This window comes from Gossypium hirsutum, chromosome D11 (assembly GCF_007990345.1).
Source record: "Gossypium hirsutum isolate 1008001.06 chromosome D11, Gossypium_hirsutum_v2.1, whole genome shotgun sequence".
NCBI lineage: Eukaryota > Viridiplantae > Streptophyta > Magnoliopsida > Malvales > Malvaceae > Gossypium > Gossypium hirsutum.
In genome coordinates this window covers 42013617-42085705 of record NC_053447.1, presented here as the reverse complement: position 1 = coordinate 42085705, position 72089 = coordinate 42013617, and the positions used below count along the sequence as shown (strand labels likewise).

General features: G+C 34.4%; 5 protein-coding genes across 10 annotated transcripts; 2 read left to right on the top strand and 3 right to left on the bottom strand.

Annotated features, from left to right (window-relative positions):
* Positions 1-19402: 19402 nt before the first annotated feature.
* Positions 19403-23092, top strand: LOC107948411 (programmed cell death protein 2-like). Its single transcript, XM_016882949.2, has 7 exons — positions 19403-19634; positions 19967-20056; positions 20162-20259; positions 20932-21236; positions 21545-21779; positions 22336-22540; positions 22813-23092. The coding sequence occupies exons 1-7, from the start codon at positions 19542-19544 to the stop codon at positions 22939-22941; spliced, it is 1155 nt and encodes a 384-aa protein (XP_016738438.1). The 5' UTR covers positions 19403-19541; the 3' UTR covers positions 22942-23092.
* Positions 23093-23328: 236 nt separating this feature from the next.
* Positions 23329-25256, bottom strand: LOC107948410 (alkane hydroxylase MAH1). The gene has a single exon (XM_016882948.2). It carries the CDS (start codon positions 24893-24895, stop codon positions 23396-23398), a length of 1500 nt encoding a protein of 499 aa, XP_016738437.1. The 5' UTR covers positions 24896-25256; the 3' UTR covers positions 23329-23395.
* A 4026-nt stretch (positions 25257-29282) lies between these two features.
* LOC107949282 (uncharacterized) lies at positions 29283-30155 on the top strand. Of its 2 annotated transcripts, none has more exons than XM_016884005.2 (2): positions 29283-29638; positions 29730-30155. In XM_016884005.2, the coding sequence occupies exons 1-2, from the start codon at positions 29397-29399 to the stop codon at positions 29983-29985; spliced, it is 498 nt and encodes a 165-aa protein (XP_016739494.1). In that variant the 5' UTR covers positions 29283-29396; the 3' UTR covers positions 29986-30155. The 2 variants fall into 2 exon arrangements, with proteins under 2 accessions (XP_016739494.1, XP_016739493.1); XM_016884004.2 differs by having other exon boundaries at positions 29309-29638; positions 29724-30155.
* A 30115-nt stretch (positions 30156-60270) lies between these two features.
* On the bottom strand, positions 60271-62017 carry LOC107948409 (uncharacterized protein At5g64816). Of its 4 annotated transcripts, none has more exons than XM_016882946.2 (2): positions 61885-62017; positions 60271-60942 (listed from the first exon to the last, which is right to left on the bottom strand). In XM_016882946.2, the coding sequence occupies exon 2, from the start codon at positions 60892-60894 to the stop codon at positions 60514-60516; it is 381 nt and encodes a 126-aa protein (XP_016738435.1). In that variant the 5' UTR covers positions 60895-60942; positions 61885-62017; the 3' UTR covers positions 60271-60513. The 4 variants fall into 4 exon arrangements, with proteins under 4 accessions (XP_016738435.1, XP_040960463.1, XP_040960464.1 ...); XM_041104529.1 differs by having other exon boundaries at positions 60271-60947; positions 61885-61999; XM_041104530.1 differs by having other exon boundaries at positions 60271-60947; positions 61798-61944.
* A 1027-nt stretch (positions 62018-63044) lies between these two features.
* On the bottom strand, positions 63045-68163 carry LOC107948408 (small GTPase LIP1). Of its 2 annotated transcripts, XM_016882944.2 has the most exons (7): positions 67526-68137; positions 66410-66501; positions 66183-66324; positions 65156-65460; positions 63757-63810; positions 63532-63662; positions 63045-63414 (listed from the first exon to the last, which is right to left on the bottom strand). In XM_016882944.2, exons 1-7 carry the CDS (start codon positions 67614-67616, stop codon positions 63219-63221), a joined length of 1011 nt encoding a protein of 336 aa, XP_016738433.2. In that variant the 5' UTR covers positions 67617-68137; the 3' UTR covers positions 63045-63218. The 2 variants fall into 2 exon arrangements, with proteins under 2 accessions (XP_016738433.2, XP_016738434.2); XM_016882945.2 differs by lacking the exon at positions 63757-63810 and having other exon boundaries at positions 67526-68163.
* Between the last annotated feature and the right edge of the window lie 3926 nt (positions 68164-72089).

Below are 72089 nucleotides of genomic sequence, written 5' to 3'. Positions count from 1 at the left end.
GATAAAGAAAACATTTGTAGTTGGCTTCTTTAGTAGGAATAAGTTCTATTGTGTACTTACTGAGTCTCATATATTCTCGTTCATAATCCACCACAGATAAATCTTCTTGCTTCAATAAAAGAAATTCATGTTTTCTATCCTCGAGATATAGTTCCCCGACATATTTCTTTTGAAACTCTACTTGGAAGAATTTCCAATCTATCGCTTCTGTCGGAACATGTCTTGTGATGATTTTCCACCATGTATAGGCCTCTCTTTGTAATAACGATACTGCACAAATAACACTCTCTCGAGGTGTACACTCTAATTACTGAAGAACCCAAGTGTTCCAACCATGTCTTGGTTGACAACAAATCAATCCCTTTTAGTCTAGAAAATTCGATAGCACCGTATCTCCTTACTTCCTTAATAGGATCTTATTTAGTTGAGGGTGTGGGTAATACCGGAAGAGTGGCTTCCGTTACCTTTTGTAGGGCTTCAGTAATAACTCGTAATATCTCAGTATCATCTTGCCCTTCATTAGGGCCTCTATTTGCATTTGATCGCCGAACACTATCAGAGTGAACATTGGGTGTTACCGATACTGATTCATCAAATTCCGCAATAGAATCATCACCAATATGAATTTCTTGATCAACTATGTTATTAGCCTCATCTGACATGTTTTAAACTATAAAATAAGAATAGTATAAATTAGCATACAATCCCGACTCAAATTCAATTCAAATTTGGCTTGTACCTCTAGACTCAATTTCGAGATTGATTTACTCTAAGAATCGGCTAAATTTGTAGCTCTGATACCATTAAATGTAACACCCCTAACCCGTATCTGTCGTCAAATTAGGGTTATGGAGCATTAACATACAATGAAAAACATTTAAATTAAATATCATTCAATAATATAATATCACATCATAAACCAATCATATACATACATATCATCCCTAAATCGAGCCTTCAAAATCGAGAGAAATTTGAAATAGTTTGGAAAGATTAGAAAAACATGTAAAAATTTTCAAAACAACGGTCACTCGGCTGTGTGGTAAGGTCATGTGCCTTACACGGCTGAGACACACACTTGTGTCTCAGGCCGTGTATCATTCGAAATAGGGACACTCGATCGTATCCTAGCCTGTGTCCTCACCCGTGTAACTCTCTAAGTAGGGTCACATGGCCGTGTCATACACCTATGTACTCTTTGAATTGCCCCACACAGCCGTGTTCCAGGCCGTGTAACTCACTGACTTGCAACCTCAGAAAATCATCAGATGATACACGACCGTGTCGCCAGGCTATGTGCCTCACACAATTGAGTCACACTCCTATGTCTCAGGACGTGTGGACCCAAATTTACCTAAAACTAAGCCATTTCAAATTCATCACATGCATAACCATTCATCAAACCTAAGCTTACTTTAAAAGGGACCTAAACAACATGAAAATACAATTAGATATGTTGAAAAACATACCAAAACAACAATTTTAAGTTTCTAACCAATGTTCCCTCATTTATAGGTACCTCAAATAAAGTTCAAACATTCAAATAATTGAGTATGGAAAATGCATAATCTATACTAATCACTCCCAACAATTTATTAACTAGAAAGGCTCAACAAATAAACTTCTTCATTTACTAATCAAGCACCTCAAGTATAATACCAAAATGACCAAAACATTAAAGCAAACACTAAGTGGAAACATTTACATAACAATAGCAAACATTTATTTTCAATCATTTAGAACTTATAGGACTACATTCTCTAAGATTTACTAAATAAATGGACATTATCTTAATATTGACATCCTAGGTACATGTCAAGACTCAAAAAGAAATACATCACCAACTTTGAGTACGAGATTTGTCTTGGATGCTGAAACGTAAAACAACAGTAATACCTAACCTGCAATCAAATAAAAATTCAAGCAGTAAGCAACTCATGATCTCAATGGATCCCACTTTCAACTATTAACCAGAAATTTACATTTCACAATGTATAAGTCATCTAATGAATTATTATACCTTACCATAATATATAATCCAACAAATAGCACCCAGTGCCTAACGGTTAGACCATGAATAAAGTTTTACACCCAGCGCTAATCGTGTAACTCGAAAAAATCATTTGTGTGCCTAACACTAGTCAAACAAGTCCAAAAATTATTGCGCTTAGTGTAACACCCTAAACCTGGCCTGGACGTTATGGCCAAATCTAGCGGTGTCACAAGGTAGTGTGTTAGAAAACCGTAGCTTTGTTTAAAACATTTTCTGTTTAAAATCCCTCAATATATTTTCTTAATTCTAAAATCGTGATTCTTATTCAGTCGTTAGTTTTCAAAACATTATGCTTTGTGGAAGCTTTTTAAAGTAGTTTGTGTCCTTGTGGGTATTTTGCTAAAACACATGCATTTCTTTTATAACCCGTATTTGTCCAACCTCTAGCAGATATAAAACATAAAACAATATAAGTCCAAATTTTAAGCAAAAATTCATAGAGGCCTTTATTATAGTAAAATACCCAAATAAAACTTTAAAAACTTAATTCAGTATGAGACAGTGTAAAAAGGGGTCGTGTGGCCACTTCGAAGTCCTCCGCTGCTCCGATCCGCCTAACTTAATATGTAATCCCCCTAGAAACAAATAGACAGAAAGCAATCATAGTTTGGGCCTAAGCCCATTTCAGTAACAATTTCAGTTTCAGTTAGGGCCTTAGCCCATTACAATACAGTAGAAGTCATGCGTTTGGCCCTTGGCCCATTACAGTATCCATATTCAGTACAGTAACAAATATGCAATATTAAATCCTACCCAGCCAGCCCCTACACTCCAACTCTGTCCAACCTTACACTCCATGTGGGTATATAATCAACCCACTCATCCCTACACTCCAAAAAGTACCAAATGTGGCACTAGACAGTGGTTTGCAGCTGATTTGCCAGTAAATTAGGCTCGAAGCCTTTCAGTGCACTTCCTCCGAACAATATAAACCCCCACCCAACTGTAATGCAATATACATATATGATATGCTAAAACATAATATCATGCAAAAAATCATGGCATATAGTATCAAACCAGTGGAACATCGTCAAGCTTACTAACAAGCATAATCGTATCAGTCACACAGACATTTCAGTCAATTAGGGGTCTAGGTAAGCTTATCGACCCTACAGTAGGACCACAGTCGACTTGGGCGACCTGTGCAACATTAGCCAACAAATAGTAAAAATGGGCCTACAAGCCCATGACATTTGGACGTGTGGGCCCACACACCCGTGTGGCCCACACAGCCCTAAAATGGCCATGGTCGTGTGGATCACACAGCCTAGCCCAATAATCCAACACGCCTATGTGGTTCACCCGTGTGGGCCCACATGCTCGTGTGGCCCACACGGCCCAATTTAGTCTTGCTCGTGTATCGCGCACGACCAGCCTCGTCGATCACAACCCCGTGTTTAGTCACATGGCCTACCACACGGGTGATCACACGCCCATTTTTTTATTTTTTCAGTCCCACTTTTCGGCTCTTCTTCGATTTTTGATTTTTAGTGTTGTGTTTAAACACCGTTATGGTTTCGCGAAAAAACACTTCTGAGCTCAGTAGTTCCTAAAATTGATAGTTCACTTTAATCGTTAGTCTCAACTCATGAAAGCACAACAACACCAAATCGAATATACTTCCATTTCAAACGTAAGAAACCCACCTTGAAACTCTGAACGAATATACTAACACTCCACAGAAGAGGGACATCAATCAAAATGATTCCTTGCTGTCAAGACGATAGCAACATCCAATCAGCATTTAAATTAGGTACAAAACAAGGTGTCGAATTTTACTTACCAGAATAGCCACGAGAACAATCAACGATTGAAAAACAGAATGATAGAGTGGAGGAGACAAGAATCGACAACATGAAAGGGGGACGAAAAGAAAAAGAATTGGTCTAAGGATCAATAATTCGGTAGCAACCAATAGGAATAGAAAGGAGGTGACCCCAAGAAAAAGAAGAAAAAAGATGGGTAGGGAAGTGTGCAAAACTGAAAAAATAAAAGAGAAAACAAAAAGAAGTAGCAGAAATTCACTAACAATATTCGGCAGAAGAAGAAGAACAGTTGACAGAAAATTGAGAGGAAAAAAAAAGCTAAAGCCGAATTTCGGGAATAAAAATTGGCCACAACCTCTCCACACTCCTCAAATACTCAGAATTTCAGTCAAACTACAACACCCACACGGCACAAGCAGTAAAAATAAGTCCCTTGATCGCGCAGAGATTTGAACACAAGACCTCCAGCATATTTACACTTCACTTAACCACTAGACCAACAGGCCCATTCTGACATATTTTACCAACATTTATTTATAAGCTTACTGATTAGAGATAGGGGTTTATTCATTTAAAAACAAAAATTTACCCAAGCTAAGGCTTGAACTTGGGACCTCTCAAACAATTCCCAGAACACTTAACCACTAAAGTTGACAGATATTTGTGTCACAAACATACAAAATATTATATAAGAGATTTCGAGGCATTACAACTCTAACCCCTAAAAGAAAATTTCGGTGTTGAAATTTTACCTGATAAGAATAAATGGGGATATTGCTGATGCATCGCATCCTCAAGCTCCCACGTGGCCTCCTCGGTGCTATGATTATGCCAAAGAACTTTAACCAATGGGATGAATTTTCTTCTTAGAACCTTTACATCTCGCTCCAATATCTGCACTGACTCCTCCTCAAAGGTCAGATCTGGCCCTACCTCAATCTCCTCAACAGGAACAATGTGCGTGGGATCAAAGTGGTAGTGCCTCAACATTGAGACATAGAAAATATCGTGAATCCAGTCTAACTCTAGAGGTAGCTCTAACTAGTAAACAATTGGTCCCACTTATTTAAGCACACGGTAAGGTCCAATAAATCTATGGCTCAACTTGCCCTTGAGAAAAACGAAGTCCCCCACCGAATACTCAATCTCTCGACGCTTCAAATCTGCATAGGACTTTTGTCTGTCTGATGCCGCCTTCAGTCGGTCTCGAATCAACCTAACTTTATCGTCGCTATCAGAAACTAAATTAGGGCCCAGAACACGCCTCTCGCCAACTCGGTCCAACATAAAGGTGTACGACACCTACGACCATATAATGCCTCGTATTGTGCCATCTGAATGCTAGACTAATAGTTGTTGTTATAAGCAAACTCTGCTAATGGCAAGTAATCCTCTCAACTGCTTCAAAAATCAATCACGCAACTCCTTAATATGTCCTCTAGTATCTGAATCACCCTCTCTGACTGACCGTCTGTCTCAGGATGGAATGCAATACTGAAGCTCCAATCTTGTACCCAGAGCTTCATGTAGCTTCTTCCAGAACAGAGGCGTAAAGCGAGGATCTCTATCAGATATTATTAAAATCGGTACCCCATGCAGTCTCCCTATCTCAGGCACGTATAATTTAGCCAGCTTCTGCAGAGAGTAGGCAGTAAAAACCGGTATGAAGTGGGCGGATTTGGTCAATCGATCCACGATAACCCATACCGAATCCTTCTTAGTGGGTGTGAGGGGTAACCCACTAATGAAATCCATAGTTACACGCTCCCACTTCCAAAGCGGAATCTTAACTGGCTGCAAAAATCCCGAAGGTAACTGATGTTCAGCCTTAACCTGCTGGCAGGTCAAACATTTACCCACAAAATCTGTAACCTCACGCCTAATACCTGGCCACCAGTATAACTCACGAAGGTCTCAGTACATCTTGTTTCCTCCAGGATCCATAGCATAAGGGCTACTATGCGCCTCTTTCAGTATCGACTGCCTCAATTCAATATCCTTCGGTACACAAATTCTCCACGGAAACAAAGCACCCCTTCGCTATTCAGTCTAAAATCCTCAGATTCCCACTCTTAACCTGTCGAAAACAAAGACCCAACGACTTATCCTCTATCTGTTTACCCTTAATCTACTTTATTCACATCAGTTTAACTTGAAGTTCAGCCAACAGACAACCATCATCAAATAAACTAAGGCGACCAAACATCGTCCTTAGGTCATTCATAGCTCTATGGCTCAGTGCGTCAGCCACCACATTAGCCTTACCAGGGTGGTATTCAATAGTACAGTCGTAGTCCTTAAGCAGCTCAATCCATCTACGTTACCTAAGATTAAACTCCTTTTGAGTGAGAAGGTACTTGAGGCTCTTGTGATCATATAAATGATACACTTCTCACCATACAAGTAATGCCTCCAGATTTTTATTGTAAACACCACTGCAGCCAACTCTAAGTCATGCGTTGGATAATTTACCTCATGAGTCTTAAGCTAATGAGACGCATACGCTACCACCTTACCCTCTTACATCAACACACACCCCAAACCGACATGTGATGCATCGCTGTAGACAGTAAACTCTTTTCTAGACTCTGGCTGTACCAAAATAGGAGCCTCAGTCAATACATTTTTAAGCTTTTCAAAGCTCTCTTGCTGAGCATTAGTCTAGTTAAACGACACGCCCTTACGTAGCAACTTAGTCAAGGGTGATGCAATTAATGAAAACCCCACTACAAATCGTCGATAATATCCTGCCAGTCCCAAAAAACTACGAATCTCAGATACAGTCTTAGGCTGTTTCCAATCCAACACCGCCTCAATCTTTCGAGGATCGACCCTAATCCCCTCAACAGAAACCACATGGCCAAAAAAGGTTATTTCCTGTAACCAGAACTCACATTTATTGAACTTTGCGTACAGTTATTTTTCTCGCAGGATCTGTAGAACCACACTGAGGTGTTCATCGTGCTCACCCTCAGTTCTTGAATACACCAGTATGTCGTCAATAAATACCACAACGAACTAATCTAGATAAGGTTGAAACACTAAGTTCATCAGATCCATAAAAGTTGTTGGTGCATTTGTCAGTCTAAATGGCATCACTAGGAACTCATAATGACCGTACTGAGTCCTAAATGATGTCTTGTGTACATCAGTCTCCTTAACCCTCAACTGATGATATCCCAATCGAAGGTCAATCTTGGAGAAAACTGAAGCACCTCGGAACTGATCAAACAGATCGTCTATCCTTGGTAGGGGGTATTTATTTTTAATGGTCAACTTGTTCAGTTGTCAGTAGTCAATACACATACGTATGGACTCATCCCAATTTTTCAGAAACAGAACTTGTGCTCCCCATGGAGACACACTTGGGCGGATGAACCCATAATCCTGTAGCTCTTGAATTTGAGCCTTAAGCTCAACAAGCTCTTTCGGTGCCATTCTATAGAGAGCGATGGACACTAGAGCTGTACCAAGAAGGAGCTCAATTACGAACTCTACTTCACGATTCGGAGGTAACCCATGTAGCTCTTCAGGAAAAATGTCCAGAAAGTCTTTAACCATCCAGATATCCTTAACCGAAGTATCCCTAGAATCTAAAACACTGATGTAGGCCAGATACGCCTCACATCCCTTACGAACCAACTTTTCTGACCTTAATACAAAAATCACATTCGATAAGTAGTTCCAATATTCCCCAATTACAACTACCTCGCTATCCTCATCAGTTTTTAGTACAACCCTTTTGTGGCACAATATAAGCTCACTTGATGATTAACAACCAGTCCATTCCTAGTATCAGATCAAACTCTCTAAAAGGCAGTTCCATTAGATCAGCCAGAAAAATAGCCCCTTGAACCTCTAAAGGAATGTCTCTGAACAACTTATTTACCTTTACTGATTGTCTTAGCAGACTCATTACAGTCACCTCACTCGTAGTTCTCTCAACCAAGATACCCAAATTCTCGGACACAGTACTAGTTATATAGGAGTAAGTGGATCCTATATCTATCAGTGCAGTATAAGGTACATTATAAATAAACAATGTACCCGTGATAACGACCGAAGCATCTCCATCCTCTCGGTGACGTATAGCATAAACTAGAGTCGACTGCCTCACCTCAGTATGACCAGCACCTCTACTCGGTGCTCTCTGACCACGGCCCAACCTATTACCACCTCTGGTCTGACAATGGCATCTTGATGGCTGCTGAATTATTCTCGGTGGTGGTGCAATATCGGTACCTGAAGCTTGCATCAGATCAGATCCCCGCAGACACTCTCTAATATTGTGCTCTAAAGAACCGCACCTTAAACATGCCCTAGTTCTTTTCCAACACTCACTCTGATGGCATCTACCACAGTTAGTACACAGCGGCTGTCTAGTAGTAGCAATGGGAGCCCCAACTTTGTTCGGACCATCAACGCTGGCATTTTTCTTAGGCCTCTGAATAGAACTCGAGCGTTTCGAATCCCTCTTATTCCTACCTCTTTCTCAGTTCTGGCGTTCAGCGCACTTCACTTCCTCGGTGATCTTTGCATTATCAACCAGTGCCTCAAGGTCTCGCTCCCTCTGTGGAGCTATCAAAACCCTAAGATAATTCCTGAGGCCATCCTCGAAATAAACACATTACTCATACTCAGTCGCCACCATACCTCGCGCATAGTGGCTCAATCTCAGAAATTTAGCCTCATATTTGGCCACTGATATATCTCCCTGAGTCAGATTTAGGAACTCTCTTCTACAGGCAACCACACAATTGGCCCCCACATACTTCTCCTGGAAAGAGGTCTTAAAGAACTCCCAAGTCAATCGATCGGGCTGAATGCCCTCATTAACAGTGAGTCACCACTGATACGCCTCATCACGTAGCAGCGATACAACACCCTTTAATTTCTGCTCAGAAGTGCAGTTCAAATCATCCATAATCCTCTATGTTGCCTCAATCCAGTACTCAGCCACATTAGGGGCAACTCCAGTAATACCCCTAAAAAGCTCAACTCTGTTAGACCAGAGTCATTCCGTAACCGACCCGCGGCCTCCAGCTCTAGTATTGGGTTCAACGACCCTCTCCAGAATCCGTAACATAGCTTAGGACAGCGTGTCGTCCTCAGACGTACGATCATAAGACCCAGTTTCGGTCACAGGTGAAGCCGATGTCCCACTTGTATCAAAATTAGGCAAGTGGCCAAAAAAATGAGGACCCAGCTAGAGCACCTCTACGGCCTCTACCACGGCCTCTTGTACCCCGTTCGCGAGTACCTCTTGTGCTCATTGTCTATTCGTGTTAATCTTTATTTACAATTTTCTGCATCAGTTTACAGTTCCAGTGTTTATTAATAGATATTTTATGAAAACAATATCAAAAATGTAATGTTTGTTTTCGTACAACGTAGTGTCTATTAGTGTCTATCGATTTTACTACAGTATCAGTATACACTAACTTGAGTGTTTTCAGTACAGTCTATCTATAGTAATCTCAATATATACTACCTATAGCAGTTTTAGGATATACTATAAAAAATAGATCCACTTTCAGTTTAAACAATTCACAGTTTCAGAAAACTTACTAGATCGACGCTAAAGACTCGATGTACCACACTTTCAGTAAAGACATTTAAAAATCAGTTCTCAAAAATCACGTCTTAAAAACTCACATACACAGCCGAGTTTTGTAACCTGGCTCTGATACTACTAAATGTAACACTCTAAACCCGGCCTAGACGTTATGGCCGAATCTGGCGATGTCATAAGGTAGTGTGTTGGAAAACCGTAGCTTTGTTTAAAACATTTTCTATTTAGAATCCCTCAATTTCTTTTATTAATTCTAAAATCGTGATTCTTATTCAGTCATTAGTTTTCAAAATATTATGCGTTACGGAAGTTTTTTAAAACAGTTTGTGTCCTTATGGGTATTTTGCTAAAACACATGCATTTCTTTTATAACCCGTATTTGTCCTACCTTTAGCAGATATAAAACATAAAATAATATAAGTCTAAATTTTAAGAAAAAAATTCATAGAGGCCTTTATTACAGTAAAATGCCCCAAATAAAACTTTAAAAACTTAATTCAGTACGAGACAGCGTAAAAAGGGGTCGTGTGGCCACTGCGAAGTCCTCCGCTGCTCCAATCAGCCTAAGTCTGGGGGTCACCTATACAGATAAAATAGAAGGGTGAGTTTACGAAAACTCAGTGTGTAATCCCCCGATAAACAAGCAGAGAAAAAGCAATCATAGTTTAGGCCAAAGCCCATTTCAGTAACAGTTTCAGTTTCAGTTAGGGCTTTAGCCCATTACAATACAGTAGCAGCCATGCGTTTGGGCCTTGGCCCATTACAGTATCCATATTCAATATAGTAACAGATATGCAATATCAAATCCTACCCAGCTAGCCCCTACACTCCAACTCTGTCCAACCCTACACTCCAAGTGGGGATATAATTAACCAACTTCTCCCTACACTCCAAAAAGTATCAAATGCGGCACTAGACAGTGGTTTGCAGCTGAAATGCCAGTAAATTAGGCTCGAAGCCTTTCAGTGCACTTCCTACTAACAATATAAACCCCTACCCCATTGCAATGCAATATACATATATGACATGCTAAAATATAATATCATGCAGAAAATCATGGCATACAGTATCAAACCAGTGGAACATCGTCAAGCTTACTAACAAGCATAATCGTATCAGTCACACAGACATTTCAGTCAGTTAGGGGTCTAGGTAAGCTTATCGACCCTACAGTAGGTCCACAGTCGACTCGGGCGACCCGTGCAACCTTAGCCAACAAACAGTAAAAATGGGCCCACAAGCCCATGACATTTGGCCGTGTGGGTCCACACGCCCGTGTGGTCCACACAGCCTTAAAATGGCCTTGGCCGTGTAGATCACACAGCTTGGCCCAATAATCCCACACGCCCGTATAGTTCACCCGTGTAGGCCCACATACTCGTGTGGCCCACACGGCTCAATTCGGTCCGGCCCGTGTATCGCGCACGACAAGCCTCATTGATCACACGCCCGTGTTTAGTTACACGACCTACCACACGGGCGACCACACGGCCGTATGGCGTTGACAGTCCCACTTTTCAGCTTTTCGCTAATTTATGATTTTCAGTGTTGTGTTTACACACCTATTATGGGTTCGTGGCAAAACACTTTCGAGCTCAATAGTTCCTAATATTGATCATTCATTTTAATCGTTAGTCTCAACTCATGAAAGCAGAACAATACCAAATCAAATATACTTTCATTTCAAACGCACGATACCTACCTTGAAACTTCGAATGAATATACTAACACTCCAAAGAATAGGGACCTCAATCAAAACGATTCCTTGCTGTCAATACGATAGCAACATCCAATCATCATTTAAATTAGGCACAAAACAAGGTGTTGAAGTTTACTTGCCAGAATAGCGATGAGAACCAAACCACGAGAACAATCAACGATAAAAAAATGAAATGACAGAGTAGAGGAGACAATAATCAACAACATGAAGGTGGACAAAAAGAAAAAGAATCGGCCTAAGGATCAACAATTCGGTAGCAACCAATAGGAATAGAAAGGAGGTGACCGCAAGAAAAAGAAGAAAAAAATGGGTAGAGAAGTGTGCAAAATCGAAAAAAGGAAGAGAAAAAAATAAAAAGAAGTAGTAGAAATTCACTAGCAATATTCGGCAGAAGAAGGAGAACAGTTGACAGAAAATTGAAAGGAAACAAAAGTTAAAGCTAAATTTTGGGAAAGGAATAAGTTTCGGCACCACTACAGATCACCTCCCTTGATCCACTCCACAAAACTCTTTTACTATCCATCCACAAACTGTTCACTTCCCACCACACCTCAAATTCCTTATTTTCCTCCACCAATCCCACAGCTATCGAAATCTCCCTCATTATCCTCCTAAAAATCGGCCACAACCTCCCCACACTCCTCAAATACTCAGAATTTTGGTCAAACTACAACACCCATACAACACAATGCAGTAAAAATAAATCCCCTAATTGCACAAAGATTTGAACACAAGACCTCCAGCATATTTACACTCCACTTAACCACTAGACCAGCAAGTCCATTCTAACATTTTTTACCAATATTTATTTATAAGCCTACTGATTAGAGATATGGGTTTATTCATTTAAAAACAAAAATTTACTAAAACTAAAGCTTGAACTTAGGACCTCTCAAACACTTTCCAGAATACTTAACCACTAAAGCTGACAAATATTTGCGTCACAAACATACGAAATATTATATAAGAGATTTTGGGGTGTTACACCTAGCTCTAGTCAGATAACCAACGATAGTTATGCCTAGCACTAGTCGAACAAGTCAACAAATTATTGCACTCAACGCTAGTCGGATAACCGAAAATAGTTTTGCCCAACACTAGTCGAACGAGTCGACAAATTATTGCACCCAACGCTAGTCGGATAACCGACGATATTTACTCATCTGTAATTCCATAATTTTACTTTTCATCACTCAATATCACATTTTATATAAATACATATACTTCTATAAACTTTCATTCAATTGAATTAGCAATTACATTAATGATATAATAAGACATCAAGTAGTAACTAGATTAATTAAAACAATTTATAAAGTTCTAGTTCAGGAATTACGAACTTATTGAAATTACAATGTAGACAATTACTCGGCAACCTTCTCTTTTCCACGATTATCAATTGAGCCTCTTGTTTCTCGATCTAAAAATTTATAAATTAGTTTAATTAACTAACTCATCCACCAAGAATATATATAAACACAAGAATTCAACCCCTTTTAATCATATATTACACATTTGTATTCAACACTTCTATTGTACAATTTGATTCTACCTCAAACCTTAATTGTTTAATTTTCTTGAATTAATTATCAATTAACCAAATCTATACTGCACCCAAATAGTTCCTTAATCATCGAAAATTTAGTTTTCACCCTATTATTTTAATTTTGTAATATTTAACTCATTAAAGATAAGTTCTAGCAAAAATCATTACACAAAAATTAGTTCAATCAAACCACAAAACTCATTAATACATTCAATACTTCAAAGCATCAACAGTCTCAACAAAATCAGTCCCTAAACATGTCACTATTTTTCAATTTGACCCCTAATTTAGCTTGGTCTAGCTTCAAGGGTCCTAAAACTACAAAAATTAATAAAAAAAATAAGAGCTAAAACACTTACATGCAAAGAGTTCACTGTACCAAACCTTGCCCTCCTCTCTAATGGTGTTATTTTTTCTTTATTTTTGGTAGAACCAAAAACACTTGAAGAAGATGACTAAATTTTATATATTTTAGTAAAAGTTTACTTAAACTCTTAAATACCAAATTACCTTTATTACTACATAAAATTCTCTTTAACAACTATACCCAATACCGTCCATTCCCAATTAAAATGATTTAATTATTACTTAAATCCTTCAACTTATAATTTGCTAACCATTTAATGCTTTTAATTATTACAACTAACTTTTCAACCTTTTACAATTTAGTCTTTTCTAATTAAATTAACTAATCAACATCTAAATTGCTTAACAAATTTTTAATAAAATCATTCAACAACCCTATAAACATTAATTAATAAATAGAACACTGATTCGTTTATCGAATTTGAGATCCCGAAACCACCGTTTCTGACACTACAGAAAATAGGTCATTACATGACCCATGTTTTGAAAATTTTCTATTATTTCTGAAAAAGTTTCTAGTTTAGTCCTTATTTATTCTCGGGTCAACTTAAGAGCTTTCGTAAACTCGTTTAAGACTCGGTTTTGGTTGTATTTTACATTATTCATGGAATTATGACACAATTTGATGTTTAAATTAATTAATTGCTTTAAATGGTAGGTGTTGTATTTTTATATATGTGGCAATATTTCGTAACTTGGGTTCAGTGATCGGACTTGACGATTGGGTTGAATTACGAGGGGTTACATATTAGTTTAAATTATTATTACGAGTATAATGATTTGTATCTGTGAATTGTATTGAAGCAGGAACAAGAAGTGTAGGTTTTGTTCACATAACAAGTTTATTATCGAGAATGTTAAGCTTGATAACTTCAAGTTATAATTATATGGTAGATATATGCATATGATAAACATGTTTATTTAGGGAGAATGGCTAATGTTAATATTATCTACTTAAATTATAGAAAAACCACTGAATATTTTACTCAACATACAGATTGCTTTCTCTATGCGCAAGTTAGATGTCTCCCTCCTCCTCCTCCTTCTCCTTTTTTTTTCTTTTTCTTCTTTATTTGGTTAATTAAAAGTCTTATAAGCCTATTAATTTATAGTTTTAGGATTTTAAATATTAAAATGTAAATTAAGCATTATAGATTTGTAAATTTTAAAGTAAAAAAATGTGTTTACTTATATGACATTGACGTGGTGTAACACCTGGATTTCTAATAACCTGAAATTAAGAATAACTAAAAGACTAAATTGAAAGAGACCGCAAGTTTGTGGCCTATATTGAAAGAAATGGGAAAGCTAGAAATTGAATTGGGTATGGTTGAGATCCAATTTTGGTTCGGTTAGAATAGAACCAGTTGGTTCCTTAGTGGTAGACATAATAATTAGCCATGGACGACTCTCATAGGATTAAAATTGGCACGGGAAGGTCTATAAATAGCTGGGAGATGGCTTCTTAGGGTTGATTTTCTTTCTGATTCTGATTCAGTTTCTCTCGTTCTTCATCTTCTTCGGTGGCTCGAAGAATGAGTAGCCATGGAAGGTTCTACATAAAGTAGACTCCATAAGGATGGGGCTGAAAAAGTAGGGAAACCAGCAAGTGGGTAAGGTTCTTAACCCTTTTGTATACGTAGGGTGAAGTTTATGGACATCAGAATTATTTTAAGGGTTCTGCATATCATAAAATTTTAAGTTGTTGAGATGTAGTGTAAGTGTAACTAGTGGGTTTTTTTTATAATAAATTGCTACCTGGAAAATGGAAGCTCTGATACTCGAGAGAAGAAATAAGTTATGAAGACAATAGAGTTTAAGGTGAGTTTCAGAATCCAAACTTACTGTTAGGTTTACTACTGCTTAAGTATGTCATGTTTGCATGAGCATGATAATATGATGATATGAACATGCATTGCATGTCTGTGGGAAAAACCTTCATGGGATAGGTCAAGTATGGAAGGGAAAATGGGGAAAGAACTTTTAGTTACTGCTTTAGTTGAAGCTCCGAACCTTGCAGAAAGAACATTGCAGTGTTCAAGCATCAATGTTAGGTTGTGTAAATGAGGTAATGGGAGGAGGATTTGAGAAATGAGATAATGGAATGGTATTTACCACGACGACAGTATCGATTGGTCCTTCAAGGTGACACTGTGATGACAGTATTGTTAGAGTATGCCCAAAGATTAATCATGAGATGGTTCTAATAACATACTTGATTTATCATGTTTATTAATATAAGGCGTTACCATTATTATTTCAATTTCTTTTCTGTGTGCATAAATAAACTGTTTTATAGTAATGTCCTGAGAATAATATGATTATTCTTAAAAAGTCCTTAGTCAAGTATTATTGTTGGCTAGGACAACAATAATGCATTAAGACTAACATGTAGTTGATTGATGATAAAGAGTTGTCATTGATATGAAATGTCAAGATCGATGCATGAATATGTATGTTAGAGAACAACATATTGGACTAACCCATTATGAGTATGTTTCTTAGATTATTATGTAATTGTCACAACATTACTCATAGTGATTAATATGTATATGATCCTCAGACTTGAGATCATCATAATCCCAACATCGTGAGTTGTGTATTTTGATACAGTCAAACGTACACTGTAACTGGTTGTTCTATAAAGGCTGATGTTGGATATACCACAATCTGTGTAGAGGGATATGGTTGATCGATATAGGATAAGTTCCTCTTACATAATGGGAGTAATATCTTAGACCACTTGATTGAGTGAGACTAGAAATGCATGGTCATGCTTAAATAAGCTGATATGATATGTCATACTTATTTGTATATCATAGTCTACTTAAGATATCAAGGAACATGGAATGGACTATGCAAGTGTGACTATTCCATGACTTGTGTCCAATCTAGAGATAAATGACTTAAGGATTATTGCATGAAAGGTTAATCATAAAAGGTTATATCGAATCATGATTTCTTGTGACTTAGGTAGCAATGATGCATTGCTAGGGGCCACTCATTGTTTGTAACATTGGACTCGTTCTAGTATTACTGCTAACGTTACAAGAACCTACAAGGTCACACTCTATAGTTGAAATGAACAGAATAAAACATAGTTGGTATTGTGTTTGGTTATCGCTTGAATTTAATTAATTATAGAATTAATTTAATTGGGTAATCAAATATCGAACACATTATATGTACAAGGTTGTTGTACGCATAATGAACATGAATTTGGTTAGTATATAAATTCAAATAAATATATAGTTTACCGAAATCATTATTATAATTAATGCAATTATAATTTTTGGTTTAAAAAACATTGATATATTTATTTAATTTTAAGAAACCCTAAAAAGGGGTATAAAATCCCATTTTTCTTTGCTTGGTGGGTCTAGCAACCGTCAAAGCAAAATCTTCTCAAAAATAGTTTTTGGGATTCTTTCCGTTTATTGTCAACAGGGTGGATTACGTAGAGGCCGAAGTCACGATAGATTGCGGCTAGATTCGATAGCAGATCAGATTACTCGTTGTCGAGGCATTGCTGTTTACTTAGAATCACCATTCGGTAATTTCGAAACCCTTTTTCACCCCGATTCGTTCCTCACATATGGATCCATGGTTAGGATCGCTGGATGCTTTATTTTTCCGCTGCGCCGTAGGGGTGCCGACGTTCCAACGGGTATATGGCGCAAGACCATAGATGAAAGAGGCTATGGCAATATGGTATAAAGTATGTAGCGTGAGACCATAGATGAAAGATGTCATGGTGGCATTATACACGGTAATGATAATGGTGTAAGACCATAGATGAAAGACACCATGACAGCAAGGTAAATGGTATAGGGTATGTGGTGTAAGATCATAGATGAAAGATGCTATAACAACTAGATTCATGAGTAAGACCATGGATTAAAAACTTTATGACATCACAAGATAGTACGTCGGGACGACGGATCGGTTTAAGACCATAGATATATGACTCCATGGCATCCACAAAGCAAGTCCATTGGGACAGTAAACACGAAACAAAGTAAGTCCGCTGGGACAGTAAACACAAAACAAATAAAGTCCATCGGGACAATAAACACTGGCTCTGTTTGCAGAAACATGAGAAAAAAGATAAGAAGGGTATAAGACCATAGCTCAGCTATGACAACCCATAGAGTCTGCCAGAAAACAGACACGGTAAATCTGCCAAAACTTCAAGCGAAGGGTAAATGGCCAGAGTGCCAAGTATGGGAAAACCACAAAGGTGGAAGAAAAGTTTAAGGAAAGCATGAGTATGACAAGCAAATCATAAGGTATCCGCCAAAATGTTGAATGCGGTAGGGATAAAGGTGAAAGCCAAATTTGGAATAAGGTATGGGCGAAGACCCAACGAGAATTTAAAGAAGATAGGCTAGGCGAGAGTTGACCTTGTTATGGAAATGTAAGACATGAGATTATCCAAGGATCACAAGATATGATCCGCAATCATGAGCTACTAAGAAGAGTGCAATAAAGAGGTATAGGAGAAGTGAGATGACAAGCTCATATAGTTGCAGGGGCAATAACCTGTTAGTTTCGCAAGTTGGACTGCCATTCACTTATGGGGTAGAAATATACCCAAGAAAGGACTGGTATGAGAGGTAGATTACTGGAAGTAATCCCCCTTCTCCAAACAATAAGGTGGAATAAGGATGGGTTCGCCAAAGTGGTGAGTCGTGCTGAAGGTTAGCACCATATGAAAGAGTTGATGAGTCTTTCTAGACTAGGTATGGAAAGAAAGTGTTTGCCAAGGACTAGCCAGACCATAGAAAGCCACTAAGGATTGGTATGAACAAGTCCACTAAGGAAGGAATGTCCTAAGAATCCTTGGACGGATAGTTGAAAAGGATACCAAAAGGGTTCATAATAAGAAACCGACGAACAACCAGGTTAATTTAAGATCGGTGAGCACTCGTATAAGGGGGAAAGAGTAAGGAAAGAAATATGAGAAGTAAGGAATGAATTCGTCGAGATGGCGAAGTGTCAGGGATACAGTCGAGCGGAGAATTCGACTAGAGGAAGGTTTCATGGCAAGCCAAGTAGCTCGAACAATTGGGTGGAGTCCGCCACCCTAACAAAGCAAACTTGTCTTAAGTGAACAGGGAGTAAATTTATATTTAATTTATTTTACAATTGTGATAGGTTTAATCATGATCGGTATAGGAATTCACTAAGTTCAATCGAACTTACGAAGTTAACTAATTTTAGCAGGACTTGTGAGGATGATCGAGGACTCAAAGAAGAAACGAAACCAAGTAAAGTGAAGATCAAGAATCATTGTTGGATCGAGTCATGCACACAGGGAAAGGACATAATTGGCGGCTTTACTACAGGATCATTAACGACAAAGCCCGATAGCACAATTAGAATCTGGATTTTAGGACAGATAGTCCTTAGTTAAGGTTTAAGATTTGTAGAAGGGCCATTGTAAATAAAAAAATCATATTAGAGATAGGAATCTAAGAGACTAAGCATTTGGTGGCTTAAGGCATTAGTCATAAGAATTATTATTTTTAAATTTTTAAATTTTAATTTAGACTGTTATATAGTAGTTAAGCTAGCAATTATTAAGCATAGGTCCATTTGTGACGCTCCATACCCGGATCCGACGGACAGGTCGGGCATGGGGTGTTACACATGGAAAACATGTTGGCGTTTAGTGATACTATTTGTCATGTGATACTTCCATCACACCTTTAATGTCAAATAACAACACAATAATTTAAATGTTACAAGTCGATAATGTTACTGAAATTAAATTTTGGTGACCAAAACTTTGTTTAAACTAGAGATGTTCATGGGCCAAATCGGGCCAGATTCGGGTTGGGTCTAAGCATGATATTAATATACTTTATGCTTGCCTAAGCTTGGCCCAACCCAAAATATGGGCCTAGAATTTTGCTAAAATTTTTCCCATACCCGCTCATATTTGCAAAAGACTAACCCAAGCCCATTTTAGATCCTTCCATATTATATTTTAAATATTTTTTAAAAATATTTATATTATATTATTTTAATATTAATATTATTTTATTTATTAAAATTTTTTATATAGTCATCTTAACATTATTTAATATTTATATTAAAGTAGTATTATATATTTAGTATAAATTTATTTTTTTAATGCATTATGAATAACATAATATAAAATATTATAAACTTAAAAATAGATCAAATTAATTTAAATCTTAAATGTTCAAATCAGAATCTTACTCTTATTTTAAACTGACTTAATTTTTTATTCTAACCCATTTTTAGAGTTTAATATTTTTTACCAATTTTTTTTAAAATCTGGACGTGCGCGTGGAGGAATAACTTACCCAATAAGTCTAATTTAAACAATACATAAATCACTATTTTTTTTAGTTTAACCAAAATTATATATTTCTAACATTTCCCGACTCACTCCCATCCCGTACCCTCTCTCCCTCTCTGTTTACTTGGTTGTGGAGAAACCTTTTTATTTCCAAAGGCATCGGTTTACATCCCTATTTGAAAGCTTGATGAGTAGGGTTGTGCTAGGCTTGCCAGGGCCATGGGCTGAGGATAACCGTGAGCCCTCTGATCATTACACTACCAAAATTGGTGGACTTCCTGTATTTCTCCTTCTCCCTCTTTTCATCTTCATATGTATTCATGTCCTCTGCTAGGTCAAGCCCTTCAGCTGAGTAAATCAATCTTTGTGGGTTTTCAAGCAAAACATGAAGAAGGCTATCTACAAACACATGGGTTAATGTAGTTCGGATTTTGGGTCGTATTTTGATCCTTAAATTAGTGGGTTCGGAGGATATTTAAAGCTTTTGTGCTCCCTCACTAGCCTTCTGCCTTTTCCTTAGACGTCTACTCAGCTAAACCTAGCAGAGGACATCAACAGTTTTTCTTTTTTGGGTTATGTTTTTCTATAACTTCAACTTTGTTCTTTTAACAGGATTGGCCTCTTCCTATAGAGGCTTTGAAGTTCAACCCTACACTTATTCACTGCACACAATGTGGAAGTAAACTCTGTCTTGTTGCTCAGGTTTTTCTTATTCTAACTCTAATGCATTTTCTTCCTGTTGTTGCCGACAAAACTTTTAACATTTGAATCCAATAATTTATATTATTTGGCTAAATTCCTGTTAAGGTTTATGCTCCAGTTTCAAGTGGAACTTTGAACATAGAAGACCGTCTACTTCTTGTTTTTGGTTGTGTGACACCAAATTGTGGTAGCTCTCCTCTCAGGTTGTTTCTCTGATTTGTTTGTTTGACCCTTGTTTATCATTTAAACATGATTCTTTTAACTGCATAGGTGTTATGTTCTCTTTTAGTCAGTGTTGTCAAGGCGTGTTCTTAGGTGCGCCGGCGCGCCTTGGCACTGGACAGCAAAATCGCCTTAGGCCCTTTCAGGAGAAGTCCATTTAATCAGGTGCACACCTACTGCACGTAGGCACCTACTTTTGTAAGGCGATAGCCTTTAAAAAAGCCTGCCTAATTGAAGTTATCCTTAATTTCTTTTAATTTTCACTTTTTTTCGTTAGATATGCCTTAGTAAAAAGAGGATAGTACCAGACTCTAATACATCTTAATATTTGAGTATTCAACAATAGACATTGACCATAGGGAAATCAAGTATATTGACCAACAAAAAAAATGCATGTTTTGTAGATAAACTAGACCAGACTTCAGAGTTTATTATAAATCTCAAGCTTTATATTACATATAAAAATTCACACATTTACATATTGCTCATTACTTTTCTCAGGCTAGTGCTTTTTTTTGCCTTGTGCGTTGCGCCTAAGGCAAAGGTAACTAGTGCTTATAATGCACCTTGTGCCCTTCACACACCACTGCTTGTAGTATGAGAATAATGGCTACTTAGATGTATACTTTAGTTAATGAAATATGATTATGTAGTTGGCGAGCTCTTCGGATTCAGAAAGTGGAAAATGAATCAAAGGAATCATCCTCTGCTGCTACTCTGGATAAAGCTCCTTCAGCTTCATCTCCTGTTTCTGTTTCAAAAACTAACTGGTGGGAGAATTTGAGTGATGAGGATAATGAAGATTTGGATTTGGAGGACTTGAGTAAAGCATTTTCTGAAGTGGCAAGCTTGAGTTCTGAGCCCAAGAAGACAAGTAGCAACTGGAACTCTGAGGGTGCTGTGAAGCATTCTTTGTCTTTAATTGCACAAACAAGAGGGGTAGATACTGATACACCAGGTGAGGTTGCCCTTATTGTGATGTATGATTGCATGTGATAGCTTAAACTCTACAATCTGTTCTACAATTAAGTGTCGTCGATGCTAATAATCACATCACAGCCAAGTTCTTCTCTACACTGCTGCAAACAGTGCAGTCTCATTCTTTCTGTTTCATATGTATCTTGTACCAATGGGTCTGGGGTGTTGCATTTTGATTTTTAAAGTTGCTTTAAATTGCCATCTAAATTTCTTTCTTCATGTTGTTTGTATACTAATTTTGTCGTGCTAAAAGTCTTTTGCTGGATTCATTTTGTACCTTTATTGCAGTGATGTCATGCTTCTACATTTATAGTCAGGCGGAACCATCATCAAAGGATTTTTCTTCTATGTGTTCAAATCACTCGTCACTTTCAGTCAAGGAGAAAGAGGGTGATATTGATGATCATGGACAAGAAGAAACATGGGAAGCTGAAAATTATGAATATGATAAGGCTCTGAATGCTGACAGGACTTATCTCAAGTTCAAAAAACAATTGGATGCATCTCCAGAGCAATGTTTTAGGTAATTTAGGGTTATTTGTTGAATGTCTATGCCGGAAACCCTTTTATAAATTGGCATATATGGACGACCTCTCATTTCTTTACTGTCACCAGTATTAATGCAAAGCTAGAATGATGCATATTGTTCCTTATTGTATATTCATTGTTTCTTTGTTGCTAGGCCTTTGTTATGGCTCTAAAAGTTCATAAAAAAATAGAATAATGAATGTACTCGAAATTTAAGGTCATATACAATATTTCTGAAAAGGTCTTGCAATGCAGTTAACCTTTTCTTTTCTTCTCAAGGAATCCCTGGTCAAGTTGATCTGCTTTTATGACTTACTGTCACCAAAACGAAAGGAGAATGTAACCAAAAGAAAATTGGGAAGCAATCACTTTGTTATCACCCAGATTACCTCAAAGTTTACACTAATTCCATTTGTAATTTGATTTGGGCACTGTTACACATTATCATTCTTTTCTGCAAGTAGAAGGGGAAAATGGAGAAAAATTTAAGTTTTGATATCTTGATGTCTCAAATAGAGTGTTAAGTTTGTTACGGATCATTATGTTCTCAGATATGCATTCGGTGGGAAACCTCTTCTGGCTACAGCAGAGGTGGATAATGCTGGGAAATGCGGGCTTTGTGGTGCATCAAGGCACTTTGAACTGCAGCTTATGCCCCCATTAATATATTTTCTGCAAGAAGAAGTCGATGGTTGTCATAAAGGTTCTCTGGAGAACTGGAACTGGCTGACTCTTGTTGTCTATACCTGTTCCAAGGTGAGAAAAAAAGAAAAGAAAAATGGCTTGTTCTGTTTGTTATTACTATGATCATTTAGCTCAGAATTTATATCAAAGAGCTACTGGGTTTCTTAACTTTAGTACAATATCTGCTATGCTTTCTAAATTGATAATTGTTCCTTAGGGCCCCAAGTTTTAACTACTTATGAGATCAACCATTCTGCTTAAGCCTGCAGATACTTTTTACTTTTTTCCTTGTTTTGAGTGGAAAAAGCCTTCTATTCACCCATGTGATATATATCTCTTTGCAGAGCTGTTCTAATTCATTTGATGAAGAGAAGTCCATCCATGGCCATGGTCAATGGTTTGTCGTAGAGGAGACTGTTCTCATGCAATTCGATAAGCCCTTAAATGAGTGTCTTCAATGCTATTTCTCATGATTTACAATTTTTGTCAAACATTTGTGTGAATAGGAACTCTTTCAGTCTTTAATCTATGTTGAGCAGCTTCCATGCATACAGAGATGAACCTACAAGGATCCTGAAAGTTTACTGATTTATTTTATGCCCTCGACAAAGCTAGAGCGTGTCATTATTATCTCTGACAAAGTGTTATGCATTGGTTGAAGATCGATGAGAGGTATCAAATTTTGTATCATGATCTTTGGTTTGCTTTAGTTTATAACTTAAATTCTTCTGTTATCTTATGTAGATGGTTTTCATGGCATTAAATTGCACAAGGATCTTTCTACATGGCTTACTGGACTACTTTCTTTAATCATCATCTATCTATAAACGAAGTCTTTGATTGAATTTGATGTCACCAACTCAAGAAAGTATCTATGATTTTATTTATAAATAATAGGATTTCAACTTTCAAGCGGTTGTGATGCATCTAGTCCCATCTGGGGTAGATCTTAGTCATCAGTCCATCTTTGGTGCGCAGGATAATGGATACAGTTGGAACAACTGGAGTTTCTCCCAATACATGAATACGATAGTTATAAATAATAGCAGATGCCACAGCTTTCATCTGAAGAAAAGCCACATCCTTTCCTAAACATGTCCTTGGCCCTGCATTGAATGACATGAACTTGTATGATGGCTCATGTTTGATCCCTCCTTTCTCGGTAATCCATCTTTCTGGTTTGAATTCAAAGCAATCTTCACCCCAGACCGACTTCATCCTTCCCATTGAGTACAAACTAAACACGATTTTGGTTGTTGGATGAATTGGATGCCCACTTGGAAGCGTGTCTGGTTTAAGGGGTTCCTTGTGTTGGAAAGGAACCGGCGGATATAACCTTAAAGCCTCACATAATGCTCCATGTAGATAAACCAAATTCTTTACCTCCTTAGCATTGAACAGTCGCCTCTTTTTGGTTTCCTCTCCAGGTATTATCGATTGGAGCTCTTCAATGATCTTGTTTTCCACTATCGGATGCCTCGAAACAAGCCAAATGAACCAAGTAAGAGCGGAGCTGGTGGTGTCCCTCCCTGCAAGCATCATATTCAAAATGGTATCTCTCAAGAATTTATCATCACATGACTTCTCTTCAAGAATGTATGATGTTAAGAGATCCACACCACCATCCACAGTTTCTGATATCATCCCTTGGTTCAAATCTTTCCTTTTTTGGCATATATATTGAGCCATAATATGATCAAGAACTTCCCATGCCTTTCTATATTTCTTTTCTTGTCCCATGTTCATCCACCTCTGCAACTTAATAAAGCTTTGTGGCGTGATGTGCCGATAAAACATCACTTCGGCAGCGTCATCCATGGCCTTGGAGAAAGGAACATCAGGGAATTCGACGGAGAGGCACTTCGGGTCATAGCCAGTAACCAAGATGCAGGTAGCATCAAATGCGAACCTCTGGAAAACATCTTCTAAGTTAACCACTAAACCTTGTTTGGCAACATGGTCAAGAAGAGGAATGAGCCCCTCTTCCTCCTTGGCTCCGGTAGTCCTTGACAAAAATCGGTAGAACAGCTGATGCCTCATGAACCCTTGAGCAGCTATCCTTTGTTTTCTCCACAAATCCATATCCACATTGAAAATCCCGTCTCCCAAGATGTCAAAAATCTGTTTGAATCCAGGTCCTTTGGGGAAGTTGTTAAAGTTGGAACTCATAATGTAGTGAATGTTGGAAGGATCGCAGGTAACCAGTACGTTCGTCTTAGCAAACCCTTTGAAAAGAAAAGTGCAGTGACATATCTCGAGTGTGTTGGTAAACCAGTCATGCAGCCGAGGAATGTTGAAGAGAAACTGTGGCATCATCCCAACAAGCGGGAAACTCTTTGGAGGCCCATGATACTTATCTCTTAAGCAGTAGAGAAGCAGAAAGCAAACGAGAGGCAAAAAAACTTCAAATAAACCCACAAACGCCATCAAATTGGAAAAGCTCTGGGAAAATGTTTAAATCAGCTTCGGAGTTCCATGTTCTTAATTCAATTTATAAAGGGAAGTTTAAGCTGCACTTATCATGGCTCACTAATTTGTACGTATACATTAAAAGCATCCCATGGTGGGAGAATGACAGATACCAGAAAGAAGAGGGATGATGTTTTCAAAATCATCCAAAGATTTCACACTTGGTTACGGATACTTCAAAAACATTCATCAATAATGCCTCCAAATTTGGGAGTTCTAACCACTTATCACTTATTTTATAAGATTTCTATCCTCTATTTTCCTAATATATACTTGTATATTCTATAAATTAATATTTATTAAAATTTCCATGTACCATTTTTTTAACTTAACATGAACGTTTTAAATGCTATTTTAAATGGTGGAATTTAAAAAATTTTGGGTTGATGATAGAATGTATATATAGCACAGTAAAAAATATATATATAAAAAAAAGAAATGAGACGTGCAAAATTATAATTTTTTTATGGAGTTAAAAAAAGTGTATTATTAATGTATTAAATACTTACATTTTAATTTAAGTTTGTTTTTTATTTATTAGAAGTATGTTTGATAAAGCCATTGAAAATGACTTTTTTAAGAGGTTATAAGTACAATCATAATTAATTACAATCAATATTTTTTTTATGCAATACAATCAATATATTCAAATAGTTATGTTGATATCCTTTTTTAGTCCGTTTGATAGTTGAATTGAAGACTGTATGAACCTTTTGCAAGAAGAGAAAATCTTCAGAGCATTCGCTGATACTTAAATCAACGATGGCACAAAGAATAAAATTTAGAGTGTAGAAAGGATAATATACCTCATCTTGCAAATAGACGTAATTAGGGGTTGGGTCACTCGTACTGGGTCAAAGGCCCTCCTGAAAAGTGAGAGGTTTAGACAAAAATATAAGTTTGAAAAATAAAGTTGAATAAAAAATAAGGCATGTTTTCTAGATGGTTCGGGCCTCGGGTAAGTTTTTTTAACCCGACCCGGCCCAAATTTGCCTAACTTGTTTTCACTGTTGTTTGTTATTATTTTGATGTTTTGTTATTATATTGTTACTATTCTGTTGTTATTATTTGAATATTGTATAACTATTGTTTTATTATTAATTTTATTACTATTTTAGAGGCAAATTACTTGCTAAGTTGCAACTTTCTTAGTGTACTTATTTAAATATGAATATTCTTTTAATATATTTCCAGATTGTTGGGAAACATTTGTTTTAATATTTTTAGTGTATTTGATGTACTATATTTTTTGTACATTAAATCAAAAAACAAACCGATCATTTTTGTTAAAAGTTTCATTCATTTCTAATGTTAAAAACTAGTGTGGCTGATAGAATAAATAGACAGTTAAATGTAGCGTGTCACATTTATGAAAATAATTTTTAACAGAATGACCAATTTACTATTTAATTTAACGTACGATGACTACTTTATTCATTTTTTAAGTAAAGGAAGCAAATGTTTACCTTTCAAAACATTATATACGATACGCATTTTTATCATTTGTTGTACAAAGATTTTTTACATGTTTATGATTGTATGTTGCGTTGATGTTATTGTTTTTATGTTCTATATTGTATTTTATATCACTAGCCATATTGTATTCTTAATTCATAACATATTGTAAAATATTTATTACTGTGATTCAATTTAAAAAAGTTATTTGTATTGTGTTGTATTCGTTTAATGTGTAAAGTATATAATTAATATTTTCACATTAATAATTCGTTTACAGCTCACATATTTGTTGTGATATGACATATTTTAATAATTTTAATATTCCTTGTATCATGCTTCAGTTAATCCCATAATCTGTACAGTTTTTTCATGATTCAATTTCTAATTTTTTTTAGGAATTAATTTATCAAAAAAATTATAGAATAATATTTATATATTTTAATAGAATTTTTAAATTTTACAAATAGAATCAGAAGTTGATAAGTGCCCTATGAAATATTTAAAAAAACAAATGACATTTTTTTTAAATTACTTGTAAAATAAAAAAGTACATTATTAATATATCAAATGCTAATCCGAAAATTATATATTAATATAAATATTATGTTGAATTAAAAATGAATATAAATCAAGCAGGTATGACAAAAAGAAATAAAGTCCTCTCCTTGTAGGAGATACTATAAGGGTAGATGGTGGTGGGGAGGGATACCATTCTCATTGTCAGAAAATCCTCCCATCATATATCACATTTGGTGGCAGTCACATTTAACTAAAAATCTAATTTTCTTGAAAACCAAATAGAAAAAGATATTCAGATTTTCCTTTTTTAGACTACACACTAAATGCTTTGCAAATGATTTCAAATAAAAACAAATTTTATTATTATTCAAATCCCCATAAGTTTAATAATAAATCACTTACCCTATGATTTGAAAAATATTCAATCTCCAGCTTTGACAAAAAATAATTTTAAATACAAAATAAAATTTCTTTATTACATTTATTTTTTGTTATCTTTGATAATTTGTTTCATAATTTTCAATTAAAAGTAATAAAAATCTAATTAGTTATAACGTTGTTTTAATTACTATTAAATTATATTATATTCTAATATAAACCAATATATAATTTATTTTCCGATCAATATTTGTAACTTTAATTTTTAAAGATTTATCATAAACCATAATTGCACTTTTTCTTTTTGTCTTCTCTTTTACCTTTTATTTTTAATTTTTTTTACTCAAATACATATTAAATATTTTAAAATTAATTTAATATATATGTATAATCCGAGACGAATTCATTTTCCCTTTATTTCTTTTATTTTATATTTAATTAATTATTTTTTATAAAATCCTTTTAAATAATAATAGTTAATTTTAAATAAAAAATTTAATAAATTCAGCTTAAATTTAATATATAAAGGAATTAAATATAAGTTTAAATTATTAAATTTCACTTAAAGTTAGAATTGTTCGCAGGTCGAATCAAGTTAGTCCATTGGCTAAATTCAAGCTACCTTTGCATATAACCCGACAATAAATTTCACTATTTATTTATTAATAAAATATTTATAAAATATTTATATTAATAAAATAAGCCAGATTTATTTTGGGTCCAAAGTTGTTTAAAATAGAGAAAGTGCATAAAATAAATAGAAAAAACATAAATAAATAAGAGTAAGAGTATAATTATCTTTTTATTTAGGCTTAAATACTTATTTAACTCTTAAATTTTCCATGTTTTAAGTTGATATTTATGAGTTTTTTCTTTATCTCAAGTTGGTACTTAAATTTTCATTTCGTCAAGGTTTTAGTATTTTTTTTAATTGGGACACGCAACACTTTCAAATAGTAACATATGACAATGCTAACTTCATTATGATATTATTATTTATTTTAAAAAATAAAAAATAATTTTTTTAAAAATTTTAAAAATATAGTAAAATTTTTAAAAAATTTTAAAAATTAAATTAACTTTTGTTTAATTTTTAATTTTAATTTCTCCCGAAAAGGGTGCCAAGTCCATGGTGTTGGTCAAGATGAAAAGGAAACTAAACAAAAGTTAATTCAATTTAATCTTTTTGTAATTTTTAAAAACTTTTACTATATTTTGTTATTATTCTTTTATGATTTAAAATTCTTTACGTATACTTTTTAAATTTTAAAAAATTAATATATTTTATTTTTTAAAAAAATAAATTATGATGCTAGCATTGTTATGTGTCACTGTTTGAAAGTGTCACATGTCCTAACTTGGTACTGTTACAAAAAAAATAATCAAAATCCTTGACAGAATGAAAATTTAAGTATTAGCTTGAGATAATAAAAAACCATAAATATCAATTTGGGATAAAATAAAAAATTTAGGAGTCAAATATATATTTAAGCCTCTTATTTAAAATTTATTTAATAAATAGCTCTAAATAACGTTTATGCTATTTTATTCAAAACTAATTTTCAAATAAATGTATTTTAGATAATTTGGGAGATAAGTGTCTTTTATCTTATTAAAAGAGATAATTAATGTAATCATTGAACTTAGTAACTAGAACTATTTTGGTGCTTGATTTAATAATTTAGTCTATTTTAATTTATTTAGTTTCGTAATAGTGTGATGATATAATATTCGAGATTGTATCATATCATCATTTAAATTTAATAAAAAATTATTTTTAATTTTAGGTGATCACAATGATATATAAACAAAATACAAATACCAAAATTGAAGGGCCTTTTCTTACGAGAAAAGAAAAAGAAAACCAAAAATTACAAATACCCTAAAAGATATTACCTTGCCTACCGGTATTGAAATATTCAGAGAAGAAAAGAAAAGGCTAGAGCCAAGGTGGTAAGGCCACGTTACCTTTATTTGGCAGCAACGTGTAATAACTTGAATCCACCTCCTAACTACAAAACCCCAAAGCAAATACCATTACCATTTTCTTTTCTTTTTTTTCTTAATTTAGTTTAATTTATCTTTTTAGTTGCAAAACTTAAGAATGAAAAAATCTAGAAGCAGCTTGATGTTCCTTCTTGTTTGGTTAATCTTTGTGTCACATCAAATTGTATCAGTAGTTTGTGAAACAGGGCAATACATTGACGACGAAGAAGAGAAAACATCCTTCTTCCATGTCGTATCAAGCACCATTTCTTCCTTGAAGAAATCTCATCTTACTTCTTGGGAAAAGATCAAAACCGTTCTCCATGGCCTCCAGCTCAAGTTCACCCCACCTAATCTAGAGTATGGCACACACACACGCACACTGTGTTATGTTTTTCTTATTACATCCATCCATCCATCACTAACATGCTTTGTTCCTTGTTAGTTTTAGAGCTCCAGGCACAGGCACAACTGGGGTTTCTGAAAGTGCAGGGGAGGATACAAAAAAAGGGATCAAACAAACGGGCACAATTGGAGGTTCTGAAAGTGCAGGAGAGAATATTAAAGAAGCGGCCAAGAAAAGTGTTGAAGCAGGCACAGAGACGGTCGAAAAAACTGCGAAATCTGCTGCAGATGCTGTCCACCACACTGCTGAGAAGCTCAAAGAGACTGTCTCTGATAATAAAGGATCTCGTGATGACCTCTAAATCTCATTTCTCAATCTCTCTTGTACTCTTTTCATAGTCTATATGTTTCGACTTGGATGTTTGATGATTTCATACCAAAACTTTGTTTCATCTTCTGGTATTGTTGATGGATGCATCTACCAACCTGAACCAAATTAATGGGAATAATCAAAGCATTACTTTTTTTCTTATCTCTCTCCATTCTCTATCATAACTTTAAAAGGAAAAAAAAAAAAAAAAGCTTATAGAACCCAATGAGCTAAGCATCATCTTCTTCTCCACTTGCAGAAAAGCATGTACTTCCGAAAAATGGCAAATTAGGAGTCTCTTTACTCAAAAAATTGGAAATCAATGTGCCATTAATTTGTTTTTTAATCTATATAAGCTTCTTTTAAAGGAATATCCTCGACTAAATGAAGTCCCTTGTTTCTGTTGAAAGCTATCTTAACGATACGATCAGCCTTGAAATTTTCTTCGCGAGGTATAAGCTCAAGTTTCCATTGATCGAAATTCATCAAGTGTTACGGAATATATTTGATAAGTACCAAAAAGGATGTCTTTGAGAAGGATTTCTGAATAGCTCTGAATAGCTCAAAAAGCCTATTGACTATCTATTCTGATCACCACTCGATCATATTTCCGATTCTGTAAAATCATCAATCCATTAAGAACACCCTATAACTTAGCGTTGAAGACCGAACAATGTCCCAAATTCCTAATAAACCCAAGGAAGCAACCCCCATGACAATCCCTCAACACCGCTCCAGCAGCGGCCAACCCGAAGTCTAACTTCAAAGTGCCGTCAGAATTCAAACAGATCCAAGAACCTTCCCCATTGACTGACATCCTAACATTTTGTCTCATGGAATGAGATACCTTGAGAGAAGAGCTACATTGTACGGCCGAACTGTACAATCCTTTAATTATTTCGTCAACACTCCACTCATTACATTGAAAAATGGAAAGGTTTCAGTTCTTCCAAATATGCCACACAATTAGACCAAAGGAACACTGCCAATCCACTTCCTTTACGGAAAAGTTATAACGACTTCCCAAATTGGATTTAAGCTAATTTTGTAAATTTCCTGAAAAGAATCTACCTTGTTTTTCCACTGGTATAAGCTGAGACCACACTTCTTTAGCCGTGGAACAATCCCTAACGGCGTGACCGACATCTTTCGGTGCACTCCCACATACCGTGCAACGCTCTTCTTCCCTATACCTCGCCTTTTCTGCTCTACCTATGTGAGAAGTCTCTCTTTAAAAGCGAGCCAAAGAAACATTTGAACCCTCTATGGTCCCGGGAATTTCCACACCATATGCCATGCATCATCACTTGAATTCCATGTCCTCTCTCTAAGCATTCGATAAGCACTCTTAATAGAGAATGACCTTGATATAGACCTAACCCATACAATTTTATCTGGTCCTGATAAAGGATGAGGAGGATGAATACTTACAATACGTCTAATGACATCATCTGGCAACCAAACTTGGAACAAATCCATATTCCACGAATTATCTTCAATCACCAATTCTCTAAGGGAACAATCTAAATCTAGATTAGAATGAGAAGGAATGTGATTAACCAAAGGGCCAATCTTCAGTATCCACTTATCCTTTCAACATCTAATACTTTCTTTATTACCAATTGACCAAAATAAATTATCTCGAAGTACGACCCATATTTTAGAAAGAGACCTCCAAAGGAAAGAACACTTACTATAAGATATGTCTTTTGGGATGCCTCTTTTAACACCCATACTTAGATCTAAGAACCCACACCCATAAAGAATCAGTGTTGGAAACAATATTGAAGCCTAATTTCAGTATAAAGAAATTATTTTGATCTCTTAACTGTCAAAAAACCCCAACCCACCACAGGCTTTTGATTGGAAAATCTTCTACCATCTCACCAAGAATATCTTCTTGTTTCCCCCAACATCCCTGTAATTCATGGATTTAAATTACTTATTATTTAAGTAAATAGATATTTATTATTTATTTTTAAGTAAAAGATATTTATTAATTAAATAATTATATTATAAGATTTTTATGTGATAAATAAATTAAAACATGACAAATGTATGATGATGATATAGTACATGTGTAAATATAAGTAATATTACACTTGTAATAAATACATTGATTATTAAATAGATATTTACTAAGTTGTTATATTATTATTAAACAAATAAAGCATAAAAGCAAAAGGAAATAAAACAAAGAAGGAAACCAAAACAGAATAGGCTATTCGAAAGTACCAGGGAAAAAGAAGAAAAGAAAGAAAAAGGAAAAATTAGGGTTTGGAAGCTTTAAGCTTTAATTGGTAAGTCAATTAAGTCTTTTTTACTTAAATTTGATGTTTTAGAAGCTTTAGAACAAAGTTTTGTTGAAACTAAGTTGAGGTTTTGGAAGGTTTTTTTAGGTTTTTGAACGTAGTTCATGTTGAACAAAATAATAAATTAGGGGTTTAATTGAATGAATTTTAAGTTAGAATTGATTAAAAGATTAAATTGTAAACTAGGCTATAAGTTTTGTGTTGTAGGGATTAAATTGAAAGAAGTTTTAAATTAGGGTTTTATTATGAACATTAGATAGTTAAGTAGAATATGGAAGGAAATTGAATAGAAATAAAGTATGAATTAAGTTAGAAAAGTAAATGAGTTAATTAGGATTAAATTGGAATTAGGGTATAAATTGGATAAAAATTCAATTATTATCATTAATTAGTGCTGTGATTAATAGTATAATTATTTTAATTTCTTTAGCTAGCAAAGATTGTCGAGGAGTAATCGAACAAATCCGGGTTTGTATTACTATAATTCAAACTACTATTTATTAAAAGTTATATTTAAATTTACGTGTATGGTAAGTAAAATTTTAAGGTTGGTATCAATATTGAAAAGAATGAAATTGAGATGAAGTATGATTATGTATGTATTAGGGGTGAGCAAAACTCGATTCGACTCGAAAAAATCGAAAAAAATTTGAATTTCGAGTTAAACGAATCGAGTTGTTCGAGTTAATCGAGTTATACGAATTGACTCGATTTTTTTTTTCGAATTTCGAGTTCGAATCGATTTGAGTTTTTGAATTCGAATAACTCGAATAATTCGAATAATTCGAATATCAAACTATAATATTTTACATTTTTACCTCAAACTCCCAAACCTTTTTACTTTTCCCTCAAAACTTTTACTCTTTCCCACTTTCCCCCCAAAACTTTTACTCCCCTCCCCTCCCAACCCCCCAATCTACCCAAAATCCATTTCCCACCAAAATTTTACTCTCCCATTTATTTTTTCTCAAAATTTTACTCCCAAAAACCTTCAAAACCTTTTATTTTCCCCCAAAATTTTTACTCCCTCCCACTTTTCCCCTAAAACTTTTATTCCCTTCCCATCCCACCTCCCATCTATCCCAAACCCTCCCCCCTCCAATTTTTTTTAATATTTTCCCTTCAAAATTTTACTCCCTCCTTTTTACTTTCCCTCAAACTTTTATTCCCCAAAACTTTTTATTTTTCCCCTAAACTTTTACTTCTCACCATTTACTCTCAAATAAAAAATCAAAATTATCCAAAAAAAATCACTAAACATAAATAGTAATAATTTTATTTACATCTACTATTTATATTATTAAATTAAATTTCACATTTTATATTATTTATATTAGTGAATTGTTTAGTCATATTGAATATTTATATTAAAATTGAATTATTAATTATTCCATAAAATATTCATGTTAAAATTTTATATTGGTATCAATTTCACATTTTATTTTTAAAATAACTTTTATTAAAAAAATCATATTTTTACATTTAATATATTTTTTAATTCTAAAATACATAGTAACAAGAATATGAAGATAATTGAAACAACTAAGCAAGCAAAGAAGCTAACCAATATATAAAAATTAATAAATAAATTATGAAGTGATGAAAGTTAATAAAAAATTTGATTAAGGTGGACAAATTTTATTACGATGGGTGACAATGGTTACAAGGACCCAAAATTATTTTTTAAAATTTAACTCGAACAAATATATTCGATTCGATTCGATTCAAATTCCATCTCACTCGACTCGATTCGAGAAAACTTCAAATAAAGTTAGGATGATAAAATGAGATTCGAAAACTCGATTAATTCAAAAATTTTCGATTCGATTCGATCGAATGCTCACCCCTAGTATGTATACTTGATAGTATATTGTTGAAAAGTGGAAAATTGTATCGAACTGAATTGTACATTGAAATTGAAATTGAGAAAGTGATTTGAATACCCTATTAACTAATCGAGCTTAGTCGGATATAATTGGCATGCCATAGGATTGGAAGAGTACGGAAATTTATCGGCTTTGCCGATCAGGCACTATATGTGTCATATTAGGCACCACTTATGTCGTTTCAGGCACTTTATGTGTTGTATACTGCTTCTAACATATTGATCAGGTACTGAATACCGTTTTAGGCACAATGTGCCGTACTAATGTGTTTGGTTGGAATCCGTGTATCTGCCAAGGTCCAGGTTTGTTAATAGGGTGAATAATTGAAATGTGAGAATTGAATGAATTTGATTGATCATACGACTAAAAGTATAAGAAAGAAATTGTTAGTTGAATTGTGAGATTTGAAAATATGAACCTAAGGTTCATGAATTGATCAAATTCAAGTTATTAATATATGATATTGTTGATGAATTATTATATGAAATATGAAACTGAATGTAAATTAGTTCTTATAAGTTATAAATTTTACATGTTTAATGTTATATGATTAATATTTATAATTCATTAAAGTTATATAGTTTGAATTATGGTAATACCACTGAGTACGAAATACTCAGCGTACGGTTGTTTTCGTGCACAGGTCAGTAGAAATCAAAGGTCCCGGTTCAGCATCCAGATCAATCCCGACTTCAGAGACAATTTGGTAAATATGGCATGAAACTAAAATGGAAATAAATGAAATTATTAGTTCAATTAAAAAATTATTTATGAATGATCAAGTAGATAAATTGTTAAATTAATGTTGTAGGCATAATTAGGCATGTTTGATTATGGAGATGTATAGGTTGTTGTATTGGTTGCAAATTGGTTGTAGTTTGAAATTGCAGGGAAGGTTAGATAATTATAAAGGGGTTATATTGAGTTTTTTTTTAAAACAAAATTCTGAAGCACTCAAACAAGTCTCGATTCACTTCTAATACGTATTCTAGGCCTCGAAGGTCCATGAAAGGGACTAAATCATTAAATTATAATATGTATGTTATTTATTTGTAAATTTAATCGTAAATTATCTGATATGTTCGGTAATGCCTCGTAAGCCTGTTTCGGTGATAGTATGGGATTAAGGGGTGTTACAGTTGTTGGTATCAGAGCTATCAGGTTTAGTCGATTCTTGAGTTAAATCGAGCTCGAAAATTGAGTCTATAAGTACATGCCACTGTTGAGTCAAAACTGAGTCGGGATTTGGATGCTGACCTATTTTGTTGTTATTGTTTTATAAATTAAAGATGTCAGATGAACGAATAAATGATATTGATCAAGAAATGTACACCGGAGATGAAAAATTGTATGGATTAGATGAAACCGAATCAATAACACCTAGTGTAAACCTAATGAGAAATCAACCTTTTAATGTAGATAGAAGAAATGATAGAAATAGAGATGATTCTCACTTACTACGAGTTATTGCTGATGCCTTACAAAGAGCAGCGGGGACTGCTCCTGCTACGACTTCCATACTTACTTAGAGATGGGCCCCGATAAAAGAATGAAAAAAATACGGTGCCACTGAATTCTTGGGTTTGATGGGAGTTGATCCATCCACAGTAGAGAATTGGATGGAATCAACTAAAATAATTTTGTTACAATTGGAATGTACTCCCCGAGAGTGTTTGATTTGCGTTGTTTCTCTATTGCAAGAAGAAGCTTATCTGTGGTGGGAATCCGTAATTCGACATCTGCCAGCAGAACATGTAACATGAGAATTATTTCAGAAAGAATTCTAGAAGAAATATGTCGGGGAATTATATATCGAAGATAAAAACCAAGAATTTTTTATGTTAAAACAAGGTGATTTATCAGTAGTGGATTATGAATGAGAATTCTCTAAACTCAGCTGATATGCTTCAGAGTTTATACCAACAGAGGCCGACAGTTGTAAGAGATTTTTACGGGGCTTAAGAGATGAAATCAGGGTATAGTTGGTATCTCATCGAATCAAAGAATTCGTAGATTTGGTTGAGCGAGAAAAAATGGTAGAACAAGTTCTAGGATTGGATAAAAAGTCAGAAACAGCGAGATTGATCGGGAAACTAGTGGGAGCCACTAGTTCAAGTCCTTTACCAAAAAGATCTAGAGAATCCAGGGGTGGTTGGAGACCGAGTTTTAGATTGGATCGAGGTGAGAGAAGCCAGAGAAAATAGAGAATAGTATCTACCGGTAGTGTGAGAGATCCATCTCGGGATGTAGAAATTCCAGAATGTGAACATTGTGGGAAAAAGCTTCTGGGTGAATGCTGGAAAGTGATTGGAGGTTGTTTCTGTTGCAGATCAACAGAGCATTTTGTTAAGGACTATTCGAAGAATAAAAATGTTACACGTACAGCATCCCAAAGATCAATGTCAATTGCTCGAAGCAGAGGTTCGAGCAGAGGTGGTTCTGTATCCAGAGGTGGAGGTGTATGGAGGGGCAATGATATAGTTACACTGCAGTCGGAGGCTATAGCACCAGCCAGAGCATACGTGGTTCAGACTCGGAAAGAAGATAATGCACACAATGTTGTAACAGGTATATTTTTACTGTATTCTGAAGCTTAATAGAAGTGTCTAGCCCTTTGGGACAAACCATGTCTGTGGACCGAGTGTGCAGGAGATGCCCATTGATAATACAGGATAAGATGTTTTCTATTGATTTATTGATCACGTCTTTCGGTGACTTTGATGTAATCTTAGGTAGAGATTGGTTGTCTGAACATGGAGTGGTATTAGATTGCCATAAAAAGAGGTTCAATATTCAGACAGAAGATGGGGACATAATTGAGGTGAATGACATCCGTACTAGTGGATCAACACGTATCATTTCAGTAATCAAGGCTAATAAATTGCTTCATCAGGGTTGTACAACATATCTAGCTTATGTTATTAATTCTGATTCGGTTGGTAGTCAGTGCAGCAAGATCAGAACTGTATGTGAGTTTCTAGATGTATTCCCTAAAGAACTACCGGGCTTACCACCTGACAGAGAGGTTGAATTTGCTATTGAAGTTTATCTGGGTACAGTTCCAATTTCTATACCTTCGTATCGAATGTCGCCTACTGAATTAAAAGAATTAAAGATACAGTTACAAGATTTGTTAGATTTATGATTCATTAGACCGAGCATTTCACCTTGGGGAGCTTCAGTATTTTTTGTTAAAAAGAAAGATGGATCAATGCGGCTTTGTATTGATTACCGGCAGTTGAACAAAGTAACAATCAAGAAACAGTATCCGTTGCCCCGTATAGATAATTTATTTGATAAGTTGAACCCCATACCGTTTCCCCGATTTTTAGTGGTGATGGAACAGTGGTTACAGGACCATAAATTTTCATCTTGTTGACTCATAATTATTATTTTTAGAATATTTATAGAGTCATTACTGTCGTATTAAAATTTGGTTAAGAAATATTAATGTTTAGTTAGTTAATTAAAAAAAAGGACTAAATTGAAAAATGCGCAAAACTTGCTAATTATAGCAATTAGGTGATGACATGGTGTAATTATTAATTGAGGAAGGACTTAAGTGATAATTAAGCCCTAAATAATATAATGAGACAGCAAATTGATGGATAATGACAAAATAATGAAATTATAATGGCAAACTTGTAATTTAGTTAAAATTAAAATAAAATTAAGTGAAAAGAAATAGGTTTCTTCTTCATTTTACATTGCCATAGCCGAAATTCTTGGTTTTTCAAGCTAGGAGAATCGGCCAAGCAAATTGTTATGCATGTGAGTGAATTTCTTACCCGTTTCTTGTAATTTTTACGTTTTTGAGATCGTTACAACTAGGTCTAGCAAGCCCGTACCTTCGTTTTCGATTCTGTTAAAAATTTTGGAAGTTTCCATTGATGAATATTAGATGTTTTTGATGAATAAAATGGATTTGGAGCTTTGATTGTGTTGTGTGATGATTTTGTAAAATGATTTTTGTTAAATATTGATTTTAGGATTAAATTGTGAAAATGTCAAAATATTAGGGTTTGATACTGAATTTTAGGTTTATTAGGGGTTGTATGAGGGCCTAGAATATTTGGATAGATTATTGATTTGAGAAAATTAGTTAATTTGTTAGATTAACTAATTAAGAGATTAAATTGTAAAAGTTTAGGGTAATTACGCAAATTCAAAAAATAAAAGGTGTAATAGGCCCAATTTGCCCGGCCCGTTAGTAAAATAAACCAAATGAAAAAACAAAATTAAACAATCCAATAAACAGTCCAAATTAAAAAAATTCACCAGACTCAGATACAATCCTTAGCCCAATCGCGTTACAAGCCCAAATAGCCCATTTTTTTTTACATTTTTAGAAACCCTAAACGGTTCTAGAAACTAAGTCGTCGCAAGCCTCCAGCGCCACAGCCAAGCCTCCACCGTGACGTTCGCTTCTCTCACGAGTGCCTACCTCCTCACGCACGTAGCGCCACCACGAGCCTCCAACTGGCCTCCGTACGGCCGTACCTGCAGCAAACAAAAACAAACACAGAGCAATAAAGAATAATAGAAAACACAGGAGAAAAGAGAAAATTTTCGGGATTTTTCTGTATTTTTCTTTTTTATTGTTATTTCTTTTATTTTTGTCTATAAAAAGCCAATTGTAACACTGAATTTGGGGTTACATACACATAATCAATACAAAAAAAGGAATCAAAAAATTTCAAAAAAGGTGATATTTTTTTCTTTCTTTCTATTTTCGATTCGTCTTTTAAAAAATAGGAAGAATAATAAGAAATAGAGAGAAGAGGAGGGGGTTACCTCTGCTAGTCTGCCGTCGGCCTCCATATGCTCTGTTACAATCAGAGATTGAAAGGGGCTGTTGTTTCGGCTGAGAACGGCGGGAGGTGGCCTGGGATGCAATCAATTTCAAAGAACCGAAAAGGAAATAAAGTGATTTAGGTTTTTTTTAATAGTATGTATATAGATTAGGAAATGACGTCGATATGGTCAAATTTCAATGGCTTTGAAAACGGCGCCGCTTTAGCCTCAGTGACCCGCGCGGTGACCCGACCCAGGGGAAGGATTCGCGTGTTTTCGCTTCAGTGGGATATTTGCGCAAATGGTCCTCCTGCTTTTATAGCGCATCCGGATCAATTCGTTCACTTCTTTTAAATTTGGCCTATCATTTATCTATTGCTTCATTTTAGTCCATATCGCAGAGCTGCGTTTTAGGAGGATGGGGAATATTTCCCAATTAGTCCCCCATGTTATTTGCGCACTGCATTTTTGTCCTTCAATTTTATTTTATTTTCACTTTTTTCTTTCTGATTTTGTTTTAAAACCAATTTAATCCTTATTAGCTTGATTTAATTTGCTCTTTTTTTAATTTATTTAAGTATTTATATTTCATTATTTTTTGATATATTTAATTTTTAAATCTAACCTTATTTTTATATTTGTGCTTAATATTATTTTAAATCCTTTATGAATGTTGTTTAAATTTATCACATATTATTATTTTAAACTTATCATATAATTATTTTAAGTTTTCATGTATCATTCTTCAAAATTATTATGTATTATTCTATATATTTTTATGTAAATTTAATATTATTTATATACCATTTATGATATATTATTAATCCCATATTATTTTATTTTTACTTATTCTCATATATATAATTTATTTCTTTTTAAAAACCTACTTTATTATATTTCATCCATTTCAACTTTTTACATGTATTATAATGTATGTATTATTTATTTAGATTAACATATATATAGATATTATTATTTTATATATTACTTATTTGGATTTTCCTCATTTGTAATATTTACTTTAAGATTTATTTAGATATTTTTGTTTCACATAATATATATATTTTTAACTCCATTTTTTTATCTATTTTAAATTTTCTTACATATTATTTATTTTAAAATTTTTATACCTACACTTTATTGGTTTACAATTTCCTTTCTTTCATGTTTTTTTGTTATTTCAAAACTTGTACATTGGGTTGGTGTTTGTGTTAATTTGCTTGTTTCTTAGTTTTTTTTTATTAATATTAGGTTTTAAATACTAATGTTGATATTTACATGTGATGTGAGATTATTGCCTTTATGTGTATGATATTTGTTTATTGGTATTTATGGATTATTTGTGTTCATTAACATATAGGTTTACGAAATTATCGCCTCGCGTTGTACGTTATTATTCCATTGTTTTTATTTGTTTAAAAAATTACGTTTACTATCACTCGAGTATCAAAAGCATTTTTATTCAAAAAGTTTTTCAAAGATAACACAAATTTCGGTATTTGGGATCCTCGAAAGAATTGAGCCCTAACGTATTGGGTTCCAATTTTTCTCGTCGAATCTAAATAACCGAGATTATTCTTTAATCAAAGCATACAAATAAAAAACTCATTCTCGGGAATTCGATATGTTGTGTCCTAACGCATTGGATATGACATGTTGTTTTCTCGAGATGAGGATTTTTCCAAAAAATTAAAAATAAAGGCAATATTCGATATTTAGGAATTTTGTGAAATCGAACCCTAACTTACTGGGTTTTGATTTTCTCATTTGACCCAAATAATCAGATATCCTTCTCAAAATGCATAGGTTTTAAAAGTCAAAAGATAAACTTAATTTTGAGGATTTGAAATGTTGCACTCTAACTTAATGAGTGTGACAATTTATTTCTTTGAAATCAGTGAGCCTTATCATCCAATTCATTTTATTCAAGATAAAAGGATCGTATTTTAAAATCTTTTCCAAATTTCTACATTAAGACATTAAACAATCAATTCGGTACCAATTTTGGGCGTCACGAGGGTGGTAACCCTTCCTCGTGCGTAACCGACTCCCGAACCTATTTTCTCAAAATTCGCAGACCTAAAATTATTTTCAAGGTGATCTGATCACACCTCAATAAAAGATTGGTGGTGACTTCAATTTTCATTTTAAAGTCGATCCCCGTTTTTCAAATAAAAAAAATGGTTTCGATAGCTTGGCGACTCCACTGGGGATACCAAGAGAGTCAGACCGCAAAATTGATTATTTTTGGTCTTATTGTCGAAAATTGAAAATTCGATTTGAAAAATTACGATCCTCTCTTTGCACTTGTTTGTATGATTACTATAAATCAAGTTTTATATCTTGGCATCATATTGCATAAAGACTGTTGGTCTTACCCTTTTAAGTGGGAGTGAAAAGCTACTCCTTCGTGAGGTTTTCACCTCCGTGCAGGATAGTGGATCACTTTCGGAATACATCCGTACCTATGTCTTCGTGAGATTTTCATCTCCGTGCAGCCATAGGCAAATGTATTCCCCTAAACCGAACTTGGTCTGTATGAGCCTATAATGGGTGAAGATCGAGGAATCTGCTGGTTTGGGTACCTTGACTTTAGAGCCAAATTGCATATAGAAGACCTAGGAACCCATCCAAGGTAGAGCCACTCCAAATCCTTAGTGGTTACCCAACTAAGTACTTTAGTTTTCCTTGCTTGCTTCTATTTTGTACTAACCCCTCTTGTTGTGTTTTGATTACGATTGCATTGCATTTGCATCTTAGGAAAGAGATATTGATTCAAGTCCGATTACTTAATTTATAAAGCTTGTCATGAAATATGGATTCCTTGATAAAGTGGAAAATAATACGACTGCTCGAATATATTCCAAGAAACACAAGAAGGGTGATGAAAAAGTTTGTGACCTTGCTTCGTGGCCTGAGGATTCAAGACGATTTTCTAAGAGCCCTCGACGTTCCAACTCCCTTAAAGAAGCTTACGAACCTTATGAAGATAGGCAGATGATGGATCGCGACCGGGATCAAGAAAAGGAGCTAGTAATAGCATCTATTGGAAATTGGCGAGATTGTCTCAAACATGCGGATGAAGAAAAAGATCGATGTTGTCTCTTGGAATATAATGGTAAGGTCGTGCATGCATCTACTTTATGTAAAGGAATTTGATTTCTAAAAAAGTTTTCTAAATGTAATTGAATCAGAATCAACGTCTCTCTAGGCATTCATTTCATGCATTTGCATTACATGCATTAAAGTCCATTGAAAGAGTCTAATTGAGTAAATTTATTTTAGCTAATCTGGAAAACCAACCAATCAATCACCCTTACGGCACTCGTCGCAAAACTAAGGAAATGAATCAAAGATTAGAGAAGCTAGAGCAAATGCAAAAGGATATGCAAGAACAGTTACAAGTGCAAATGCAAGAGCGGCTAGATAAAATCCAAGAAGACATGATGGATAAATTGATCAAAGCTCAAAAAGATGCGATGGCTGAATTGACCCATCTACTGACAGGAGGAGTAGATAAAGGAAAGGGCCCTATGGCCAATCCTGGGGAAGGTAATGAGGATCCGTTATATCCTCTGGGTTTTACTCCACCAAATGTACAAACCGAAATATACCCAAAAGGATTGTCTGTCACAATTAGGCCGCAACAATTACAAACTGGTGTCACGATCCCCACAATTTTTCAGGGACGATCAATTTTAAGCCCGGGAGAAAACCTAATTAATCCTATCATTCCTGATTTTGATGAAATGGTTGAAAAATAGAAGGCAAACGTCGAACTGTCAAAACAATGGGAGGATAAGTGTAAATGGTTGGAGGAAAAATTCAAAGCCCTGAAAAGCGTCGATAGTCACCATGGAATCGATGCTAAAGATCTGAGCTTGGTTCCAGACTTAGTACTCCCTCACAAGTTCAAGATGCCTGAATTTGAGAAATATAATGTGACCAGTTACCCTGAAGCCCATATCACCATGTTCTGTAGGAAAATGACTGGGTATATTAACAATGATCAGCTATTAATACATTATTTTCAGGATAGCCTCATTGGAGCAGCGTCGAAATGGTACAATCAGTTGAGCCGTACCGAGATTGGTTCATGGAGGGACCTAGCATAGGCATTCATGAAACAATACGGTCATGTAACGGATATGACCTCCGATAGAATCACCTTACAAAATTTGTAAAATAAATCAAATGAAAGCTTTAGACAATATGCACAGAGGTGGAGACAGGTTGCAGTCCAAGTCCAGCTGCCACTCCTAAAGAAGGAAATGACGATGCTCTTCATCAACACACTGAAAGCCCCGTTCATCACGCACATGTTGGGAAGTGCTTCAAAGAGTTTCTTTGATATAATCATGAATGGTGAAATGATTGAAAACGCCATCAGAAATGGAAGAAAAGAGGGTGGAGAGAGTAACAAAAAATCGGTCTTAAGGAGAAAAGAAGATGAGATGAATAACATAGGTTACCCAAGGTCAGTAAGTCATCCAGGTAAAGGGGTCGCTAGTCAATAAGGTTCATTGAGACAAGAACCTGGAGTGAAACCAAGTACTGAGAAGCTCCAGTTCACACCAATTCCGATGTCGTATAAGGAGCTGTATAAACGCTTATTCGATGCGCACATTATTGCCCCTTTCTACTCAAAACCCTTGCAACCTCCATACCGCAAATGGTATGATGCGAATGCACATTGTGATTATCATGCGGGAATTGGGGGACATTCGATAGAAAATTGCACCGTCTTTAAAAAGCTTGTTGAAAGGCTAATTAACATGGGTGTTGTCAAGTTTGATGACTCCAGTGCAGAAAATCCGTTACCCAATCATAATTGATAATAGGGTGAATGCAATGCAAGAAGTAGAGTGGGAAATGTTCACATCGACGAAAAGTAACTGAAGAAAGGACCTTGTTAGATATCCGCCCTTATAACCCTGGGAGTGTTCTAAGCAATTAGAATGCGAAAGAAATCCTTGTAGTTTTTAGAGCTTATTTAGAGTAATGTTCAGAACATTTTGTTGTTTTTAGCCTAAAAATGCTAGAAATTTCTTTGTGAAATAGGCTAATGTCTGAACGTCATTATTCTAATAAAATACATCTTTGTGATCACTTTTGAGCCAATGTTCTTTCGTTCTTTTTGAATAATTATTTCTGGTTATTTCGTTCTTTTGGATTTTCTTCCACATCATTCATTCATTCATAATCATATTGTACAAATAATTTTTCATAAATTCATACATTCTTCTTTATATTCTTTGGTACTTACTATGAGTCCCCAGATATCAATGACATGATTGACACAGCTACAGACTTAAAATCTCTTTTTGAGCGAGATGTTTTAGAGGGATATCATGACTTTGAAAATGACATGGATTGTAACCTATATCCGGACTTGTTGAAGATGGTAAAACAAGAGGATAGACAAATTTTACCTCACAAGGAACTATTAGAAATTGTGAGCTAGGTGAAGATTAGAATTGACCTGATTGCAAAGACGAAGCAAGACCTCGTCGAGTCACCTCTAGAGTTCAAAGATGTCCTTGTATGGTCATACCAGGATATGCCCGGGTTAACTGCTGATAATAAAACCTGCACAACAACGCGATGTCAGAAATTTGCAGTATGAACGATGCGATTCTTTGTCGGGGCAATGCCTCTCCCGTTAACTCAGCATAGCTCTGCCCATTTAAAGTCGAGTTTCCATTCCTTCAAGATGTAGTTAGATTTTACTTTGATTAAAGAGGAAGATCCAAAGCTTTCTGTCATAGTTGCACCCCAAAAGGCTTTATGAAAGAAATCTGATACCAAAGAAGGTTTTTCGCATACAAGATTAAAGTGGAAAATCTTACGTGGGAGACTTTATCAAGAAAAGTATTGGTTCTGGTCAAAAGGGATAACAAGGACTTGCCTAATCCTATGGGTTCAGATCCTTTCAAAAAAAATCAAAATCAAAATAAAAAGAAAGAAGAAAAGAAAAAGAAGAAAAATCTAGATGGAAAAAAATTAAAATAAAAAATGAAAAAAGTAAAGGAAAGGACCAAGGTGAAAACCCGCAAAGGTCACTTTGAGTAAAAAAAAGAGCGAAAAATGAAAATGGAAAATGAAAAAGGAAAAAGTAAAAATGGAGAGGCTAAGGGAAAAACCCGCAAAGGGCACCTTAGGCCTAAGGGGATTTGAGTTGAAAACCTGAAAAGGGCGGCTCAAATATTGATCAAAATGGGGCATGGAGTGATTAGAGCAACTCGAATCTTCGGGCATGTGGTAATCTTGTTATACCTGAATCAACAGGAAAGGGTAGGCGACATCTTGGGGCATCAACAAAGCACTGTAGATCTCCTAAACACATGTCAAACTCAAAATGGTCTTCAGAAAGTTTGTACAGAGAAGTTCAAGCTGCGATATCTGGGGCACTAAAGTCTCCTATTATTTATATTGAATTTGTTGTTCTTGGAATATTTTTTTTCTTTTCCAAGATATACATTCCCAATCAATTTCTTTATTATCCTTCTTTACTATTTGTGATAATTTATTCATTTTGAGCTATGCCCAGAACCAACTTTATTCTTATCCATTGTTATGACCCTTTTTGCAAACATGTTGCATTGGAATAATGATTAATGGACTAATAAAGCTTTCACAAATGAAGTTTTGCATATTACTCTGAAAAGTTCTAAATAATATAGGAACCTGAAACAGGACTATTGTTTAGAACACACCAAATTTAAAGGTTGGAAATTTGAGAATGAAGAGTCTAAATTTGGACTTTCTCTTTGGATTTTGTTGTCAAATGCATTGATTGAACAAAATGATAAGATGTCGTGTTAATGACAAAGCTTAAATAAACAAGCAGGCAATGATCATCAGACAATAGGAAGAGGTTACATCGGAGAAGAGAGCCTTCATTTGCATATGAGTCTTTGGTGCAACACCTTGAGAATGGTGTAAGAAACTAGAACGATACAGATCCCGTATCCTTGAATTGTGATAAGAGAGGATTGAGGAAACGCCACATATTTCTACCCTTGGATTGCAAGGGGAGAATGATGGTACAAATTTTGCGTCCCAGTGGATTGAACTTCGAGGTTTACAGTGGGGGCAATTTGACTAAAAGTTTCTTTAAAAATGCCAGCTAAGTAGGAGAGCGATGAAGCACAGCAGTGACAAAACCTTAACAAAATTTGAGTAATGATAACCTAAGCGGGATCATTCTCGAAAAAATAAAATTCTGCATTCATGCAAACACCATTCACACATGTCTAGTTAGAAGCAGTTGATTCATTTTGATCATGCCATCCTAATCATTAGGCTTAATTAGGTGCATTATACAGGTCATGTTCCCCATAACAGATCGGTGAAATCAAGAGCCTTATCAGAGCAGGTTGAAAATGACGAATTTCACCCTCTCAGGCAGTGCAATGGAGCAGATTAAAGCCACAACGGTGAATCTTGCCTTCCCGACATTGCAGTTAAAAGGATTAAAGTCACAACAACGAATCTTACTCCCCAAGCGATGCAGTGAAACAGATTAAAGCCACATCGGTGAATCTTGCTTTCCCGATATTGCAGTTAAAAAGATTAAAGCTAGAACAGCGAATCTTACTTCCCTGGCGGTGCAGTGGAACAGATTAAAGCCACATCGGTGAATCTTGCTTCCCCGACATTGCAGTTAAAAAGATTAAAGCTACAACAGCGAATCTTACTCCCTAGGGGATGCAGTGGAATAGATTAAAGCCACAATAGCGAACCTTGCTTCCCCGACATTGCAGTTAAAAAGATTAAAGATACAACAGCGAATCTTACTTCTCAAGCGGTGCAGTGGAATAGATTAAAGCCACATCGGTGAATCTTGCTTTCCCGACATTGTAGTTAAAAAGATTAAAGCTACAACAACGAATCTTATTTCCCTGGCGGTGCAGTGAAACAGATTAAAGTCACAACGGTTAATCTTGCTTCCCCAACATTGCAGTTAAAAAGATTAAAGCTACAACAGTGAATCTTACTTCCCAGGCAGTGTAGTGGAACAGATTGAAGCTACAACAGCGAGTCTTGCTTCCTCGACATCACAGTTAAACAGATTAAAGTTACGAGTTACAAATCCTATCTCCCCGATGTTGCAGTAGAGTGGATCGAGACACCAATTCCTATACCTCTGAAGATGCAGTGGATGGAATGAGGCAACTCGAAGAAGAAGAGCACCAAGATCCAACACAACCGGGCAAAATTGGCCATTTTTAGAGTCTTTGCTCCGTTCCCGTTACACAACAACGAGCAAAGAGGGGCAGCTGTAATAGGCCCAATTTGCTCGGCCCGTTAGTAAAATAAACCAAATGAAAAAACAAAATTAAACAGTCCAATAAACAGTCCAAATTAAAAAAATTCACTAGACCCAGACACAATCCTTAGCCCAATCGCGTTACAAGCCCAAACAACCCATTTTTTTTTACATTTTCAGAAACCCTAAAGGGTTTTAGAAACTAAGCCGCCACAAGCCTCCAGCGCCATAGCCAAGCCTCCACACGTGACGTTCGCTTCTCCCACGAGTGTCTGCCTCCTCACGCACGTAGCACCACCACGAGCCTCCAGCTGGCCTCCGTACGGCCGTACCTGCAACAAACAAAAACAAACACATAGCAACAAAGAATAACAGAAAACACAGGAGAAAAGAGAAAATTTTCAGGATTTTTTTGTATTTTTTTGTATTTTTATTTTTATTTCTTTTATTTTTGGATATAAAAAGCCAATTGTAACACTAAATTTGGGGTTACATACACAGAATCAATACAAAAAAGGGAATCAAAAAATTTCAAAAGAGGTGATATTTTGTTCTTTTTTTCTTTCTTTCTATTTTCGATTCGTTTTTAAAAAAAAAATAGGAATAATAATAAGAAATAGAGAGAAGAGGAGAGGGTTACCTCTGCCAATCTGCCATCAAACTCCATATGCTCTGTTACAATCGGAGATTGAAAGGGGCTGTTGTTTCGGCTGAGAACGGCGGGAAGTGGCCTGGGATGCAATCGGTTTCAAAGAACTGAAAAGGAAATAAAGTGATTTAGGTTTTTTTAATAGTATGTATATAGATTAGGAAACGACGTCTATATGGTCAAATTTCAATGGCTCCGAAAATGGCACCGTTTTAGCCCCAGTGACCCGCGCGGTGACCCGACCCAGGGGAAGGATCCGCGGTTTTCACTTTAGTGGGATATTTGCGCAAATGGTCCTCCTGCTTTTATAGCGCATCCGGATCAATTCTTTCACTTCTTTTAAATTTGGCCTATCATTTATCTTTTGCTTCATTTTAGTCCATATCGCAGAGCTGCGTTTTGGGAGGATGGGGAATATTTCCCAATTAGTCCCCCATGTTATTCGCGCACTGCATTTTTGTCATTCAATTTTATTTTATTTTTTCTTTTTTCTTTCTGATTTTGTTTTAAAACCAATTTAATCCTTATTAGCTTGATTTAATTTGCTATTTTTTAATTTATTTAAGTTTTTATATTTCATTATTTTTTGATATATTTAATTTTTAAATCTAACCTTATTTTTATATTTGTGCTTAATATTATTTTAAATCCTTTATGAATGTTGTTTAAATTTATCACATATTATTATTTTAAATTTATCATATAATTATTTTAAGTTTTCATGTATCATTCTTCAAATTATTATGTATTATTCTATATATTTTTATGTAAATTTAATATTATTTATATATCATTTATGATATATTATTAATCCCATATTATTCTATTTTTACTTATTCTCATATATATAATTTATTTCTTTTTAAAAACCTACTTTATTATATTTCACCCATTTCAACTTTTTACATGTATTATCATGCATTTCAACGTTTTACATGTATTATCATGTATGTATTATTTATTTAGATTAACATATATATAGATATTATTATTTTATATATTACTTATTTGGATTTTCCTCATTTGTAATATTTACTTTAAGATTTATTTAGATATTTTTGTTTCACATAATATATATTTAACTCCGTTTTTTTATCTATTTTAAATTTTCTTGCATATTATTTATTTTAAAATTTTTATACCTACACTTTATTGGTTTACAATTTCCTTTCTTTCATGTTTTTTGGTTATTTCAAAACTTGTACATTGGGTTGGTGTTTGTGTTAATTTGCTTGTTTCTTAGTTTTTTATTATTATTATTAGGTTTTAAATACTAATGTTGATATTTACATGTGATGTGAGATTATTGCCTTTATGTGTATGGTATTTGTTTATTGGTATTTATGGATTATTTGTGTTCATTAACATATAGGTTTACGAATTATCGCCTTGCGTTGTATGTTATTATTCCATTGTTTTTATTTGTTTAAAAAATTACGTTTAATATCACTCAAGTATCAAGAGCATTTTTATTCAAAATTTTTTTCAAAGATAACACAAAGTTCGGTATTTGGGATCCTCGAAAGAATTGAGCCCTAACGTATTGGGTTCCAATTTTTCTCGTCGAATCTAAATAACCGAGATTATTCTTTAATCAAAGCATACGAATAAAAAACTCATTCTCGGGAATTCGATACGTTGTGTCCTAATGCATTGGATATGACATGTTGTTTTCTCGAGATGAGGATTTTTTCCAAAAAATAAAAATAAAGGCAATATTCGATATTTATGAATTTTGTGAAATCGAACCCTAACTTACTGGTTTTTGATTTTCTCATTTGACCCAAATAATCAGATATCCTTCTCAAAATGCATAGGTTTTAAAAGTCAAAAGATAAACTTAATTCTGAGGATTTGAAATGTTGCACTCTAACTTACTGAGTGTGACAATTTATTTCTTTAAAATCAGTGAGCCTTATCATCCAATTCATTTTATTCAAGATAAAAGAATCGTATTTTAAAATATTTTCAAATTTTTGACATTAAGACATTAAACAATCAATTCAGTACCAATATTGGGCGTCACGAGGGTGGTAACCCTTCCTCGTGCGTAACCGACTCCCGAACCTGTTTTCTCGAAATTCGCAGACCTAAACTTATTTTCAAGGTGATACGATCACACCTCAATAAAAGATTGGTGGCGACTTCAATTTTCATTTTAAAGTCGATCCCCGTTTTTCAAATCACAAAAATGGTTTCGACAAAAGGGTATTAATTTTAAAATAGATTGGAAATGAAATATATGCTAATAAATGAGTAATTTTATATTTTTGATCAAGATCCTGTAGATACTCGTGGAAAAGAAAAAATAACGGAATAGTCCCTGAACTTCTGTAATTACTACAATTTAGTCTAAGTAAGTTCGTACGGTTAACATTTAACATTTGTATAAATTGATGATTGGTATTATGTAAATATATTCTATTGCTTGAAATGAATTATGGTTAGAATTATAATATTAAATTGGATATTCGATTTGAATTGAATGCAATATTTAAGTACATTTGTGATTTGGTGTATGACGAGGGTTTGGAGTGGAGATGGTATTAGAGGAAGATATTGGCATTTTACCCATGTAAACCGGGGTTCAGCATTTGTTGCGAACTCTCGTGTTTTACTTTCTGTTTGACATGATTGGGTAGATCAACTCTTATGAGCTTCTGTTAAGCTCTTACGAGCTTTTGTTCAGCTTTCGAGCTTCTATTGTCATATTCGGGAGGAGCAACTCTTATAAGCTTCTGTTGACGATGTACTCTTAACCATAAGTCATTCTTCGAATGGAAAATCTCAGTAAGGAAACTTGTTTAATGAATTTGAAAGACATGTTATTTATTTTTGTATTGATCTAAATAGGGATGTATTTATCGAATGAAGTTGTGAGTGACAGGGAGTTTTTCTTGGATGATTTTTATTTTTTGATTTATTATAGTTAGTTCGGTAATATTTTCGTTTAACTCGTCGAACTTACTAAGCTTCATTAAGCTTACTTGTGTTGTTTAATGTCATTGTGGATTTTCAAAAGGTTGGATGACCGGATCGGCACTCAAGTCACACTATCCAACTTATTTCGATAGTTTTTGAAACGTTTAATTTGGATTATATGGCATGTGTAAGCTCTTGTGCTATTTTGGTTAATGTTTGGATTATGTAAATGTGATGAATGATATTTTGTGCAAATAACCAATTTGCAAATAGTGTGAGAATGAATAGTTGTTATGCTAGTATGTGTGGCTTACATATATTTGAATTGCTGTGATTGTGGTAACTTTATTAGGTATATTGATTAGGTATTGTTTGAAAGAGTTGAAGAATTGAATTGATGATTATTTTGTTGTGAAAATGTTATATACTTGTGGTACCAATGAGGGTACATTGGTTAGACACTAATTAGGTTGGTTTGACATGTTTATGGCTCGATTATTGTCGTTTTGGATTGGTATTTTGCTTGGTATTTGAGCTTCTTAAGGTCTAAGAAATCTTGAAATGGTAAACTTGTGTTTTAAGGTTCATTTTGAGGCCACAGGGCCTGAGACACGGCCGTGTGTCTTAACCGTGTGTCCCTTGTAGGTTCAAGGCATGCAAGTCAGGCTGTTACATGGCCTAGCACATGGCCTGACACATGGGCATGTGGCTTGGCCGTGTGACCCAAGTCAGTGAGTTACATGGCCATGGACACAGGCAGGGACACAACCATGTGTCCCTATTTCGAATGACCACACGGCCGTGTGACCCTTACAGTCCAAATTTTTTTCAACTTTTTCCTAAGATTTCCAAATATTTTTGATTTAGTCTCGGATTGTTTCTATAGTATTTTAGGGCCTCAAGGGCTCGATTAAGGGACATTATTGATGTATTTGAATGAAATTTTATTATGTTTGTATTAATGTATGATTTGAATGGTTTACTATTCTGTTGGTCTAGTAATGCTCTGTAACCATGTTCCGGCAACAGATACGGGTTAAAGGTGTTACATAAGCTTTTTCCAAATGTATTTTTATACCCATCCACCTATTATTCTGTTTGCTTCTCATAAAATGAATAACTTCTTGGGCCACAATAATGTTATTAGTTATTTTTTGCTCGTAATGAACCCAGCCTGCTCCGACGTAATGATTTTAAGCAATACAGTCTTGTACCGATTAGCAATGACTTTTATGACCAGTTTATAAAGAATTGAGCATAAACTTATCGATCTAAATTGGGCATATCTTTCAGGATTAGAAACCTTCGGTATAAGAACAACCATCAAGTTATTCAGCTCTGGATCAATGACATTTTTAGCAAAGACCTTCTGAATCCAATCACAAATGGCGTCACCAACCAAGTCCCACTGGTTTTGAAAGAAGAGAGCATGAAAACCATCACTTCTCGAGGATTTTAAAGGGGCCATATCAAACAAAGTTGCATTAATCTCTTCCTTTAATACCTCTTTTCCCAACAACAGAATATCATTTTGATCCAACCTCAGAAAGGAATTAACCAGTAATTTTGGCATTTGTCTTAGACACTCCCCATACAAATCTCTGGAAAAACTTAACAGCCTCAGCCTAAAATTCATCCTCATCATATACCCAGTCCTCGTTCTCATTATTTAAACACTTGATCCAATTATTCTTCTTTCTTAGCAATGTGCGGGAATAAAAGAACTTAGTATTAGATCACCTAAATGCAACCAACCACACCTAGCTTTTTGCTTCCATAGTAATTCTTCATGATGAAGAACATTTTCAATCTCCTTTCGAACTTTAAATTCCAACTAAATTAGATAATCAGAATCCGATCATTCTAGAGCTTTCTATATCTTGGAGAGTTTTTGTACCAACTATCTTTTATGAACAACCAGATGCCCATACATCGACTTATTCCATTCTTTAATAGACATAGTGAACCTTGAAAGAGACTCAACCATCTTACCATTAAAATTCCAATCATCTCTAACAAAGTTTGAGAAACTAGGATGTTCTACCCAACCAGCCAAGAACCTGAACAGGCGCCCCTAGGTATGTTGACTTTCGACCTAAGAGAGAGCAATAAAGGTCTGTGATCGAACTTCAATATAGGAATATGAGTGGACAAACTGTTGGGGAAAACATTAACCCAAGTAGAACTTCTAGCTTTATCCAACCGTTCAAAAATGCACCCTATGCTAGATAAAAGAGGGGCCCCTAAACCCCAGATCCTGCAAACCAGCCTTTTCAAGAAAATTCCCAAAAAGCGAACATCTCCTCCCTTCTAGGCATCCACATTTCTTTTCATTAGGTGAAAAGATAACATTAAAATCTTCAATAATAAGCCACAAAATAGAACTAGTTGGGATAACATTTTTTAGATTCTTCTAGAGATTTTTCCTTTTCTATCTATCGGGACTTCCAAAAACAAAAGCAATGAGAATAGGTAGGGAATTTATACCTTCAAAGACTAGTAAAGAGATAAATTGAAGATGGTTACACAATAGCTAAACTTGAACCGAATCTTTCCAACCAACCCAAATACCACCAAAAAATCTGATTGCCTCCACCCAGTGAGAATAATGGAAACCTAACTTGGCAATAATTTTATCTACCTTATCACCACCCTCAAGCAAACTAACAATATCTGGTTTATATTCATTGTTTTACTCACAAAAAATTCGCGAAAATTTAATATTCGCTCAACCCTGACAATTCCAAGAAAAAATTGATAAATTCATGAACAAAGAATGAAAGTGAAAACCAACCTTCACTGTTTAGAATTCATGAGCTTATCCAAAGGTTTTCCAGTTGGGCTAGCAACCACCTTCCCCACTTCCAAGTTCAATTGAGCACAACTTAGCTCAACTATCAATTTCACCGATTCAAATAAAGGAGCCTTAGAAATACCGGCTAATTTAAACCGCTCATTACGTTCTTGAATTATCTGATTTAGCCTCCTTCCATTGCATATTTAGCACCTTTGACTCCCAGGCTGTGTCCTTTCAAAACAGAATTCTTGTCGTATCCCCCAGTAAGAACTCCATCACCCTCTGGACTTCTCCCATTTGGATCGGAATCCTCTTAAAAAATGACTGCAAAATGTTTTCGTAAATCCAACACCGCATCATTTATACCACCCTTTCTTCTGTCCCTTCAAATATTGGGTTAATACAAGAAACATTCATAGAATATGAATAAAAAGAGTTTGAAATTGCATTAAAAAATTCTGAACCATACTGATAGATGTCAACCCTTGAATTTGTGAAACTGGTGGAAGCTCATTGTGTTGGAAAAAACGAGTTTAGAAAACGCAACGGAAAATAAATTTAGGAAACAACTAGAGTTTTAAAAATTTTTCCAAAACAAGATCTTGGATGTGATATCTAAAGTAATAAACACTTAATAAAAATTATACATTTTTTATTTGTCTAGGATGAGCGCTTCGACCGAGTAGTCTTCTCCGCTATCCTCAAGCTCACATTTGTTAAGTGTGGGCTCATTTCGAATTAGAAAATTTTTTCACAAAAATTACCAGTGAGGTAATTTCGTAATTTCTCTAAACTTTTGAGTCAAGTTGTAAATTAGAAAAAATATCTTTAGAAATTTTCTGAAATAATCTCTTGAGAGAATTTTCTCTCTACAACTTTCTCTTGAATTCAAGTGTGTGTAAAATAATGACCCAATGCTCTTTTTATATATGGAGAGTTTAGAGAGTTCAACTACGATTAAACTTAATCACTTTAATATTAAATTAATCTAAAATTTATCATAAATATTAGATTAATTTAATATTAAATCTTATTAAAATAATAAAATATTTATCTACAAGATAAAAATTAAATTAAATTTAATATTAAGATAATTACTTTAATATTAAATTAATAGAATACTATTAAGATAAGTATTAAATTAAATTAAATATTAAACTATTAAAATAATATTATTTTTTGAATAGTTAATTTAAAATCAAATTCTCTGGTAGAGTCCCATTAGGAGTGTAACTCTTCCACTACTCAACCAACGAAGACCAACTGTATCCGGTGATGCAGGTGTGACACCCTTACGGCACCTCGAGATGGTTTGATTGCTGCTAGTTCGATCTGGGTTAGTTACTGTTGGATCGCCGGCACCCTTACGGCGCAGCGGAAAAATTTAATAAACCACGGATCCATGTGTGAGGAATGAATCGGGGTGAAAAGGGTTACTAAATTACCTAATGTTTGTTCTGAGTAGACAGCAACTTCTCAACAATGTGTAGTCTGATCTACAATCGAACCAAGCCGCAATCTATCGAGACTCCGACCTCTACGTAATCCACCCAGTTGACTATGAACGAAAGAAATCCCCAAAACGGCTTTGAAAGTAATTTTTCTTTGACGGTTGCTAGACCCAAAAACAAAGAAAAACGAGATTCTTATATCCTATTATTTTAGGGTTTTTAAGAATTAAATAAATATAATAATATTTTAAACCAAAAATTATAATTACATTAATTATAATATAATTTTGGTAAACCATATATTTATTTGAATTCATATGCTAACCAAATTCATGTCCTCATTATACGTACAACAAACTTGTACATAATGTGTTGGAAATTTGATTACCGAATTAAATTAATTCTATAATTAATTTAATTCAAGCAAAACCCAAAAATAATACCAACTATGGTTTATTCCGTTCATTTCAACTATAGGGTGTGACCCTGTAGGTTCCTGTAACGTTAGCAATAATACTAGAACGATTCCAATGTTACAAACAATGAGTGGCATCTAGCAATGCATCATTGCTACCTAAGTCACAAGAGATCATGATTCGACATAACCTTTTTTTTATGATTAACATTTTATGCAATAATCCTTAAGTCCTTTATCTCTGGATTGGACACAAGTCATGGAATAGTCACACTTGTATAGTCCATTCCATGTTCCTTGATACCTTAAGCAGACTACAATATACAAATAAGTATGACATCTCATATCAACTTATTTGAGCATGGCCATGCATTTCTAGTCTCACTTAATCAAGTGGCCCAAGATATTACCCCCATTATGTAGGAGGGATTTATTCTATATCGACCAACCATATCCCTCTACATCGATTGTGGTATATCCAAAATCAGCCTTTATAGAACAACCAGTTACGGTGTACGTTTGACTGTATCAAAATATACTACTCACGATGTTGGGATTATGATGATCTCAAGTCTGAGGATCATATACATATTAATCACTATGAGTAATGTCGTGACAATTACATAATAATCCAGGAAACATACTCATAATGGGTCAATCCAATATGTTGTTCTCTAACACACATATTCATGCATCGATTCTGACATTCCATATCAATGATAACTCTTTATCATCAATCAACTACATATTAGTCTTAATGCATTATCATTTTCCTATCTAACAATAATACTTGACTAAGGATCTTTTAAGAATAATCATATTATTCATAGGACATTATTATAAAACAGTTTATTTATACACACAGAAAAGAAACTAAAACAATAATGGTAACACCTTATATTAATAAACATGATAAATCAAGTATATTATTACAACCATCCCATGATTGATCTTTGGGCATACTCTAACAGTTACGACCCGACCAGTTTGGTCTAGCCATCAGTTGAACCGTTAAACCAGGCCCGGTTCGACCAGTTTTTGGGTCTTGGTCTCAATTTTTGGCTCTCATGCCCAATTTACAATCTCAGGTCCAATTTTCAAGTTCAATTACCCATTAGGCCAATTGTCTGACTTGAAAATTAATTTTCAAAAACATCATATTAATTTTAATTAATTTGATTAGTTTAATTTTACTTGATCCAAATTAATTTTTCCAAAAATTACTTAGATTTTTCAAGAAAATTCTTTAATCAAATTCTCTAGTTGAACAATTCTCACGACCACCTAATTTAATTCCACATCAAATAAATTGACTCAATTAAATTATTTCCATAGTCGTAGAATTTTCTTCTGATTGAAATGCAGTGTGATTGAATTTTTGTTGAGCTAGCAGAGGGACCAATCCGACATATACAATTAGGCTCTAGTAATTGCAATTATGTCTAGAAGCATCGTTCCGATAATTCGCAATTTTTCTTAATCATGGAGTCAGTTCACAAGAAGTACAATGATTAAAAACTCCTTATTATATACTCTTTACGAAAATAATTCATCCAACTGTTTGTCCAATGACTTCGTCATGCGTGTGTTACCCTCATATGATATCATTGATTCTTTTGAGTTAAATCCATTCACTCAATACAATCCTATTTTATCTCATTGTCACCATTAGGTCTTCTTAATGATTAATATGATCACTGTCAACAAATGACTGTGATAAATTACTCGTTCGAGAACAAGCAACTTGTGGCCACGTTCCATATTTATCAATCCACACAATGCCAATGAGAGGATATCATTAACTCTTTAATTGAGCTATGAATTCCACCGTTGCTAGTAAAGCCATGCCATACACAAGTCATATACCCAACATACTAGCTATGGGCTCGATCATCTTTAGAGCATAAGCCTCCACTTATATCAAAGCCCATGAGTTGCATACGCATGGCCAGTGACTAACTCATGATTTAGGTAAACCACACCATGAATGTCACAAGTGAACTAATTCACAAACGGATTCAGAATTAATTCATCTTAGGTTTAGTCCAATGTATCATTCTACCAATGAATACATCTATGCCTCTTCCCGTAGAGTCAACTGCTCCGATAGCCAAGACTAGCCATCTCCCTAATTAGAATTCTAGAAAATATAATAATTCTTCTCAGTATTTGAATCAAATACTCACTTCGATTCTTTTACGAGATTATAGACTTATTTAGATATCTACTAAAGTAAGTTGTCTTTCTCGTAATGCAAACGTTCTTATAATGCCACTTATCTTCAATTTGAACTTAGACAATCAATGAGCTAATATTTGTTTGTCACAATTTCGTTATACATGCAAAATATAAAAGACAGAAATACAAAAGACATAATAGTGAAATGTGAAATTAATTTTATTTATTTATTTATCATTCAAATAAATAGAAAGCAGTTACATGTTTACTATAATATCGACACATCTCCCAATACATTATTTATTATTTAAAAGTTTAATCGCTTCTAATTTGGTCTCCATCTCATCCCTTGCAATTGGATGAGAACCTACAACACTTGTTTCTTTAAAGAATTTTGGACCTGCAATATAAGAGTCAACTGGCCCATTAGTAATAATTTTTGGCCCAACATTTAACATTTGTTTCTTTCCAATGGACTTAAGAGAATTTCTAGAACCATCAAGGCACATATTATTAAAAGATGTCTCCTCCTTTTCTGTTGGGCTTAAGAGCAACCCATTCCCTTTTATTCTTTTCACCGTTCACCAAATCAACACCCTTCACAAAATTAATTCTTTTTTCTAAGTCATCAGGTGGTGTCACTTTATGAATATCTTTCCTGATTGATGTGTCTTCATGTATATCCTTCCATGTTGGCGTGTCCTGAGCTGCTTGGCTGCAATATATTTGATATTGTGTTCATGTTCCAAAGCAAATACCCAAGCAGGAGCTATTAAAGCTTTTGCCAGAAAAGTGGGTAACCAACTATGAACAGATCCACCAACATGACCAGCCGATCCGTTCCACAAAGAATCAGATCATCACTAGGGCTGATGAAACTAATGAGATCAAGTTTGATCATAGCCACTTGAAGCAACTCCCAACTCCTCCAATTTTCTCCACCCAGATGATGTTACAGCCAATACCCTCTGATGGTTCAGAACCAAACACCTTGGCACCATGGGATAAAGATAACCCAGTAACACCTTATCAGGAACAATTAAAACAAGCTTTAGTGGAATATCAAACAAATATCCCAGATCCGAAAGAATGGTTACAAGAGTATCCAATGTATTGCAGCCAAGCGGCTCAGGACACGCCAGCATGGAAGGATATACATGAAAACACATCAATCTGGAAAGATATTCACCACTTCATCCATTTTTTCCTTAGATTTTCCCTTCATCCCTGCTACCTGTTTCGATATTGCCTTAAACCCCTCAATCCCTATACCCTCGAGTTTTGTAGCCTAGATAATGCATCAAATCTAGATCCCGAATCTCCCTTTCCCAAAAAACCAATTCTTTGATTTTTTGGATCCCACGAATTTCACCTAAATTTTTTCTCCACCACCATTCATGGTCCATAGCTCGCGCCATCTCCTCCGCCCACAGTCCCATCCGAAGCAGAATGCGTCCGCTCCTTCTCCACCATTGAGATTCGTTCCTTTAAGGGACAAATCTCTTTGGTGTGACCATACTTCCCACAAGTGTAACAAATTGTTGGTAAGGATTCGTATTCCACTCTTTGGAGAACACTGTTAACGAGAACTTGTGACACTAGAGGCTTTTCTAGGTTCACATACATGACCATTCGAGCCAACCGGCCTCTAGATCTGCTATCTGTGTTAAATCCAGTTTGGCTACCTTCCCTATAGTCCCACCTATTTCTTCAAGGACCCTCCTCTCGTACAAGAAATCTAGGAGTCCCAGAAAACAAATCCAAGCCATTACCATGCTCAAATAAGGTTGTGAGGGGTTAAACTCTTTGGTCCAAGGTTGGACAGTTAGGTACTGTCTGTGTATTAACCAAGGCCCTTGTGATAGAACTTCCTCAAAATCTTCAGTACATTAAAACTTGGTTAAGAAATATTTGTTCTTTATATCCATGAGATGGAATGGCTTTGAAGGTCTCCAAAGACTACTAACCCGATTATTCAGTGCCAAATATCCAATACTTCCCAGCAATTTCAAGACTACCGTAGTTTCCATTTCCTTAAAGAGAATTTGCTAGATCCGATCAGAGAAATCGATAGCAAGGATCCCATTAACAATATATCTATTAATATCTCATTCCAAAAACTCGAGATCATCGTCAATCCCTCTCTAGATTTCACCGTTGTCTTTCCCTTATCACCTAATCCATTCCCCAACAATTTATCTTTCCAAGACAAGGTTGGAATCGAATTTGATTCAACAATCATATCTATGTCCCCATTCCCGTTATCCTCTTTAAAACGTACCTTCTTAGTATTTCGATTCAAATCATCCTGAGGACCATCGTCTCTACCGGCCTTCAGAGAACTACCACCACCTTCGGTGTTCAGAGAGATTTCCATCGATAAAGCACATGTAATTACGTTTTGGTTTGAAGTGCAATTTTAGGAACTTTTGCTATGAGGCTATTTTCAAGTGAGAATATTATACGGATATAACAGTTAGTTTTGGTTCAATATTAGAAAAAATTCGTCATTTTTAGCTTCTATGGTACTTTTAAGCATGAAGTGGAAGCCAGACGGCCTAAATTTGCATGTGGTATTTTTATTACAATGATCTTCATAAATGGAGAAACGAACTTGCTTAATAATTGAACATACATAACCAGGCTTAATAATTAAGTTTACAGGTGGGAGATCATAATATGAAGCATATGCAAAGAACAATTCAAACGACCTTTTTAACCACTAATTGTCAAAACACAAAAACAAATTCAACAATCACGTAATGACTGCTAAAAGGATCACACCATTGAGAGACCCAAGTTTTGAAACTGATATGGCAGTCACTGTAATTAAAAGCCAATGTTCTAAGAAGAATGGGAAGCAGATAGTCTAAGACATTCACTTTGACACCTTCGAAGGCCAATGTCATTCCAGTTGGGTACCTGATGTTGGTTAACACAAACGGTACGAGCACAAGCATCGGAGCAAGCATCGAGCTCAGACACACCACAAACGGTTACACAAGTATCAGGAATCGGATCCTTTGAAAATGCCCCAACTTTTTTCAACATTCGCTTTGATGTGCAGACTCTCTCGCAAACAAAGATATCATCCGAGCTCTTCTCCCTTCCCCTGGCACTCTTAATTCTCTCTTCTTCGGCATGCTTTTTCTTCATTCTAAAAGCTTGTCCTGCAATTACAGCCGGGATGGCAGCCCCAAGAAGGGACCACCACGCATCCACCATCACAAATTGCAGTATAGAAGCCCTTTCACCTTCTTCTTTCCCTACTTTCTGCACTTTTCAATGGAAAGAGAAAAATACAACACATGAACGTCTAGCAACAATATGCTGAAACATTATGCATTCTCGTTAGCAACGAATGATACTTTCATGATATAATCTGTGAACATAAGAGATGCGGCATAGAACCTACCAACTGGTATTTGTCTGATACAAACATGCTCAAGTTTTTCGGAGGTTTCATATATTTGGAGGATCATATCCAGATCTATGCCCAAAACATGTTTCCGACACAAATGTCGAACACGAATAATTTAGGAAAAATGAAAGAGTCCAAATAGCATAAAACCCCATGCATTTCACCTCCCGATAACATCCATTTTCTACTTAGTTTCCCATACAACATAATCAAGCTACCCACCTTCTGTCTCAAATATTTTAAACCAATAGAAAAGAACAACCCAAGCAAGGCACATTAATGCCCTTATTACAACCAACAGCCATAAAATGGCCTCAGAATCCTCCATTTATATAACTATTTTACACATAACAATCACTAGTTAAACCAGAGTTTTTCTTAAACAATCACATAAATTCAATTCCCAAAATTAAAATTCTTATTGTTAAAAACCAACCACAATAATTCCTAAAAGCTTAGAGTTTTAACAATCGTGCTATTTTTAACAACAATTGAGCAAATACCCATTTCGTAATAGGAAGAATAACAACTCATCATGCCAGAAACATAAACCCATTATTGGAAGGATAGTTAGACAAGAAACAGGTAAAATAAATTCAAATTTAAAAACCGAAAATAAGCTAAAACCCACAAATTTAGATAGAAGGGCAAAAAGAAAAGAGAAATCAAGATTCCTAGTTACAGATCAAATTAAAAAGAAGATATACCGAATGCTGCTGCTAATCGCAGAGGTTTAATTTCTATGAAAAAGAGGGGAAATAGAGAAAATAAAACTTTGGGGTTTAGAGTCTGACCTTTTGGAGCAGCAATATAGAGAACTTCACCGAAAGAGACTAGAGCTGCAACTGTCAAAAATTCCTTTTTTCAAGGGCTTTATTTTTTATTTTAATAAAAAATTCATAATTTTCTAAAATTTTGAGGGGAGCCAAGTTTCGTAAATAACATTTAATAAATAATTAAAAATGGAAACTAAAAAATGACGTACTTAAAATATAAATATAAATGTGTGCATAATAAAATTGGAGGTTAAAGAATGCATAATAAAATTAAAAGGTATAAAAATATTAAAATAAAATTTTAAGTAAGTGGTAAATTAAAGATTTTATTAATGTGATTGGTGTGGTTCAAATCTATTTAGATGTATATTTTTATTGGTTTTTTAAATAAAAAATATTAAAGTAGCCTCGAATAATATCACTTATTTTAATTATGAAGAATTTTTTAACCGAGTTAATGTCTGATTAACTCATTATACCAATTTAATCAGGAACTTGAATAATGGTAAGTATAGATACACAAATATATAAAAATTTAGAACACAAATATAACTTATTAAAGTTTCAAATAAAAACTAAAAATTATTTTAATTTAAATGGTAAATGAAAAATTTTATATAAATTTACTTTACAAATAAAATGAATTCTTGTAATTCCTTAATTGAGTCAATAAAAGACTAATAAATAGTATAGATTTCTAAAATTGATTATTGTCCTATTTTAATTACTGAATTTTTATTAGAAGTTATGGTTTTACGGTGTAGATGAACATATTTTTATTTTCATCCAGACAATGGAACCAACAAAATAACATTAAAAAATATTTAAATTATATAATCTAAAAGTGAAATTAACTACTTGGGCTAGGACTAAAAATTGCTGTATGGTTTTTAATGTGGATTACCCTTCGTATATCCATGCAATTGTATTGAATCATGCTATTAATTAATTGAAGTTTTGACCCTCGGGTCTTTTATCAAAAAAAAAAAAAAACTTAGCATTTTGGCGTTAAGTAAAAGAAACGACTGCCAATATTTAATTGATAATTAGGAAGAGTTCAGGCGCCTTTAAGCACAATTTTTCTTGAGAGATTGAGCAAAAGTAAGTATTGTATTAAAAAAAACAATTATTTTGAGAAATGAAATCTCTAACTTAATTGTGAAAGAAGCCAAGTCAGATAGGAAAGAATGGGCTATATATTGGGGAAAGCAATCAATATGTATACATTCATCCAGTAAAACTGCGAAACCCAACCCAGAAACCCCATACAAGTGATATAAAAGAATCGGCATGCCAAGCATAACGAATATGGGAAAAATGAATGTAGTAGCAAACAACAATAATATCCAATATCAGACACTAATATCTGCACGCTTTGATCTGCTGCTGCCGCTGATTTCCTGGGAGCCTGTAAAGGAGAATCTTGGCAGGCTGTAATTCTCTGTCACGGAAACAGGCGGTTGAGGGTAAAGTGTGGGCGGTGGAGTCAGATTGCGCTGTGCTGGTAGAGGAGGAAGGATGTTGTACTTGTAAGGGTCACCACTTAAACTGCAAACAACACAAAAAAAGGAAGCATCCTATGGTATCACATATACCGCACCAGAAACATGGGGCAGAGAAAGAGAGAACAAGGCAACAATGGTAACTCTCCTTGGCTTGATTTACCTTGTACCCTTGTACAGCTGTTCATCATCACTGGAATTTTCATCTAAACGCTGAGAGGTTCTCTGAACAGGAGATGCGGACCATGTATTTGGGGTTGGTAAGTCATCTGAAAAATATCTTCTCCTGATCAACTGAAACAAGCATGATGTAAGTCTAACAACAGCTAACCCGCAACAAATTGAGAGCTAGAAAATCACATAAAGCAAGCAAAGATGGCAATAATACCATATGGAAAAACTTCATCACACCTTCCTTATCGTATCTTGCATCTCTGGCAGCCTATAGACATCAAGCAAAATGTTGACATCTAAAATTAGCAAAAGCCAGAACCAATGTTGTTAACTCGGGTTTTGCCATGCAAATATGCAAGTATTAGATCTTCACCAACCCCAACTTTTTGCTAATGTTTTAAACACTACATCCTTATTGATTTATTAGCCAACTAAGGAAGCTGTGATGCCATCTTAGCTCATGTTTTGCTTGAGAAACCAACTTCGTGAAGCAAAATATCTCCAATAGAAGATAGTTCATCTGAAGAAAATAATTTTCAATTTCTGGACTCAAGAACAAAGATTTATTGGTGTTTCCTATTCAAAGAAAATTCCTTCTTTGCCACCTCCTCTGCAACTTAAACTCACGCTTAATGAAACTTCCGTCAAAAGAACTAAGCCTATATATTCAACACTCAATAACTCTAACCTCAATTCACCATTTCTAACTCAGATAAACAGATAATCCACAAACAAACAATAATAACGTTATTTGTTCTACATGAATGCCAAAAGCCAAGAAGTTTGCTCCTCTCTCTCTCTTGCCACTGCAACAATGCAGATTCAGAATCAAAACTAGCCGGATTCACAGCACCAACAACCAACCACCAAAAGCATCAGCGGATCTTAACAAATCAACCAAAAATCAGTGTATTAACAAGAACATTTTAAATGAACCAACAAAAGGCTCAGTTTTTCCCAAAATTTTGAATGCAAAATTTTGCCTGTAGTGCCTTTGCTGCCATCTTTGGTTAAGTAAAATCTTACCATTTACCAATAAAAAAACATATATCCATGAACAAGCATATCTCAAAATAGTCTTAGATATCAAGTTCAAAGAAGAGGAAATTTAACAACAGAATGGATAGCATTTCATGCAAAACATTTTGAGAGTTCCTAAAAATTATCATGTCACACAGCTGCTAAAACAATCAAAGCTGGAATTAATCACACCAGTAAACGGTAGGTAACAGACAAGGACAATGACCACAGTAAATATCTGAATTACAAGGATTTACAGATAAACTAAACCATAAATTTCAAAGAACAGGGGTAATTTATCAGAGAGAGAGAGAGAGGGCCTCAAGTTGAAATGTGAGAAAATTGAGGACAATTTATGAAAACTGTTGCACTTCACCCTTCTTTACAGCAATTGGAGACGTAAATTACTCAAGTAAAAGAAAAACCAAAGTGTCGTCTCCAGGATTCAATACTATAGCAACTACAGTTCTACAAAGAAATAGATCAATCACAATGAAACACCCAAGTTTTCTCATAAATTTCTGCAAAATAAAATAAGAAATTCTTACTCTAAACGGCATATAAGCAAGTCAAAGCATAAGTTAAATGCTTACTGCAATAAGGCTTCCACTACCAGGAAAACTCTCAGTCAGTGGAAGCTCCTCGCTAGATGGAAGCAAACCCTGTTTCTCAACCCAATGACGAGCTGCATCAACAAGATTGCCACTGCTACTTCTTGTACCCTCTTTAGAAGCAATATCAGCTTTGTTACCAATAACAATATATGGAACAGGAAGTCCCCTGGGACCTCCAGAACCTAGAGGTACTGAAAATGTGCCAGAAGCCGCAATTTCAGCTGCCCACTTCTGAAGGCTTGTTTTTGTTCTCCTTTGAGAAAGATCATGAACAAATATTACACCTGCACAAAGTTTCAAGCCAGAATCATGAGAGAAAATCACAGGTCAAAGCCCTTCCAATAATCACAAAGGAAGTCATGGGAAGATGGAGCAGGAAAAAATTTCTACATGCAGACAATTAGGTGTATATCATTAGGATGGCAATGCTGGCATGCCAATAATATTTAAGACCATCAAGTTAAAAATTAATAGGTGCAATCAGCTATATTGCAAGCATCTCTGTTGAATAAATTCATTCAGTTTGGTATTTTGCAAAATTGTGTCCCGGTCAGAAACTAACAGGGATTCTACACAGAAAAAATAAGTTCCTAACCATCTTTTACATCTACGGTCTATAGTATCAAATGCAGCCAAAAATTAAAAGCAATATGTTCAAGCAAAAAAAAAAAAAATGGAAGCATGCAGTTTCAGTCTCTATTTCATTTATGGAATAAAAGGCTGTAGGATAGCTGATATAGAGCAACTGATGACAGTAGCCATCAATTCATGCATACATGTAACTCTATCAGGGCACTGATCAAACTATCTACCAAGAAACAGCCATGGTCTGCTGTCAGTGTAAACCAACCAATAGAACATACACAGTGTAAACCAACCAATACTTAGAAAAATGCACAAGAAAGACTGTAGATTTCCAGACTTACGTGTTAAGAATCAGAAAATTTTTGTATAACAATTATCAAGTACTTAGACATTTTCTCAAGTAAAGAGATTAAATGCTCACCATTAAGTTGTGAATAAAATAGAGATCTGCAACCTTTGTATCTCTCATGTCCTGACACATCCCAGAGTTCAATGAAGAAATCTCTCTCAGCATCCCCTTTTAAGCTACTTGAAGAGCTACCAGGACAACCATATGTTGTATGCTGCGTAGGGATTGTAGTGGCTACTTGGTGAATGAACTAAAACAATTGGCTCTATTTAAAGCAATAAAGGAATACTAAGTCTTACCTTCACACCAACTGTACATCCAATAGTTTGATGAGGGCGAGCAGTGGATGAACCTTTAACAATCAGATGAACAAGAGAAGTTTTCCCCACACCTGCCAAAAAGACTAAGATTTCAATCTGAAGTTCGGCATTTAACAAAAAACTGGAAACAAACATCTTTATATTTAATCTAAGCATGAAACTAAATAAAACAGAACAGTAGATCAAGAGTCTCCTTCCTTCCTAATAACAGCTTAACATAGTGTCAGGAATACCAAGGAAGTCAAAAACAAATCAATGTAACATCCAAATTAAGTGGTATACTAATATGAAACAGTAAATCTGTTGCAAAGATCTGTTTGATTGACACAGGAAGTATTAGAAGTGTCAATGACAAATTACTGAAGTACTTCCACCAAGGCCATGCATATTTTCCTTTAAACAAACTTGAAGTGTAACTCAAGCCTTAAGGGAAGGATAGGTATGAAAATGGATATAGGTTCAAACCACAGTGCTCCCTCTTATACCAAGAAAAAAACTTCAACTTACCAAGTTAGCTCTAAGATTTCTCCTTCTCTCCATTTATTTCAAGTCTTAATACATCATCCCATTCCTTTCTCCAATGGCCTCCAAATTCGTTTCTTACACATGCATATCACACACTACATCTCCTCAAGCAAAAGCTGAGATAGGCAATTATTTCACACCATAAACTTTGTCTCTTATTTCACACTGATCAAGCTCTCAAATTTTGGATTTGCAAATAAAATCATTTGTTACTTTAAATGCTCTTATCCTTACATTTTGGCAGGTAAATTAAACGTCCTTTTTTCCAGCAGAGTTGCACTTCGGGAGGCTAAAAGCTGAAATTCATAAGTTTAGCCAATCCAAAATCAGCAACAGCTAAACAATGGTTTTTTCTACACCAAGATATCTCTATCAAGCATGTTCCTTCTCGTATAGTTACAATTATAATACTTTTAAAGCATACAAGCTCGTTAAAACCCTTAACAGTTACTCCATTCAGAAATGCATAAAGAAAATAGCAGAAAACTTTGCAAATACATAAACAATACATGAAAACATAAGATTCTGTGACTAAAAAAGAAAGAAAGAAAAGAAAGTAAAATTCGATACCGGAATCACCAACGACAAGAACTCTAATCTGCCCACAAGGAGGTCCTCCATTAAGCTCTTTGTTCTCCATCTCACGTTCCCTCCAAAACATGTTTCCTTCTTGTTTTCTCTTTTCTTCTCGCACACAAAAAACAAGAAAAATCTAGTCCAAAAAATGACCCAACTGAACTCTAAAGCAATTGCAATACTAATCAAGTCCCATCAAACAGGCGCAAATTTAAAGCACAGTAATTATTTCTTGAAATGGGTACCCAAAATTTCAAACCAATATCCATCTCACACCAAAATCCACCCAAGATCTACACCCAAATCCACGATCCAAAAACCCATCATTTCTGAACTAAATTGGATCTAAGAAGCCAATGGGTATCTTTACAATTGGAATGCAAGAAGTGGGGTTGTCTTTAAATTTGTCAATCGATTAAACTTGGGTTTAAAACTATATTTTTCCAGAAATAAAATGTTCAACGTTTTAAGTGGAGTTCATACGAAGATTAGGAAAATTGAATAAATTAAATAGATAAAGAAAGAAAGCTAAGCAGAGATCCAAAATTTGGTTTTCAAGATGGATCGAGTATGGTTCTTTTTCATGTGTTGATACCGATTGATTAAACAAGGAAGCTTGAAGTTGGAATGTATCAGACACGCGCTAGAATGCGCGTCAAATTTTTAAGATGTCAATTTCTTTTTTTTTTCTTTGGCTTAATGTACACTTTAATTCCACAAGTATATCGCTTGTCTCACTTTAGTCCTTAAAGTTTTTTTTTGAACCCTCTTCAGTTTTTAATATTATCAAACGTTCTCAATTTAATTATTTGAACATTAAAAACTAACGGCTGGGATGTTTAGTCAATCGTATACTATCACATATCACATAATGATATTATCGTGACGTCGTCATTGAAAAAACTATAAAATTTCTTTAAAATGGAAAATTATTTTAAAAATACAAAAAATTATTTTAAAAAATTAAAAATCATTAAAATTATTTAAAATTATAAAATTATAAAATTAAATAATAAAAAAATATTTAAATATATAAATTACTAAGTTTGTTTAAAAAAATTTAGAAATTTCATTATTTTTAATATTTTAAAATTTTAGGTGATAAATCTTGGATAATTTTTTTAAATTATTTAAATAATGAAAAATAATATTATTTATGATTTAAATGATTATTTAATTGAAATAAAATTATTTTTATTATTTAAATAATTAAAAAATTATCTAAATTTATGACCTAAAAATATCTACCAATTATAAATTCCGATTGATTAAATTATAAAACAACTATTATAGGTGATATCTTTCCAAGAGACAATGATCTCATATTCAAGCTCTAATAAATGTGATTTATAAAATTTTAAAAATATTAAAGTTTTTAATATTTTTAGTAAATTTTAGTGTTTTAGTATTTTTACAATTGTTTTTGTAATTTTCTAAAAATATTATTTCTTAATATTTTTGTAATTTTTTTTAATTTTAAAATGATTTTTTGCAATTTTAAATATTTTTAAGGTTTTTTTCGAATGATGACATCATTGTATGACATGTGGCAACATATGATTGGTTGGCCAATTTTTTTAACATCCAAAGGACCGAATCGGGAATGTATGAAACATTAGGGACTAAACTGGGAATATCTGATAATATTAAGGATTGAAGTAGGCTAAAAAAAACTTTAACGACCATAGTGGGGAAAATAGTATACTTCAAGGACTAAAGTGTGCATTAAGCCATTTTCTTTTAGGTAAACTACGGGTTTTTTACAAAATTATTATAAAAAAATAAAAAATAACCAAAATATTATAACTTTTTTTTATTTACCAAAATATTATAATTTTTTTATTTACCAAAATATACAAAAAAACCTGCAAAAAGCCTGCACCGAATTGACAGCACCTTGGTCGTAGTTGTATAAGATACTAATATAGAGCTATGAAGTTAACGTTCGGGTGCTATCTCCAATAGCCCCCTCACTCTTCCTCTTTTCACTCTATCTGGGTGGCGCTAAGGACCCACCTCCCTCCTCCTTTAAAAATACGGGAGGTGGGCTTCGCGCACCCTATAACTATACATTCGGGCACCCTATTACTATACAGCAGTTACGCTCGGGTGCTATCTCCAATAGCCCCCTCACTGGTAGTTACTTTTTTGCTGGGCATTTAATTTCATATAATGACCAATGAAACATCTAGAGTATCAATATATTAGTCTGGCCCGGACTAGTATATTCTACTTGGGAGATAAAGTACTATAATTCAATAGACTTGGAAGACGTTACTAAAAGCCTATACTTCTACCCTATTGGTTATAGAGTACTACTTTAGCTTTCGCTCCGATAAAAAAGAAAAGCTAGATGACAAAACGGCATTGGTTGTTGCTTTAAAAAGCCGAACACTATGTTAAGCCGACCTCTTCTATGTAAAAGGGGACTTTTCTTAGAATATCGGGCATAGTGAGGGTAGGAACCCCTCTTGGCAATGGTTTGCCTACCTTTGTTAAAGTGACATGCCCTAAAAGGGCACATGTCATACTAGACCGACGCTGGCTCCATACCGCAAACACAATGGTATGGGAATTTGATTTTGGCTTAAAAGCTTTTTCAAAAATTCTCATACCATTGCGGGTGGTGAAGCAGAGGGAGAGGAGGCCCTCACCCCTCGGGGGTGTTATTTCCTACTGTCCAGCTGAAGGGAGAAAAATCAGAAGAAAAAGAAGAAGAAGAAGAGGTGTTGCGGAAAAGAAGAGAGAAAGAGAAGAGAAAAAGAAGGTATTTTTTTAAAAATAATTGATTATATTGTTGTTATTGTTTTGTATATTTTGTAATATTTTTTGTTTTAGTTTAGTTATTAAGATTAATAAAACTCAAATTGATAGTTTTAGTTAGTATTATTATTATTATTGTTGTTGTTGTTGTTGTTGTTGTTGTTGTTGTTAGTATTAAGATGTAACTTAGTAGTATTATTGTTAGTAAAAAACTAGTATTATTATTATGGTTAGTTATTATTTTTATTTACCAAAATAAACTACTTAGTAAAAAACTAGTATTATTATTATAGTTAGTTAGTTATTATTTTTAGTAAAACCCTAATTAATAATTTTAGTGTGTATTATTTTGAGTATAAAATTATTAATATTATTATTGTGTTAGTTATTAGGATTAGTGGTTAAACGGTTTTCATGTACAAAATTGCATATTGAAACATTAAATTTTTTTTAAGTAATTTATTTACCGTTCGAGAATTTTTATGAGATTTTGTTTTTTTTTGACAGATTAAATATTGAATATGGATGCTAAGTTTCTTGTATGCGTTTATTTTGATGGAGTCATCTTGACAACAAGTGTTGGCTGTGTATTTGAATGTCGGCAACAAATAGCAATGAGATTTAATAGAAATGTATCGTTCGATGAAATGAAGGCAATGATTAATGCAAAAATTCTTAGACGTTGTGGGTAGGGGTGAGCATTCGATCGAATCGAATCGAATCGAATCAAAAATTTTCGAGCTAATCGAGTTTTCGAATCTCATTTTATCATCCTAACTTTATTTGAAGTTTTCTCGAATCGAGTCGAGTGAGATGGAATTCGAATCGAATCGAATCGAATATATTTGTTCGAGTTAAATTTTAAAAAATAATTTTGGATCCTTGTAACCATTGTCACTCATCGTAATAAAATTTGTCCACCTTAATTAAATTTTTTATTAACTTTATCACTTTATAATTTATTTATTAATTTTTTTATATATTGGTTAGCTTCTTTGCTTGCTTAGTTGTTTCAATTATCTTCAGATTCTTGTCACTATGTATTTTAGAATTAAAAAATATATCAAATGTAAAAATATAATTTTTTAATAAAATTTATTTTAAAAATAAAATGTGAAATTGATAACAATATAAAATTTTAACACGAATATTTTATGGCATAATTAATAATTCAATTTTAATATAAATATTCAATATGACTAAACAATTCAATAATAAAAATAATATAAAATGTGAAATTTAATTTAATAATATAAATAGTAGATATAAATAAAATTATTACTATTTATGTTTAGTGATTTTTTTGGATAATTTTGATTTTTTATTTGAGAGTAAAGGGTGAGAAGTAAAAGTTTAGGGGAAAAATAAAAATTTTGGGGGAATAAAAGTTTAAGGGAAAGTAAATAGGGGAGTAAAATTTTGGAGGCAAAATATTAAAAAAAATTGGAGGGGGAGGGTTTGGGATAGATGGGAGGTGGGATGAGAAGGGAATAAAAGTTTTAGAGGAAAAGTGGGAGGGAGTAAAAATTTTGGGGGAAAATAAAAGGTTTTGAGGGTTTTTGGGAGTAAAATTTTGAGAAAAAATAAATGGGAGAGTAAAATTTTGGTGGGAAATGGATTTTGGGTAGATTGGGGGGTTGGGAGGGGAGGGGAGTAAAAGTTTTTGGGGGAAAGTGGGAAGGAGTAAAAGTTTTGAGGGAAAAGTAAAAAGGTTTGGGAGTTTGGGGTAAAAATGTAAAATATTATAGTTTGATATTCGAATTATTCGAATTATTCGAGTTATTTGAATTCGAAA

What these genes read in the sequence shown, in the direction of transcription:
- LOC107948409 (XM_016882946.2), bottom strand. Translation starts at nt 60,894, where the DNA reads ATGGTGGATGCGTGGTGGTCCCTTCTTGGGGCTGCCATCCCGGCTGTA.
- LOC107948410 (XM_016882948.2), bottom strand. Translation starts at nt 24,895, where the DNA reads ATGGCGTTTGTGGGTTTATTTGAAGTTTTTTTGCCTCTCGTTTGCTTT.
- LOC107948411 (XM_016882949.2), top strand. Translation starts at nt 19,542, where the DNA reads ATGAGTAGGGTTGTGCTAGGCTTGCCAGGGCCATGGGCTGAGGATAAC. An exon ending in TGTGGTAGCTCTCCTCTCAG is followed by an intron (nt 20,260 to 20,931) that starts GTTGTTTCTCTG and finishes ATGATTATGTAG; the next exon opens with TTGGCGAGCTCTTCGGATTC. An exon ending in GGTAGATACTGATACACCAG is followed by an intron (nt 21,237 to 21,544) that starts GTGAGGTTGCCC and finishes CCTTTATTGCAG; the next exon opens with TGATGTCATGCTTCTACATT.
- LOC107948408 (XM_016882944.2), bottom strand. Translation starts at nt 67,616, where the DNA reads ATGTTTTGGAGGGAACGTGAGATGGAGAACAAAGAGCTTAATGGAGGA. An exon ending in GATGTACAGTTGGTGTGAAG is followed by an intron (nt 66,325 to 66,409) that starts GTAAGACTTAGT and finishes ATCCCTACGCAG; the next exon opens with CATACAACATATGGTTGTCC. An exon ending in TGATGAAGTTTTTCCATATG is followed by an intron (nt 63,663 to 63,756) that starts GTATTATTGCCA and finishes TGCTTGTTTCAG; the next exon opens with TTGATCAGGAGAAGATATTT.
- LOC107949282 (XM_016884004.2), top strand. Translation starts at nt 29,397, where the DNA reads ATGAAAAAATCTAGAAGCAGCTTGATGTTCCTTCTTGTTTGGTTAATC. An exon ending in TTCACCCCACCTAATCTAGA is followed by an intron (nt 29,639 to 29,723) that starts GTATGGCACACA and finishes GTTCCTTGTTAG; the next exon opens with TTTTAGAGCTCCAGGCACAG.